The sequence below is a fragment of the Petromyzon marinus genome, chromosome 27 (genome assembly GCF_048934315.1).
Source record: "Petromyzon marinus isolate PM22_M1 ecotype Great Lakes invasive population chromosome 27, UKy_Petmar_22M1.pri1.0, whole genome shotgun sequence".
Lineage (NCBI taxonomy): Eukaryota > Metazoa > Chordata > Hyperoartia > Petromyzontiformes > Petromyzontidae > Petromyzon > Petromyzon marinus.
Genome location: NC_133693.1, coordinates 6836967 through 6909055, shown reverse-complemented (window position 1 = coordinate 6909055; position 72089 = coordinate 6836967). Strand labels below are relative to the sequence as shown.

The window sequence follows — 72089 nt, the reverse complement described above, 5'->3', positions numbered from 1 at the left end:
GGTGGCCAACACCACGCCCGGCCGCCTTTGTCTAATGAAGAGTAATGCCAATAATTTATCGAGGATTTCCTCACTGAGTCTCTGCTACTTTGTGACGTTTGGTAAATCCATTAATTTGTGCTTAGGATGTGCGAGGAAACCGGCGTACCATGTGAACACCCATCACGTGACGCGCACAACTTCGTACAGATCGATTAAATAAATCAATTGTATGTATATATTAATGTACTGCCATCTCCTTCGCAGCCCACGTGAGCTCACACCATTCTCGTGTGAATAATACATGTACATACAGCCTGTGTTTGTTCAATCCACTGCTAGATGAGTGCCGTGCTGCTTGTAAGGCGTTATTTGACCATACTTCATCACGCTGCCCGGTACGGGTTGATGACGGCGGTGAGCATCGTCGTTAGAGCACACGGAACGGTAACAATGATGGTTGATGGAACAATCTCCAACGGTATTCACTGACCTCTCTGGGGCCCGCCTACCACTCCCCATGCCACACACAGGTGGGGACGCTAGACTCGCTGGTCAGTATGTCTGATGACCTCGTCAAACTGGACACCTTTGTGGAGGGGTAAGTGGTGTGTGGACGTGTGTGTGCCAGTGTGTTTGGGGAGCGGAGGTGTAGTGGTTAGCGCGCTGCGCAACGAACCCGGCCCCCCCCCCCACCCCGGGTTCGATTCCCGCTCACAGCCAACAACGGCGACGATTATTTGAACCGGTTCTGGGCCCCTCCTAGGTCGACTCAGCCTCAAATGAGTACCTGGTGAGGTGTTTAAACATCGCCACTTGAAAGACAAAGGCGGCCGGTCGTGGTGATGGCCACCCACCTCCTTGTGTGCTGTGTCGGCCTTTATAGGTGCTCTTTAGCAGCACTTGCCCCAACAGTCAGTTAAAGGATATATGGGCTATATGGGGGATCGTTTGGGGACACGTGGATGGGGAGCGGTCGTGTAGCGGTTAGGGTGCTGCGCTACGAACCCTGCAGACCGGTGTTCGATTTCCGCTCATGGTGGCAGTTCGAGGGCTGTCAAGGGCAAGTGGTGGGGAGACAGAAGGGCAGATCGTAGTAGGAGACGCAGACACCAGGATGCCATTCCTGATTATTTTCGACTTGAAAAAAAATATCTTGAGACTCATCGACGCTTTTTCTGGATAAAGGGGATTATTATTATTAGGATTGTAATTGTTGTTATGAATTATTAAGCGAACTAGGCAATGAGTGAGCGAATGAGTGAATTCATTGGTCTGGCGTTTTTATGTCCGTACAGCGTCGTTCGCAAGATCACACAGACCATGGTGGACGTCTTGGAGGATGCGCGTGACAAGGCACGGGAGAACCTGGTGGCTAACGGGGGTACGGCGCGGATTAACGGGTTTGGGGAGCGGTAGTTGAGCAAGGACGCGGTATATCAGTTCGGATTCGAGGATAAACACGATTTTGTGTGGCCGTTAGACACACGTAGAGCGTCGGATAAACTGGAATTTCATGAATAGGTGGCCTGATAAAGGTGGCCCATGTGTGTAAGATAAAAGGAACGGTGTTTGGTGGATCGAACAAAGACGGTCACTGCATCGCGCGCTTTCAGATGCACTTCTGCGGCCGTCTGGAATGCTCTTCCTTCCAATATTAGGAAGCCACTGGAGCTATGCGATTTGAAACATAGATTTAAACCTTTTCTTCTTTAGAACTGCTTTTTTGTGTTTATTTTGTCCGCCTTCCCCCGCACATCCGATAGCATGGTTGGCTACAAAGGGTGCAAAAGAAGTTCAACATACATGCATCATTGGGAGGTGGAGGTCAGGGCCGACTCACACATATCTGCGTGGCGCAGCTACAGTGACCAGGTTATGACGGAGTCATATCTCGATTCGCCCATCGTGGTCTGGTCACCCTGCCTGCCCACGTGGACAAGCATCACCGGCCCTGCCCAGCCTCCTCATCACTCATCATCAATAATAATCATTATCATCATCATAGCATCGTAATAAAATAAATCATACATCACTCGTCATGAATGATCATCAATTATAATCATTGATCATCAACCAATCACCTACAAATCATCATCATATCATAATCGGCAGCAATCATTATCATCATCAGCAGCAGAAGAATAATCATGAGCATATGAATCAGAGGCATCATCAGTAGTAGCACCAGCAGAATCATCGCCATTATTATCATCATCAGCAGGAGCCTCTGCCAGGTCGCCTCAGCCTTAGATTAGAAGCTTATGCGGTGTGTAAATATCAGTACTGGGGAGATCAAGGCGGATAGGCGTTGTATTAGCCATTATTACCCCCTCGTGCGCGGTCTCGGTTTCAATAGGTGTTCGCTAACAATCTGTGCGGCTGTAGGGGAAGCTTCCTCTATCAGTCATAGAGGAAGCAATGGTGCAGTGGTAAGCGCACTGCACTACGAACCCCGGGTGGTCAAGTTTTATTTACGCTCACCACCTCGTCAGTGACGAATATTTGAACCGGTCTTGGGTCTCTGCTAGGTTGACTCAGCCTTAAACGATTAGCTATTGTGTGGTCTCGGCATCGGCACTGGAAAGACAAAGGCGGTCGGGCGTAGTACCCGCACTTGCGCAATAGATTGTATGGAAATATGTCATATATTTGTCTTTGTATATGTACTCACTATTTGAACTCTTGACCTCAGCTGACCCAATGACCTACGTGACCAAGTTCCAGTGGGACATGGCTCGCTATTCGGTGCGGCAGCCACTGCAGGCCGTGGCAGATGTCATTGCTAAGGTACTTACGCACGCACACACAGACCGTATACGCATGCACACACAAATACACAGATTCCCCGTATTGCTTTTAACAGACTATTGGGGCAAATACTGTTCGCGAGTAGCACCTATGAAGGGTATGGCTCACGAGGGGGTGGGTGGTCAGCACAACGCCCGGCCGCCTTTGTCTCCAGAGTGGTGACATTTAGACATCGCACCAGGTTGAAGATCAGAGTCTGTCACAGGCAGAGGAGACGAGGAAATGAGGGATGGAGTTGGCAGCACGCATAGCTGGGGGGGGGGGGGGGGGGGGGCTCCAGACAATGAGGGCAGCAACAGAGAGAGAGTGACCTCCCTCCTATTGAGTGAAGTAAAATCGTCATTTATTTGTCCAGGAAAGCCTCGCAGAGTCTCAAAACTTTTTGTCAGGAGGGTCCTGCTGCATTGTAATGTTTGACCAGTTCCACTAAAGAGTAATTTATTTGTTGCATGTGGAGGGAAACCGGACTTCTAGGATAAATGTCCACATGTGTGTGTGGGGCAAAGGTGGGCGGGTCTATAGAACAACAACCGCTGACTTTCTCCACAAAGTGGGACGTATTTTAACGACCCCGGGAAGGATGATGGGCTGAGTTAACCCCCACGAAATTGAATTCGTTCATCTGGCCGTAGCCAGGCGGGAGGAACTGGGAGCTGCGTTAATTTCGTCGCTGTTCAAGGGGTTCTTGTCTCGTGAGGTTACACACTGACGAGCAAAGCCGTGTCTCGCCCAGCAAGTGTCGCAGATCGACTCCGACCTCAAGGGCCGCGCCTCGGCGTACAACGTGCTCAAGAGCGGCCTGCAAAGCATCGAGCGCAGAGCCACGTGAGTCTGCCGTCCGTACGTGTGGAGTACACGTGGTGCCCTTACAAAACACATGCATATCCCTCTCAATATCCGAGCACCACCTTAAAGGCCCGCCGGCTTTCCGCCCTACCTGCCCCCGTTTCCACCACCAAAACGCCAAGCGGCCAGCAACAACCAGCGAGTGCCACTGAATGTGTAATAGATACGCGTTAACACGTTTCTGGATTTGATCAAGGTTGTTGGGTATGAGGGCGTGAGAGGATAGACGATGGGAAGGAAGGTGGTTTGCAAAGTGGAGCGGTGCGAGGTGAATAAGTAGAAAGGTAAGCGCTGTAGCCTGCAGTGTTGTGAGTGAGTGGGTGAGTGTGTGGCGAGGTGCAGTGCGATGGTGGAGCAGTGTAAATGAGAGAAGACAGTATGGGAGGAGGAATCACTGAGTGAAGTTCACGGCAACAGCAATTGTGGTGGTGGTAGTAGCGATGAAAGAGTAACAGGGAGGCGACTGGCTGCTGGCGAGTGAGTGACGGAAGTTCATCGGGGAGGTTTGGTTGAAGGCAGATAGCGTAGGTACGTTTACACACGTACCAGTTTGCCTAATCCTATACCTGTCCACCCGTAAAAAATAAAGACAAAGATCCCCCGTAATGCCTCAGCAGAATTTGGGACAAGTGCTGTTAGCGAGCATCTTTGAAGGCCAGCATGGCACACAAGGTGGTGGGTGACCAGCACCACCCCCGGCCGCCTTTGTCTTCCCAGTGCCAATGTTTATACACACCAGGTACTCATTTGGGGCTGAGTCGACCTACCCATACACACACCAGCACACCTTCACATTCTTACACTTGCATAGACGTGCACAAGTAGAGTACACGTACTATATACACCTTCACCTGTGCATCTAAGTGTGCATCTCTACACCTCCACGTACTGTATAATTATATTTCGATTTAAAACTTTCGTGACTGCAAGGATTCATCTTCGTTGGTTCTTTCGGTAAAGTCACGTAGAATGAGAATAAAATAATAAAATAAAGCTATACAATTCTCACGACGTTTCGGCGACAACACAAGTGGCCTTGTAGCTCTGTCGTCCCGACAGGTTTGTTCCTTTCACCTGAAGAAGGCCACTTGTGTTGTGGCCGAAACGTCGTGAGAATTTTATTGTTTTATTTTATAATTATAATTGAATGAAGCTGATAATACCACTGCTGTGCGTGATGATTAGATGTTGCTGCTGATGATATTGCTGCTGCTGCTGCTACTGGTGATGCTGCTGCCACTGCTCCGGCTGGTGCTGATTATTCTGCAACCGCCGCTGTTGTGGATGGTTCTGCTGTCCCACAGTGGCAGTCTGATGACGCGGAGTCTCGCTGACATCGTCAAAAAGGACGACTTTGTTCTGGACTCGGAGTACCTCATCACCCTGCTGGTTATCGTGCCCAAGTGAGTCCTTACCACGTCACCGTTATCATCATCATCGTGGTTACATAACAAATCCTCCTGGAGAACTCCCACCTTCAGGAGACCGTGGGGTAGTGCGGTGGGGGGTGCACGTGTTCAACCCCGCTGGACGCACAGCGCCAGCCAGAAATAGGGCTGAACGATTAATCGATTTAAAATCGCAATTTGAAACAATGAGATTAGCAAATCGCAAAAGATGCGATTTTTTTGCGATTTGAAAAGTCCTATTACTTTCTTATTGGAATTTTCCTTTGTATTATTATAACTTTATTTATTTAACTTAACAATTGTTCTATGTTTGATCGTTCTATTTCAATTAAAACATTTTCATAAATACATGTTGGAAGAAATTCATATCTTTAAAGTTCTCATCCTTGCATTAGATTATATATATAGAGCAGTTCATATTTTGATGGTACCATGTGGTAATGCTCCATCACATATTTTAAATCTATTACACAGTTAATATTGAACTGAAGCTTTACTTAAACAAAATTTAATCGCAAATCAAATCGCAATAACCTGTCAGAAAAAAAAAATCGCAATCGGATATTTTCCCCAAATCGTTGAGCCCGAGCCAGAAAGCACCGCCGTGAGTGTTGGCGCCCCCTCGTGGACGGTTTGTGGCTCTCTCCGGGCGCGGACTCCCCGTGCACTTCCGCGACATCGAGCAAAGCGACAAGGGATTTGGCTGCACCATTCCAACACGAGGGTTGTCGCGAGCAGGCGCGGGTTCGTCCACTAGGGGGCGTTGCGGCGTCGCACCCGCCAAGCAGCCGGACATGATAAAACTATTTTTCTAATTGAAAAAAAAATACTTTTATCTCAATTGTTTAGTTGTAATTTTTTTTTAATTTATAACGATGATTTAAACGTGAATTTCCTAATGTAGATAACATTTTGAGTTGTTCACATTAGAAACCGCTGCAACACCGCAGGCTGATTTGTGCCTCGGGGAGGTCTCGGGGTGGCTGTGAAGGCGTCCGAGTGTTGTTGTTTGATTTCTGTGTGCGTTTGTGTGCAAGTGATAATAATAATAACTATGCCATTAATTTACCCGGGAAAGCCCGAGTCTCAAGATTCTCTTTTATTTAAGCAGGTTTCTCTGCTAGACTCTATTCTATACAGACGGGGACAGGTGGACTCCACATTTTTTTGGTTGTACCGCCTCCTGCTGGCAAGCCAGGGAATTATGGAACCTCCTCGACGCCAACGGGAAGGGAGTTTCGCAACCTTTGAGCGATCCACCAAGCCTCGCTGCCTTCTCAGAATGCTGAATTTCAAGCCCACGTGCTTTGCCACGGGATAAGGAGGATAACGTGACGGTGCAATGCGATCGAATGGCGCGCAAGATTTATGATGTATTGCGGCATTATGAGACCATTAGGGGTAGGGATGAATTCTTGGATGGCTTCATCGAGCAGTGGAGAGATCACGGCTGATTGATGATAATGATATGTATGTATATGTGGGTGTGTTGTGTGCTGTGTACCACAGGCCTAATATTGGAGACTGGAACAAATGCTACGAGACTCTGTCTGAAATGGTTGTCCCACGGTCGAGCCGGTAGGATGCAGAACTCGGATCTCAAATGCCCCAATCTCGATACAACACGATTTGAATGTATACGATTATATACAACCATCAGAAGCAGCAGCGTCATAATTTGTATTATTAGTAACAACAGCAGAATCGCTTTCATCATGTTAACTCAACCCCCAAAGTTTCAAACAATACGTAGAAATGTGTATCCTGCAAAAAAACCTATAATCATTTCCTGAAGAAGTGCATTGTGGTCTTCTTGTCTTAGGTGACTGCATAATGCATTATTTGTGTTTTGGTTTGAAATTCATGGTCTTGAAGTCTGCACTATTATTCTGTCATGATGAATTTTTCTCATCATTTACAAGCTTGACTCTTGTTGGCATTTAGCCATGCTAATTGGCACCCATAGTGCAGAGGTGGGGACTTCATATGCAGTGTATGGTTCCCAGAAGTACACCTAGCATCAGTGATGACCGGTGGCTATACTGCACCGATGAGGTATAATAATGATGAAACTGGTCCACAGTTTTATATCACCACACCACTGCTGCTGGTGCTGTCAGTCGCGCACATTTGCTCAAGTTTATTTTGATGGTGACCATATCACAGACAAGAGCACCACAATGCACTTCTTCAGGAACTGCTGATTGTTTTCACATCCTGTAGTAAAATATGTTTTGTCCACGTTTCTGTGCGGTTTTTGTTCAACGCTTGTTTTTTTCCTGCACTATTTTGTTCTGTTATGATGGGTTGCCCTCGTCATTTCCAGATTTGATGAAATCCCAGAGATATCTACGAACCCAATATCTCTAGAGTCTAGAGGAGGGGTAGGCAACCAAAACTGTCATCTACCAAGGCGCATGCGGATCTTTCATCCACCACATGCGGCTCTATGAAAGGGGCGTAATGCATAACTACTATCACAGTAGCAAAGAATTATAAATGTCGCCCGTGTTGTGCCGAAAATTGTCAGTATATATACACTTATTATAGAACACTTGGCTCTTTGCATGACTCATACGTACTTTTTGGCTCTTGGTCTGTTAGAGGTTGTCCACCCCTGATCTCGAATCCTAGACCACAGGCGGGCATCAGCCACTAGAGCTGCTGCTCCCACATGCTTCTATCGTCGACTATTCACGCTGTTTTATTCGCCCCTCTGCCAGGATCGTGTTCGAGGACCCAGAAGGCTACATGTGCACTGTGACGCTGCTGCAAAAAGCTGTGGAGGATTTCAAGCAAGAAGCCCGGCGGAACAAGTACAGTTTGATAGCGTGAACACGATCTGCAAAAAAATATCAACGCGATACGGTTTCGTACTGCGCACGGCTGTGGCCGCATCTCGATACGGTGGCGAGACGTTCACACCCCTCGCCTGGTATTCAAGTCGTGGGTTCGATACCGACCCTGACACCTGCTGTATATATGGAGTTTGCATGTTCTCCCCGTGGTCGCGTGGATTTTTCTCAAAGGTCCAGACACAAACCCACTTGCTGTACTACCACCTCCAGGCAAATACTTGCCCAATCAGATTATGGGATTTTCACAATAACTAAACAACAATATTAATAACACGGAAATTATATATAATCAGTTGGACAGCTGTCTGCCTAATAATTTAATAGACGATGATGATCGATGGATTTATGAGTTTGCTTGGGTCGGCTGCTAATTTCGCGAACTTTGGGCACCAGGTTCATGGTGCGCGACTTCCAGTACAACGAGGAGGCGCTAAAGGCAGACAAAGAGGAGATAAACCGACTCATCACGGACAAGAAGAAACAGTTTGTACGATGCACTCATCACAAACACGAGTATCACCGCTACCACGACTGTCATCATCATCAGCGGCACCATTTTTACAAGCTACGTTATAATGAAGATCGTCGTCAAATCATATTATCGTCCGAAAGAGAATAGATTAATTAAAGTCATTGAATGTATCTTCATAATCATCGTGAGCATTGCCATATGAAGCAACAACAGCAAAATCATAATCCAGTTTGTCATTACTTCTATAATTAGCAGCCATTACGAGCTTAAAGAAGTTAGCAATTATCATTGTTATCATCTTCAGGCGGCATCATCATCATCAAATCCATCATCATGGTCAATATCAATGTCATCAATATAAACATCATGAAAGCCATCATCATAAGGATCCTTTGGTATTGTATGTCATTTAAAAAAATCATATACTGTCATACCATGAGTTTCAGCATCAGCTGCCAAATCTGCCCAGTGCCAGACTGTTGCCTCAATGAGCCCACTGCTGGTTTGAAGTAAAGGCCACTGACAAACTGGCTGATTTAGTAAATGACTGAATGGCCCATTGCTTAACCAACTAATGACCAGACCAATCCATTGACCGACCGACTGGCTAACCAAATGGCCAAGTGACTGGTTGACTGACAGCTGACGTACCGACTGACCAAATAATGACCAAACGACTATCTGATGGGCCAATTGCCAGACCGACGGATTGACTGATTCACTCTCCAAATGACCAACTGATAATGCGACTGACTCACTGCCAATTGACCTGCTGACCCACTGTTACGTGTGTGTTGCAGGGCCCTATGGTGCGCTGGCTGCAGGTGAACTTTAGCGAGGCGTTTGTGGCGTGGATCCACCTGAAGGCGTTGCGCGTGTTCGTGGAGAGCGTACTCAGGTGAAGACCAATGCCGCAGTGAGAAATACCGAGGATCAAACGCAAAAAAATATATTAATTTATTAATACTTGTTAGCTAGGAAAGTCTCAGCCCCACGATGGCGAGATGTTAACTACCTCGCCTTTTATACAGGAGTTCGTTGGTTCCATCCCGACTCTGACGCCTGTATATTTGAAGTTTGCACGTTCTCCCCATGGTCGCGTAGATTTTTTTCCGGGTCCTCCGGTTTTTCCCTCCACATTTAGAAAGACGCGTTGAGAGTATTGGGCTGCTATCAATGTCCACATGATACGCTACTTCATTGAGATATCATTTCTGGCCAGGTCGCTTCTGAAAAAGAGCTATATAGCTCAGTGGGCCTTACCTGGTAAAATTAAAAAAAAAATTGTTTAGAGTCTCAACTCTTGTTTAGGAGGGTCCCACCAAGTTTTCGTAGGAAGGGGCAATGTTGCTATATTGTATTGACATGTGACCAACGCACTTACAGTGCACACAAAAATTGCGTGCCCCGAGTGTTGATAAAGGATTGTTAGAGTGACTTTAGAAGCGTTTCCCGTATATCTTCTGGAGTAATTCTGACACACGGCGGTGCACTGCTTGTTGTCGGAATTCCAAATAGAAATGTTGTTCTCATCACGTGACACCTACAGCACAATTTGAATATAATTGGGAAGATATTACCAAGCCCTCAGCGGACATAACATGGACATAACGATAAGGCAGATGAAACATTGACCTAACCTGGGCATTGATCGGCGTCCCATTATCTATGGACCAGCCGTATATATATAGCTATGGAATGATTGTTGAACTGCTTAGAAATGTTCGAATCGTGAAGGAGTCAGAGGATATATCTAGCAGTGCATCCTGACCAAGTGTCTTTATGTGGGTCGATTCACTATAATGAATATTCTTAATGGTTGTGAGCACAGTGCTCAGGAGTCTAAAGACAAAACTGACAATTCAGAACCATGGCTTCCATATGGCACCACGGACCTTCACCAGGTTATAAAAAGCAAAGATGTAGGTCTTGTTTAAATTCCCTACACATCTGCAGTCGACATACTGCTCCTGACTAAAACTACAATGGGGCTCCACAAGCTTCTCTTGAATGTGCCTGGCAAGACAATGTCAAATCAATCTTGTCAGGCAGTCCTATCCTTACACGGTAAGCAGGTAGATGCCCAGATAATTGTACTAAATCACAACTCCCACTTCTTGCGTGTACGTTACCCGCTTACCCACCCTAGGTATGGGCTCCCTGTCAACTTCCAGGCGGCACTGCTGAAACCACGCAAGAACCAAAAGCGACTCAGAGAAGTGTTACAGCAGCTGTACAAGCACCTCGATAATGGGGCCGGCATCTCTGTAGATGTGAGTGGCCATGCATTTTCACGTCTCATTTCCAGGATCCCTACCTCCCTGCCATACGCAAGGGATGCTTTCCTGGGAAATGCTGCTTAACCCGAATTTACTTTAAGCGAACTCTAATTTCCCATAGACGTAATGTTATATTGAGGGGTTGCGTTCCTAGCCGACGTTTCTGGAAAAAAAACACATTTCTTGACTGAATCTCATGAAGTGTTCAAAAATGGATGAGTATAAGTTCATATACATTTTAACTCTTAATAAATTCCAATGTGTATTAATTCACATATCTACAAAGACACCAAGTACAGCCTACATGGACAAGTACTGTCAGTGAGTACCTGTGAAGACCAGAATGGCATACGAGGGAGCTGTCGTCTCTCCCGTGCTGATATTTTTACATTCTGCACCAGGTACTCGTTCAATGCTCAATTAACCTAAGGGAGGCCCAGGACTGCTTCAGGTATTCTATGCCACTGATGTTAGCCGTGGACTGGAATTGAAGTCGGGTAATTGGGTTCGTAGCGCATTGGGCTAAACACTGTTCCACACACAAAGACAAATATCCCCTGTATCGCCTTGAACTGTTTAGGGAAAGTGCTGTGAGCGAGCTCTACAAACACTTGTACACTCACGCATGATGCACTCTACTCATATCCTCGTTAATGTATACACACATTCTCGCGTACACGCTTGCACTCACATATAAACACAACCTCACACTCACAAATGTACGGACACACACTCTGTAGTCTCACTTGCACATTACACAATCATGCTTACTCACGTGTGCTGGCTACTAACATTTACTAACGTACACACTGCTCAAATACACACTTTGTACACATACAGCACCCTCAGGTGTGTACACCCTTGTGCATTCACGTCCAACGACACCGACGACTCTTAATAGTGGGAGCCCTCCTTTGTTGTGGACACAGCAACAACACTCGGCACGGGCTTCGTTTTTCTGTATGTTTTGAAGCTCGTCCCTTCTTCCCTCGAAGGTGTCCACTCTCCTCGTGCTCTATCTCTCTCACCTTTTATCCATCTCGAGCCCCCCTTTCTCGAACTCTCCCTCAACCTTGCGATTTAAAGCTTACGTGACTGCAGGGATTCCATATGCTTGGTTCTTTCGGTAAAGTCGCGTAGAAGGGAAACAATGAAATAATGAAAATATAAAACAATAAAATTCTCACGACGTTTCCACTGCCAACACAAGCAATCGTCATCAGGTGTGAAAACCACAGCAAGAACATTTTGTTTGAAAAAAGTGGCGGTTCCCCCCCCTCAACCCATCCCCCCCCCTTCAACCCTTCCCCCCCCCCTCAACCCTTCCCCCCCCTCAACCCTTCCCCCCCTCAACCGTTCCCCCCCCTCAACCCTTTCCCCCCCCTCAACTCTTCCCCCCCCCTCAACCCTTCCCCCCCCCTCAACCCTTCCCCCCCCCTCAACCCTTCCCCCCCCCCTCAACCCTTCCACCCCCCCTCAACCCTTCCCCCCCCCTCAACCCTTCCCCCCCCCCTCAACCCTTCCACCCCCCCCTCAACCCTTCCCCCCCCCTCAACCCTTCCCCCCCCCCTCAACCCTTCCACCCCCCCCTCAACCCTTTCCCCCCCCCTCAACCCTTTCCCCCCCTCAACCCCCCCAACCCTTTTTGTCCCACAGCCAATCCCCGTCCTCCTCCAACGGTTCCCAATCGTCGCATCCGGGGTTTTGCTCTGTTCCCGCTTTTTCTCCCGTTTGAATCTTTTCCTCCAATCACTTTAAACCCTGCCTCCTGACCAATCATCGTGGTTGCTTCTGCAGCCAATCCCCGTCCTTCTCCAACGGTTCCCAACCGTCGCATCCGGGTTCCCCACAGTTTCCCGCTTTTTCTGTTCAAAACCTTTTCCGCCAATCACTTCAAACCCTGCCTCTCGACCAATCATCGTGGAGGCCTCTTTCCGCCAATAGGAGACATTGGCCTACTTTTTGCACGCTTTTTATTACTATTATTTTACACGATTTTTATTAACTCGCTTTGTTGTCGTTGTTCTATCCTCAAATCTTGTAACTCAATTTTTACCCACTTCCCAATGTGGTATCGACTGCAAACTTGTTATACTTATGTCATACTGATGACAATACTATATTCTATCAGAAAAAAGAAAAAACATTTTAAAACATTATTTTTATATATTATGTTTCGGCTTGGGTTTAATTGTACACGCTCAACTGACGTTGGCTGTAAATGACCACGGTCCCCTTACGTTATAGAAAGCTTCGGGGCCACTTTCTGGAGTTCTTCCATTACTCGTACGGTACATTTAATTAAATCGTGTTTTAAAAAAAAGTTTTGTTTTAATATTACTTTTGAAGAACAATTTGGCTATACATTGGCTTAGGGCGAGTCCTTCTTAATTTCGGAATATTGCACATGCATCAAGCAAACACGTTCATAGGAATGGTATTCATTTAGCTTTACAGTTTATCACAACCCCGTTAAGCATAAACAACATATATTAGTTTATCAACAAAACAACTGTAAAGGCCATTCACTTGCAATGGAATGAAGCAAACATTTTGTAGGCAGAGCCCATTCGGTCAACACACAACAACGCTTCCCTATCTCAACTGTGACCCAACTCGGCAACCATCCACGATTATCAATCCTCCCACTGACCATAACCCTACCCCCCAAACCGCACCTGCAGAACTTCACCATGTCCTCCCTCCCCCCATTCATGTTTTGATTTTCGTTTTCAGTTTTGGTGTGCACAGCATTCGCAGTGTGCCGCGATCTATGACATCCATTTGATTCCCAACCGTACATCATCATCATCAGTGGCGAGTGCCATTGGGGCATGTCCTGAGCCTTCCCGATTTACTCAACCAGAAATGGATACCTCGTGTGAACATCAGGACTGGAGTGACAGGCAGCTGGGCATAGTACTGGTCAAGACACCCTTCGGTGTGTCATATCAGCCTTACTTAGTAGGTGCTCGTGAACAGAATGCACCCCTTGGCAAAAAAAATAGGGGGGCTCATCTTGTAGAATTATGCAGAGTGAAGGCCTCCCCACGTGGGTCATGGGTGTTTTATTTGACCATACTTCACCATGCTGGTCAGTGTTCGTTAAAGGTTCTCAGTACTGGTTCATGAATGTCATTCCCAAATGATTTTTTTGTCCATAGCCAGGAATTAAACTCAAGCACCGGGTTCATAGATCAGTGTGCTAACGACACTTTTCACCTTTGTCTTTGTATGCGGGCTTGTGTTTCTACAACAGGCGAGTATGGACCTACCAGGAATGAGCTTCAATAGCCAGGACTACTACCCATATGTGCACTTTCGTCTCGACCTTAATCTCCTCGAAAGCAAATAGGAGGAACAAGAAGTCTTCTGTTCATTCATGAACGCGGCAGAGGGAGCCACGACTTACTTTCAGGAACCTCAGGATAGTTGACCAATTCCTTATGGAGTAACCTACCTGCTGTACTATCTTCTGGCCAACTTGAAGGCTGTCCAAAGTCTCACTCGCGAACACACGATCAAAAAATATATTCAAATAAAAGCTTTATTGGAGCCAATAGTTCATGCAGCAACACCGTGCTGATGACGGAGTTCGTAACCAAATCAAGGCAAGGATCCCACATCAGTACCCAGTAGCACTGGCGTATGAGACAACACGTTACCGACGGGTTTCGGTGAAGTTAAAGCCGGTAGCCAAATATCCACTGAATTATCATGAAATCAGAAGGCCAACCCGTTAATGAAATGTGTTCTAGTTTTAGCGCTTACAAAAAACTCCCCACATTTGTATACGCTTGATATTCAGAAAGTGTATCAAATCGTGGTTACCAAGCATGAATCCAAACGCTGAAGAGACAGCCGAATTGACTGTTGCTCTATTGACTTTTCAGAAAAGTCAATACAGCACTAAATACTTTAGCGCACCATTTTCTGCATACAAGTAATTTGAGAAAACATTTAATTAGTTGGTTCTCAAATTTTGATTTAAAGCTTTCGTGACTGCAGGGATTCATATTCTTGGTTCCTTCGGTAGTCACGTAGAAGGGAAACAATAAAATAATAAAAATATAAAACATAAAATTCTCACGTTTAGATTGCAACACAAGCAATCACGTGTGAAAACCACAGCAAGAAAATGTTTTTCTTGCTGTGGTTTTCACACCTGATGATTGCTTGTTGCAGTCGAAACGTCGTGAGAATTTTATTGTTTCATATTTTTATTATTTTATTGTTTACCTTCTACGTGACTTTACCGAAAGAACCAAGAATATATAGTTGGTTCTCAGTTGACTTTTTTGGCCATTGAAATAAATGTAACCATTTAAGTTTTCCCCCATATTAAGTGGTATGAATTTCAGCTCTGGCCTGTGTATGAGGGTGTTGCATTTCTCAAGTGGATAAAAAAAGGCATTCCAGAAATCTCAGTTAAAAAGTGAAAATGTCTTTCCTCACCACAATTAGTTCAAGAGCAATGCTCAGCTCGTGGACAATAAAACATTGGCCGTTTAAAATCCTGAGCTACAAAATCAATGACTTCTCACGAAAACACATTTCAGCACACACAGACACGCAATTTTTTTTGTAAACTTATGCAAGGAAACCATTCAATACTCATGTTACCGTTTAAAGCACCGTTTTTATAACAATTTGGGTCATTTGCGAGATATTTTAATTTTATGAAGATGTGGAACATTTACACATCTAATTCCGAGTCATGTCCGTATCATCTTCCGAGTTGACTCGAGTGACATGGGGTTTTTAAAAATATACATGTAAATGTTGCCCACAGACACTTCATTGTATTCATGCAATCACTTTTAATTATGTAAAATAAACTGTTGATGTTTCAATGATGTTCCTTTAAGTTTAACAACCACCACTTTGAACTACGTTTTGTTTTACCCCAAAAAGCCTCAATGAGTCACAAATGTTCTAGTTTTGGTTGAGCTGTTTAAACATTTTTTTTAATTCTTTAAACAAGCCTGTCACTAGTATGTTGGTCTTCCTTAATGCTTTGAGATAGATTAACGAGGCTCTTAAGGGTTTAGACGGTACAATCACACCAGTCTGAAACGGCCTTAGACAAAAATCTGAAATATTGCTCTCCAATGGATTGACGTACAATGGACTGGTACTAAATGGGGTATTTAGAGAATGACCAACACTGGGCTCGGATTAGGCGACGATAATTCAGACTGACCACTCGGATGGGGTCCCTAGACGGTTGTCAACCACCAATTTAAAAATAGATGACCCATAATGGGGGAAAAAAGCATACCATAACAATGTTGGAAAATAAGCCACGTCTTTATTGAGGCTTTCAAATGGCAAGGGTGTCACCAGTTTCCGATGCATTGTGGTGGGAAAAATGCACTCTAGCATAGGAACATTTCCCACTAAACATGTATGACTAAACCAAGAACCTCCCAATTCAAATCCAGTACTGCATGTCGGCTAGGGTCTGGGCTAGCAGGAGTCATGGGTAAACCGGTTGATGGTTGGGCAAGTCATTGCCCATGCCAACTGTTAAACCTGTGAATAGTTTTATGAAACCCCCCCTGCAAATCCACCTGAAGGTGCTTTTCAAGCAACCAACATCCAAAGAACATATTATCGGACCGATGCCTACCCCAGACGCTGCCATATTTTTACACACAGCACCCCAGTGTTTAATCATTAATTGGTTAAAACAGCAGAGTAGGACTTCATGCACTGCATCTCGTCAAACCAAATTCTCCTCGACATGAATTGTCTGGCAATGGAGACTGGCTGGCTTTAAGTGAAGCGACTGGGGTGGTTTAATTAACCACACGGCGCCATCGAGAAAGCATGAAACGGCAAGTGCATAACAATTTCACCAGAGCCAAGGAAGGAATCAGCGGCACGGCACTGCAAGACCAAAACATTCCAAAAGCCTAAACCGGCCGCCAAGAATTGATGCAGGAATTTTATTGGACAGCATGGCGCAAAATGACCAGCAACTTTAATAACCATGAAAGTTTAATTACACCAAGCCATTACAAAGGTGACGAATGTAATTGGCGTACAATAACCAATTGACTGCAGTCAATTTGAGTTAAAATTGAGGTGCATTAACATGGTCACTGGTTTACTTTGTTCGTGGTTGGTGAACGCGAGCCATTAAATTGCAAGGTTTTCGAAAGCAGTGGTTAATTTAATGAAGCAAACCCCTTACAAAAAAACTTAAAATAACCAACAGCCACTTTACAAACTCCTTCGTACGTTTACGAAATTGTGAACTTGGCTTTTCAAGAACGTCTATAAATATCAGTAAAAGTCTCTACATCAGGGCTGCACATCCACTAAAGGGAACGACCTGTTGAGCAGCATTAGGTGAAGAGTCAACCCTTTACAGATAGGCCTTTATGGGTGCAGAGGAAGACTTACACACGCTCGACTTAAATACATGGGGCGCCATTGGCAGGTATGAAGGGGTCGTGGAGCATGCAGGACAATGGGGATTGCACAGGGCACTCTCAACCTAAGTGCATGCATTTATAATGCATGTGCATGCACTGCAGAAGTGACATCTTTGATTACTCAGGAAGAGACCTGTTTTTCACCTTTCTGCCAAAAAACCTAGTGGAAACTGCCTTTCTGCAAACGCACGAGTCAGACCAAAGGGCTTGCGTACAGGGAGAACATAAGTGCAGTTCCCTCAATTTCTGCCACTGCTGTTTATTCCTGCCACTGTGGCATAGATAGTAATTTTGGATGCACACATTTTATGAACACATCATGAAAAATGCAACTTGCCAACCACCCCGCTTGAGCAGTCGAATATGCCGCTTCCCACATTGCCACACTGACAGATAAACCAGCCCTTATCATGCACGGGCACCCTTACTTTCCTCCCCATGCTGCCACTGGCACGTCCCCATACTAATTTTTAAGACAAGCCCTGCTCTTGGATGTTGGAAAATCACTTACTGCCAAATTCAAAATAAAAAAAACCTAAAAGCTACCCTTCAACGGACCGTATTTTATATCTGGGAAACCTTTACACGGGTCATGTTTTTTACGTTGATGAAACAGCTGTATTGTTCCCCAGTGTTAGCTTGCAGACCCCGCTCCTCCTTGACATCTGTGACAAAGAGCTTGATAGTTCATCTTATTCCTCCAGTATGAAGATTCTGATATCACGTGTGCAATTGCGTGTTGCTGATGGTGAGAAGCAGTAGGCAAGGCTGGGTGTATGGTGCGCGCACACGCAGGTGTGTGCGCGGAAGAGTGGTTCAACGAGGCCGACATGTGGGCGACACGGTAGAGAAGAGATTTCGGTGGGGAGGTTGTGTCTGGGAGGAGAGACGGGATGATTACTGCGACGTGGTTAGAGCTCGCTTCTGTCAAATTCGTCCAGCTCGACATCGCTGAGGTCAATATCATCCTCCACTGGCAGCTGTAGAAAAACAAAACCAGAAAATTTAGGGGCAAGACCTAAGCAAGCACAAAAACTACAGGCAAAGAAAAATTCCTGTGTGCAGTTGACAGGATCTGTAGTTTTATTCGAAGGCTGTAACTTAGTTTAACAATGTCCACGATTTCATACGTTCTCATGCTTTTGGATCATAATTATATTCCTTTTTGTGCCTGCTTTGCATGTACAATCAATCGTGGTACAAAACCTATAAACACATTACCAGTTGCAGACTGTTCACTTTATAAATTGGCAAGACAAATGACTTTCTTCACAGATTACTTATATTCAAGTTGAGCACAAGACTTAAAAAAGGTAGAACTTCAAGCTGATGCCCCCTGCCCATGATAAAACCAATTAACCTCAAGGCCGTAATTTGAGGGGTCAATTTAAAATCTTCTGATTTTTGTCAGTAGAAGCATAGCCTTTGACTGCTGCCGACTTGCTGCTGGCCTTCCAGCCTGGTGGTGGCTGGAGGATGTGAGCAATCTCTACAGCTCCCTCACCTCTCCATCCTTGCCATCCCACGCCTCCTTACTGATGATTGGTGGCAAAGCAGCTCCCTTGACCGGTGCTGTTGAGCCCCGTCCCACAGACAGTTCCCTGCAAGACAAAGGGACCCCCCCCACCACAAGGCAGCAACTCTTGAGAATACGAACCACTCAATATTGTGCTCGTTTCCCATTTATTCCTCTTTTCACATTTTTAAAAGCTGCCTAAATGAAACATGGTTACAACAAACTACTTCACATGCAGCTCAGGTTAAAATGTTTTTTGTATGTTGGCTTCCACTGTATAAATCTAACCTATAGTCTCAATCGATCTTGTCAACGTGGCTCTTCACTCGCCTCGTCATCTCTACATTCAAGTTTCATTTATTAGGTATAGCCCTGTGAGCCATGTGGCTCTTGAGTCGGGTGCAACCACAATAAACAAAATATGAACAGAGAACATCTTAAAGCGACGACGCGCAACAGAAACATCCTGGATAAACCAGCAAATCTTCCAGAAAAAAAAAAACGTATGACAACGCCGTGTGCAAATATCCCAGTGTGATGTAAGTCAAACAATAAGACAATTTAGATTAAAGCTATCAGGCCAACTCCGCACTTCCGCAAGAAACATGGCTTAACCAAATGTTTTCGAAATCACCCAAATAAAGATACAAAAACAATGTAACAACAGTAATCATAGGAACTGTGATTCAAATTTAACAATAAACGATATACATAACATGTACGACCAAACTTGCAGCTATAGCTGGCAGCATGACACATCACCTCTACATCCACTGTTTGTTTGCATCTCTTATAGTTTGTCACATCTAAACTACCACACGTCTCCTCTCACTGCATCTGCTTTCTCTGGAATCATTGTCTTGCATCTGGTTCAGTCCGATTTCTGTCACACAACTTATTTGCTCTTATAAAATACTATTCAGCTTCTGTTCGCTTCTGTTGAGCAATGGGCCTTCAGAGCAGGTAACATGCCCCATTTGTGTACATAAGGGCTCTTAATAAGGGCCATTACCTAAAATATTTGTCTACTAAATATTTCTGTTTTCAGTTGTCATTAATTTGTGCTTTCACAACACCAATGCACTCCAACATTTCCTATCTAATTTGGAATGCCTTACTTCAAAACAATCAAAAACCGAGCTACCCACGAGCCTAAAAATAAATAAATAACCAAAAATAGGTAGGAAGGGAGATTTTCCCATCTTGACAGGTCATTGAATGGGGCAGAGGTCACTACAGAAATTAAAGTTTGAGGCTCGGCAGGCAATGACGTGCTGCTCCTCACCGTAGGAACTCGTTGATGCCGCTTTCGCTGAAGGAGCCCTTGAGGATAGCGAACTTCATTTTACGAGCGTTGACAGCCGCCATGGCTGGATAGCCGAAACCTCCAATCCCCAGGGAATCCTCCAGCTCAGGCTGAGCCCCAGCTTCTGTCCACAGCCACCTTGTGGATAAATGCACATCGCAACACAATATTGTGTAACGTCCGTTCAGGATGAAGAGCTCACACCATGCAAGTACAATTATTCCACCCATTGTTGAGGGTTCTTATGGACTGGTATGGACTCAGGTCGCTGGAGTTGTACTGCTGTGTGATTATCACCTACTCCCACCAGAGGCACATATCCATGGTTCGTCACACGAACACATACAAGTGCAGAGATCACGACAACTCTTATGTAGCTCTTGCTGTATCGCATGCACACTGCACCATCTCGCTGCATCTCTTCCGTTTCAAATTGATTGCACTACCGATTCTGTCTCTTCTGTCAGATTGACTGGTACTTTCAAAACACACCATAACATCCATACATGTCCCCACACACCCACACATCCATCCTGGTGATGAAGCATTACTCCGAGGCAGCTTGAATAGGTGTAATGTTTCAACTCCCAGCATCACGCAGCCCTTGCTGCACACACATTCCAACAATCACAAATGCACAAGTCCAGGTAGCAAAAAACAGACATGTTATATAAAGAGAGGCTATCAATGCCTCGCTTGTCCAGTAAGGTAGTCTCACATGCTCACCCCCACAGCTTCTTCTTGTATTTGTCTGCCATCCCTTGTAGGGTGGCGATGTAGCCATTCCTGCCAGTAGCCCCTACAAAAGAGGCAACCGAACAATCCGTCAATCAACCAGTAGGGGTGTGCGTGAACAAGTGCGCATGGGTATGAATGGGTGGGAGATTGAGTAAGCGAACGAGCATGTAAGCGAATTGGTTGGGTATGTGAATGGGCGAGTCAGTGAGCGAGCACACAAGGTGACATTATCAGTTTAAGGTGACAGTATCAGTTTACAAATTAGTGAAATAAAGAGGTAGTATGACAGCAGGTTGGGAGAGCCTTTGGAAAACTTAATTTAACAATGAAAAAATATTTTTAAGTAATGTTTTCAGTGACATGGTTCAGAAACATGGACATTGACAAAGAAAATGTAAAAAACGTGCAAAAAGATACTTGAAATTCTACAGAAATAGGAACATCGACTAGAGAAGATATGAAAGTTGTAGTAATTTTGACTTAAGGTGGGCATGGGAAGGACACCACTAATGGGACCGTGGACAATGCTCGAGACTAAGAACAAGGTGCCAGCCAAAGGTCAACTGTGGAGATGGGGTGACAAAATCAGCTTAAGTGCAGGCACTAGAATTTTGTTACATATCATACCCTGGGACACCCTTGCAAATGAGATGGATGTTCTATGTCAATTCAACTACAAGTGATTTTTAATAATCAAGATATCAGGACCACGAGAGATGTAATAGCTTAGATAGACTTTTATCCAGCAGTGATCAGTGAGTTGGTGAGTGGGAGTTTGAGTGAGCAGGTCAATATGATTGGACGATTGAGTAGGTTGAGTGAGCAAGCGAGCAGCTGCGAATGCGTGAGCTAATAAGTATCTGAAAAAGTGAATAAGCATTGAATATAAGTTGGGTAAATGAGTGAGTAGCAAGTACCCGTGTCAAGAATGTGTGGCAGGATCGACACTATGCACAGCTGATGCTCTTCACAGCTTTTCTTAACCACATCCTGGTTGAGGATCTACAGCAGACATCAAAACACACAAAGGTTTTATAAACAGAGATTAAGAGGCAAAACAGGGGCCGTCTCAGCTTTTGTCCATGTCACCGACACAGCCATACCAGAGACCCTTTGTTCGAATCCTGGCAGCTACCTACATCAGATTCAACTACTTAACTACAGTGACCTGATAGTTTCAACCTGATTAACAAGGTCTTCAGAACTCAAAAAATGGTGCTTTTAATTTAAGGACACCCATTTCATGCCTCCAACATGCTTATCTCACGCCTGCATCATATAGTCACAATGCCCGGTGCGTAACACACATGTGCAACAGCTTCAACTCACAGCTCACTTGTTAATTATTTTTGATACGATAAAAAGAAACGTTTTAATTCAGAAAGGCCTTACTGGGTCTAGTAGAAAATGCACTGGGTCTGTCCCACCAGTTGCTTCCCAGGTATTGTTTTGCACAATGGAGGAAATCAGAAGTTATGGAGAAAACCCACACATCATGTAAAAAACACCCCAAAATGCAGGAAAATTTGCCGAAGCAACTGGCTGCATTGCCACAAAATGGGCAACTGAACTTGCAGCCTGTACGTGTTGTTTCAGAAATAATCTTACCTCCACGACCTCAGGAGCAGGAGCATTGTCGGTGTACAGTTCAAGAGCATACGCCACAATGTCGGACTTTGTGCGGCCACCCTGGTACTCCTGTGGCTCGTCCTCACCCTTGCGGAACACCTTGATGGTGGGGAACCCTCGGATCTATGCACATGAACACACGTGGTTTTACACTCTGTTAAGATTCATAATGGACTCTTGCCCCCTGCCATTCTCACCCCTCTCATTTCACCACTCCCCTCCAAGGGGAGGGGGGGTGGGGAGGCGTGGTCATGTCCAAAGGACGTGTGGGCTGCTAGTAATATTATTAAACGCATGTAGAACTTCTTTCACACAGTACGTCCACCAGTCCCCTCACCCCAAAGCGGTTGGACAGTTCCTGATTGACTGTGGCGTCCACAGCAGCGAGTTTCACACGCCCATTTGTCTGTGCCTTCACCTCAGTGGCTGCAGCAGCCCATTCAGGTTCTAATCTGTTCGCACCACAGCCACAAAGTCAACCACAAAGAGAAAACAAATTATATCTGGTTAGACGCAGTCCGAGACGCACACAGCTAGCCAAATGACCAGTCAACACAAGGGGACAAATGGAGCTAAATTACCAGATGTCATTCATGAGTCTTGTTTGTACATTTCTGTATATAAATGTGATATACCGTTGGCATTTTCACATTATAAATTAATTGTACCATCAGGAGTTAAAAAAATGAAGACAAGATACATTCATTCCAGAACTTGTATACAAGGTTTCGGGCTCAATCTAAAACAGTTGGCCTACTTCAACAGATGTCACTGCGATAGCCTTCTCTCATCACTTTAGTAATGGTTTCTAATTTGTTTAAAATACCACTTAATATTAATAAAAAAATGCTGGAAACATTTTATTCTGATATAATCCTACCAATTTCATCCCTCAGCCAGTTAAAGAAATATATATGCTAAAAGAGCAAATCAATGACAACCTTTTATTTATGCAGTCTTTGATACCAGGGCAATCTTAAGAGCAGCATCGTTAGACCAATGCTGTACAGGTGTGCTGCAGTGGAGGGTGTTTGCGAAGCGTTGTGGTTTTTTTTAAATGCACTTGCTTTTTGCAGTGGCCACACCAAGGCGCAAAGAACTCCACAATCCAGGTGTCATCACTGCCGATGACTTTCTTATTGAAGTCATCATCTGTGAGGTTGATGACGTCATCTTTGCCACTTCCAGAACCACCGCTGCTTCCTCCCTGTCAAACGGCGACAGTGCTTTATTATACACGAGAATATGAAGTAAAAAACATATCCAAAATTATATACCAATCTCCAAATGGGAACCTTTATTGAAGCACGGATTTACCCCTTCACATTCAAATGAACAATCACGATTTGATTGTATATTTTGCTTGTGGTGCATGCAAAATATATGGTGGATTGTTATACTAGTGTTATAACGCAAAGTAGTTAAGGGGTTTACTACATTGAAGATTAAATACAATGTTTACTCTCACTCATTGAACGAAATGTAGTAAGTAACTTCAGATGGGGTAAATGTTATTTTATTTGTTGTGCTTGAATAGACCCATAACTATGTACACAATTCAATTATATTTTACAGATCTACCAACTTTTTTTAAACATTCAGTGGTATTCAGTAAAACTTTGTATCTAATAGTTTGATGATCTCTTCAAAAATTAACACTTTTATCACAAAATAAAATTAGTTTCTGTGCTTCCCTGCCAACCTAGAAAAGCTCCCACAGTGAACAGGTCAGACGAAATATACAATTACTTTAAGTGGATCACTCATGCCCACTTGCATGAGTACTTAAAAACTCAGCTTAACAAGCTGGCCAGTGTACAAATGGCTCCGCCAGAGTAATAAAATTGAATAAACTCATCTTTGCATAAACACGTATTTGCGTAATGGAAGACCATGAAAGGATTGTTCAACAAAAACATGTTCCAAAGCATACACAAAGCTCTGCGTATTACCATATGCCCTACCCATAAAGACCTCATTACTATGCATATTTTTAGAAATCGAGTTCAGGAGTTAAAATGCATAAATCAGGAGGCATGCAATGATCCATAGATACAATGTTAGTGATTTTTAGGCATACAATAAACACATTGATTTGTGTAAGAATGGATACGTTTATATGTTGCATTTCATTGGTTCACATGACAGGAAGCAATAATAACTGGTTCTTTCATAAATGACAATTAATACATTCTTGGGGTAGGGAGGGAATTACTACACGTATCAATTATGGTTTGCCTTCCACAACCTAGCACAGTGTGTACATTCATTATGCTAAATGATACTGGTTTACGCTTACAGAAGCCATTTCCTGAAAATGTATTTATATTATTTAAAATACTTAAAAATAATGTATTTTTACAGAAACTCGTCAATGAATATCAATACTTTTTACATAGTCTGACCTTGGAACTTTTAGACAAATATATTTTCAAGAATGCTTTGCAAATGAGGAAAAACAAGTATAGATATTAATGAAAAATATAGTTAAATTTACTGCCAAAATATAAGATGGGCACAAACCATCATGGCCCTGTGTTGTGTAATGCCAAGTGCATGCCATGAGTGTGTTGGTACCTGTTTTCCAGAGTCAGAGCCTCCCTTTCCCCCCAGCCGATCCTTCACAAGTGACCGCAGGGCACCCAAAGCACCATCCACTATGCCCTGTGTCGTCCTGCCACCTAAAAAAACACAAAGCTCAGCTCAGTGTCTGCGAGCCAAATTCAATCAAGAGAGCTTCTTTACAACAGGGACCTTCTGTCAGCACTGTCAACAGGATGTCACTTCCCCTCTAAAGCCTCGTCCACACTCAATGTGAAATAGTTCCTTCTCTACTTCCTGGTACCTGGAACCTTCCCATTGGCTAATCAGTGCCATATCCCTCCCACTGCTCAAATAAAAGATGGTGTCCAATATTTCACGTGAATAATTTTTTTCATCAAATCCTAAATCTCATTATATCTACACTGTTGAAATAGTTTTGACTTCTAATAACCTTTTCACCACGTGCTTAAAAAAATTCCCCTTTCTATATGTCTCCAGTTATCAAAAATAGGCCATCCTCCACCTCTTCAGATACCATCATATTTAGGTTATTGATAAATTCCAGTTGCAATGCACTGTATAGTCAAGCAAAACTTTTTTTTATTAAACGATACAAGACTTAAAAAAAAAATCATAGAAAGCAACTGCCAATGAATAATGCTGGGGTATTTAGTTAAATAGTTATATGATTGGAGTGCGAGATTTGTTTGTGAGCTCACCGTTGAAGTCTTCAGGCTTGTTCTTGTTTATGCCAAAGATCTTGATGGTGGGAAATCCACGAACGTTGTATGTGGAGCCAAGTCCCTTGTGCTCGTCTGCATCTACAGCGCCCAACTTCACTATGCCCTGTATCAATTTGAAAAACACTCTTAAAAATGTTACCCTGAAAAAACACGTTTTCCTTTGTGTAACTTACGATATTTACCCAAGAATGTCAGTGTGTAACGCCAGTGACGTCATTCCACGTCGATCAGCCCCCCTCATTAATAATCATTAACAGGTTACATCCTCCACATGGACCCACCCCTCATTGATAATGTCACTCCGCATGGAGAACCCTCCCATTAATAATAATTAGCGGGTGACGTCACTCCACATATGGGGTGTGGGGGGGGCGAGGCACCTCCTCCCTCCTCAGTGTCAACTTACAACCCTCACTACACACGATCTCCGTAATGCTATTGAGACAGAAGTAAAAAGGACATCATGATGAACAAGGGATTATAACCTTTAAATTAAGGAAGTCTGTCACCGCGGCCTTACAAATTGCACACGAATGGGTGCAATGAATATCACTTTGCAGTCTGCTTTTCACTTGCAAGTTTCAGATTTACTGCAATACACCCATCCTTGAACGGGCAAGAGGCTAGTTGTAAAAATACAATTTTAACATCATGAAAACCTAAAATGAGTTTCAGAACTCCTTTTCAGGTGGATCTTGCATCAGTATGTTTGACCAGTTCTTACAAGTTTTTCCATGTGGGAGAATTCACCCATATAAATGACGATACTCTAAAGTCTACACAGATAGATTCAATAATCCATTTGCTGTACTGCCATCTCACAGCCTAGCAGGTTTAGAGATTCACAAATAGATTTGATCCACCAATAAATATCTTCAAATCGTTGAATTACAGGCAAGTGCCAAACACCGCAAGCCACGTGGTAAAGTGAGTGGCCCTACATCTCTAACTCCTACCTCTCAGGTAGTTTGGTATTGTTTTTCAGAAAATCGATTTAACGTTCCAGAATTTGTAAATGTGTATTAGAAGATAATTCACCACCCACCCCCCTGAGTCCACATTTTGTCACGATTCTGGGACACGAATTGGACTAAATAAAGGATTATTTTTTTACATCGTGATGAATATCATGCCACGAGTGGATGCACAGGTTATGCAAATTGCTTACTTGCAATATAATCAATCTTGCATACATGATGCAACCGAGTGACCTAGTAAATTTTAATCAATAAATTTTACCATGTCAATTCAAATGAGCTCGGCCAATTCAAATGAGTTGCAAACTCATTTTATCATTTAAAACTCAATGTCCTTTGTTTAACCAGCTAAGCTTAAGAATCATTACCGCATTAAGGAGGAGGACCTTAATAATGCATATAAGCAGGAATAGATTATTAATTCAAAAAAATTGCATTAAGTAACTTGGCAAATTTGTGAACTGGGTTATGTCACTTGGTACACAATGACCTACTTTTGCAAATGTCATTTTATAATTCACGGTTGACTTTGATGCACTTCAGGAATTATTGGCCCAGCTCGTGGAAATTGAAAAGTCTGTGCAAATGGCTCCGTTGTGAGTGCAATGACTGATGATCCTGTTTATAAACCCCCTTTATAATGTTTGATAAACAAACATCGTGTTTTACTTATCATTATTCCCATGTGAAGTACGACAGCGTTCAGTCAAGTAAATCACTACAACGTAAGGGAGTCAGGTAAACATAAATCCATCACCTTAAGAGCGGTGGCCGCCTTCTTCCATTCTGGTATTAGCCTTTGGCAATGCCCACACCTTGAGGAGAAAAAAGGTACAATTTCTAATAGACGCATGGAGAAAACTTCAATTAAGGACATTGCACTCAAACATCTACTGCATAGATACACTAGCATCCCACTTGATGAGTATTAAAATAAACACACGGTTAAGTTTTGATCTAAAGCTTTCGTGACTGCAGGGATTCATATTCCTGGTTCTGTCGGTAAAGTCACGAAGAAGAGAAACAATCAAATATAAAACAATAAAATTCCAAACATAGATGGACTCGTCCATCTGAATAACTGCCAAATCGCTCTCCGTGGTGCTAACGTTAAAAAAACGCCACTTTTTTAAATTTTCTTGCTGTGGTTTTCACACCTGATGACGATTGCTTGTGTTGCAGTCGAAACGTCGTGAGAATTTTATTGTTTTATATTTTTATTATTTTATTGTTTCCCTTCTACGTGACTTTACCGAAAGAACCAAGAATACACGGTTGTCTGTTTAAATGCTGACATTAAAGATCACTAATGGCCCTTCCAGGCCTAGGGTTTAAAACAGCATGTACCGGAAAAGGAATATCCTGGATTTATTTAAATTTTTCTTGGTCTAATCAGGAGGGTGTGGCCTATGTTACTAATGTTATCCAGGACTCTAAATGACAGACGGCCACAAACCAAGTTATTTTTTTTCCCAGGTTTCCTGTGGAAATGCTATGCTATCTTCTGTCCACAAAGGTCATGAACACAAGTGAGACACAAGGCCAACACGCATGTGTGAGTGTCGTACCAGGGTGCGTAAAACTCCACGAGCCACAGGTCATTGCTCTGGACAACTTCACGGTTGAAGTTGCTGGCCGTCAGCTCTATCACATCATCGCTTGGTGAGTACAGGGCTTGTGCCCCGGCCACCAGCACTCCCAGAACCAAAGCACCTGCGCACAATGGGTAGGGTGTGAGAGAGGGGATTGAAGCAGGAAACAAAACAGTGGGATACGCAAAAAAGCATGTTTCACCAAAATTGTTAAGTAGGGGTTACATATACCAGTTGTGAGAACAAAGGACTTGCATTTGGAAGGTTGTAGAGTTAAAATCTCAGGCGAGAGTCAACTCAGCCAATCATCTCTTTGGGGTCAACAGACCACTTTTCAGGCCAACAAGTGGCTGTACTCGGGATTTACTCGCTGCCGACAGAATATGGAATTTCCAACAATGACCAAAGACTTTAACCTCCCCATTATTGGGAAAACCACTGAATTTTTTTTTACTTTTAAGAGTAAAAACGGCGAAACTTGTCAGCATTTTCTGGCAACTATAATAGGATTTTACGCGCGTCTCGTGTACATTAGCCAAACTGACACGTATGAGCAAAGTAAGAATGACTTCGTGACAACATGACCCGCATGTCAATCGTGTTACGTAGAGAAGACTGCATTATTCATTTGATCTCACTCTCTCGTATATGATACAGAATGTAATTACTGTGCTGTATTAGAATATGGAGCGGTCTCATACAGCAGACGGTGAATATCTATCGAAATTCAACTGGATACATTTCTAGATGATTTATCTTTTAGACACCGCTTAAATTTTATGTTAAAAGAACCCTCACTGTCCAAGGACATACCATTAAATTACAGTAGTCAATCTAGCTCTCCTTTGCTGGTGTTTATTGAACGCAATACAATATCAACTGCTTGAATAGACACCGCAATTGTTGACCTGCCTTGTAAAAAGTTATGAATTTTACCCGTGAACAATTAAGACCTACGGAGTCAAAAGTTTCGGATTCGTTTCCATAGAGTTCACGATGCTCAAATAGGATCTGGTTAATAAAGCACATTCAACTTACTCTTAAAGATGACACGTACGTGGGACAGAAAACTTGTTTGATGCTTGAAAACAACTTTAATTTGTTAATAATTGTTGCCGAACTTCAGATGAAACAATCATTCGTAGATTTACCTTCGTAAACAACTTTATCAATTTATTATTTTATTCTCATTCTACGTGACTTTACCGAAATAACCAAAGATGTTACACGTAGCACGTATAAATCTCTGGTAAAACAAGCTACGGTTCAAAATGCAACGGTGACCCAACTCAAAAGTGTCATTTGCATCAGCACGGTATGGCAAATACGGCGTTAACAAAAACGTGTAACATTAAACATTGATATCAATACGACGATAATATTACCACGGCTTTACCTCAATAAAATGTTTTCAAAGTATTCGCGTCCCCTTTAAGCATATCGACCCGCACGCATTTTAACACCAAGCGATGGAATAACATGAAAGGCAGATCATCGCTAATGGATAAGCATCGCTATTTCCGGCGCAATTACAAAATTGTACCTTCAAGAAGCTTATTGAACCATGTTAAATGTTAGTTGCGTGTAACGAGTTCCTCACCGTGGAAGAGCCCCATGGTCGGACTGTGTCGCTCCCACCGCTGTCGAACACACGCGCCCCCCCCACCCCCACCCACCCGTGAATTTATATACAGGAATCGATTCGCGACACACGGGCGATTCTTTCACCTTTACGATTCGCGGTCACGATTGAACCCGATCAATGATCGGCGCCGTCGATTCCCGCACGTTTGCCGCAACGGCGACAAACAAATCCAAATCGATTCTCCAATATGCCCACAATTCCGGAGTCGAACGCAAGGGGGAATCGAAGAAGTGCCGTTGGAATCGCCCCGCGGCGCGAGACGCCGGCTCGAGAGGCCGTTCCCGCCCCACGTCAACGCGCCGCGCCGTGGCCCCTCCGCATTGGTCCGATCGGCGCGTGACGTCACGTGCGTTCTAGGTTATTTTATTTTGAAATATTTTTTTTTAAATAAAACGCAAGCACACCAACGTCACTCACGCGCGTGTCATTATTTCGGTCAGAATTGCAACAAAATTATACTTGAATGTGAAAGTCCCCCTGCACGGGATGTCGGTGGGCGGGGTCGATGCCACTTGCAGATATCCGATTGGCTGTTGGAGCAGCCAATGAGCGACAAGTACGTGTGTTATAATGACCCAATCTCGGCGATACACACACACGGGCGCGTGTGTAGTGATGTATCGTTATCTCGTTTGTATTTAGACTTTAAAAAAATGTTTTCATGCAAATGCCAAATGAGTCACACAACGTTTCATTGCCAAGGACGCAACTTTAAAACACATTGCGGAGTTTTATTTTCCGTTGATGGTGAAAATGTACCTCAGAAAAGGGAACTTTTTTGTTGGCTTGACCACGATGTGTGGTGCCACACGTGTTACTTAACTGAGACCAAACGAAAAAAAATAACAATGTCTCCACATATCCGTCTTCACATATACAAATACTACAGGAAACATTTCCTACACACACCATTAGCCGCACCGCATTTTGGAAGTGCATACACTCGGCAAGCATTGATTCAAGACGACAACACTTGGACTGGTTTCGACACACGGTGTCTCAGCAGCAGTTCGGCTCCCTCGTCACTCTTTACAATATACAACATTAGAAGTGACCTGCCATGTACATCATCTCGCAAGTTCACATGCACGTGACACAGCCCTTGCTACGCAGGGCTTACAACCCTCGAAACGTACTGCCAGGACTCTTTTAACGGCTGGTCTAAGTTGGATGATCATTTCCATCGACGGAGACTCCGAACAAATCCCTCTGAAACAACCACCAAGCGCTTTCCACCTGAACAACCCCGTTGCAGATGCCTCTCTTGATGTGTCCTTCTGTGGTAGCCCAGGGCGCTGTGACCCCAAATCTACATATCTAGGGTCTATCATGGACATAAGTCTGACCTCTACGCTCCAATGAAAACAGATCCGTGAAATGAACAATTCAAGAAACGCTCTGCTACAGAAACTTGTAGGGTCGGCCTGGCGCTGAGGTGTTGCGAACTGCGGCCCAATCACTGATCTACTCAGTGGCAGAGAATTGTGCTCCAGCCTGGTCCAGGAGCTATTTTTATTTATTTATTTTAAGATTTATTTTAAAATTGTATCTTATAGTTATGTTATATTCTATATTTATTCAATTTTATATACTTTAGCCCCTTGGTGTTAGTTAGACTTTGAACCCTTATTATAGTAAGACTTGTTTACCACTTATTTAAGATTTTAGATTTCTATATGTTGAATGTATGCACCATCCTGCCAAAGTAAATTCCGTGTCTGTGAGAACTTTCATAGCGAATAAAACCCTTTCTGATTCTGATTCTGATTGTACGCAGCACTGCCAGATGAACAGATAAATAACGCTGCAACCGGTACCGCTTTCCCCGGTTCCCTGGCGAACATTCTGACGCCACACGTTCTTGCCAACGACAGCCTGCCTACCTATCAATCAAGACCACAACAATGTTCCTCGCTGCCCACTCAAGTCGCTATCCTCGTTCTGGAATTGCGCCGCCAACATCTTAAAATCTCACCAAGTGCCGGAAGAACAGAGTGGAACCACGTGGACGTCCAGAATAAACGCCTCATTCGAGACCCAAAGATAGCACCTCCCGGCTTTGACATGCCTCCTCGAAGTCGCCGATGGTGGAGCCATCAACCGCACCAGGACAACAATGGGCCGATTCGCACATCTTCATGAATGGACTATTAAATGCAAAGCAAAGTGGTGCGACCATGGCAGTGCAACCCACATTGTAGAGCACGCAGTTAGTAAACTCCTGCAGTCTGTGCTTCTTCAATAGAGGGATATATTCGTGCCTATGTGTGTATCTCTCTCTGTTTGTGTGTGAGTCTCTCTCTCTGCTTGTGTGTCTGTCTGTGTGTCTTCGTGTCTATGTTTTGTCTCTCTCTCAAATTGAGCAATCTTTGGAAGAGCGTAATCAACCAGGTGGGGTGTTGACTGTTGTGTTGGCCGACTCTCTGTGTTGTATTGCATTATATTTCCAAGTTTACTATGTTTGTTTTCTCATTCATTTGTACCTGATGATGGTTGCTTGTGTTGCAATCGAAACGTCGTATTATATTATTATTTAACTTCTTCCTACGTGACTTTACCGAAAGAACCAAAGAGTCCAAGAACTCTCTTTTGAAGCCTCCTCGTGGCTATCAGGCGTCGAAATTGGCAAGGACCGTTTCTTTACGTTATGGGGTCTCGATTAAATTATTTGGTGATGTTGCTGCGTTTTGTAGCAGTGGTGCACAAACACAATTAACATAAATCCTAATACAATCGTCAATAACACTGTGGCCTTAGAAGGAAACATTTAATATATGTTTAGGAAAAACTACCTTCTGCGTAGTACATTAATGATAGCTGGCTTCTGCAAGGCACTTATGTGTGATAAAGGGTCATTATCAAAAATGTCGGCAATTATATATATATTTTTTATGTAACGTTATCAACGAACGTTTTTAGATTTAATATATAAAATACACCTTTTAAAATTAACTATTATAAACTCATAAATTCGCAATTTTATTGCAATATTAATCAACGATAATATTCATAATACAGGTTTTTTTTGGGTTAGATCACGATCTAACCCAAAAATACCTGTTTTAAGGAAGATGATATTGGTCGCGAAGGCCTACGTGTTAAACTACGTATGATATTATATTCTTGGTTCTTTCGGTAAAGTCATTGTTTTGTTTCCCTTCTACGTGACTTTACCGAAAGAACCAAGAATATGAATCCCTGCAGTCACGAACGCTTTGACTCAAAATTTACGTATAATATTATTAACCAACCGGAATGTGCCTGACCTCGTTATATTACAGCAGCTAAGCCGGGTTGAGTCTCGGTTGTGCTTGAATTGCGGGACCACCAGGTATTATAGGCTGCCACGGGGTTATGTGTTGGGAAATAGAGGGCAGTGAAGCAAAACCGATTCATAGTTTATTTATTTCATAGTTTATTTATTTGGTATAGCCCTGTGAGCCATTCGGCTCTTGAATCGGGTGCAACCTCAACAAACAAAAAACATGAACAAGAAAACATCTTCAAGTGATTATGTGACTGTGCAAACAGAAAATCCAGGAAAAAAACAATCAAAAATATTCCTGAAATAGCACCGTACACCAACGCTGCGTGCAAAATCCCAGTGGGATGCAAGTCAAATAACAACAACAACAACCACAAGACAACTAAGATTAAGGCCATCAGTCTAACTCCGTACTACAATAAACAAAAAACATGGCCAAAACAAAAAAACCTTTTCGAAATCACCAAAATAAAAGCCATAAATGCAATGTAACAGTGATCATAGGGACTGTGACCGAATTTTTAACAAACTACATAAATAAATTATATCACCAAAATCTAGAGCCATATTTTAGGCCACTGAATAGCAGTGGCAGCTAGGGGTGTACAACTCCTCTAGAGCAGTTTTGAGTGAAGATCTCATAGGTAGTGATTCAAGTCGCAGTTTATTGGCAATAGCATTCCAGACCCTGGGGGCATCAATAGCAAAGGCCCTTCCTCCGGTTTTTGTACGGCAATAGGGAATGTGAAGCTGGTAGATGAGCGAAAACCTGAGGTCAAATTCGTTCTTTGAAACAGAGAGGAGATCCAGTAGGTAGTCTGTGGATTTTTTTGTAAGTACATCGTGAATAAATAAGATCTGGTGCACAAGCCGTCGAACATTAAGAGATGTTAAGTTTGACCCAATGTAGAGATCACAGTGGTGAGTCCTATATGGGCAGTTCAATGCAAATCTTAAAGCCGAGTGATAGATGGAATCAAGCTTCTTCAGTACAGTACTTGGGGCTGATTTATACACGATGTCACAGTAGTCAAGTAGAGGCAGTATGGTAGCTTTTATCAATTCCAAAAGGAACATTGGGGGGAAGCAGTGCTTGTGTCGATACAGAAAACCAATTTTTATTTTTGTCTTTTTACCAATATAATCAATGTGATCTTCAAAATTAAGTTTTGAATCCAGGATGACACCAAGATACTTATAGATCTTGACTTGCTCTATTTGATAATTATTCAAGGAATGTAATTGGGGAAAAATAACTTCCTGCTTTAGTCCCGGTGAGAAGCATAGCACCTTGGTTTTGGAGGTATTCAGGACTAGTTTAAGATAAACTAACTGATGTTGTAGTTTGTTGAAATCACCCTGGAGCTTAGCAATCACGTCATCCGGAGACCGAACATCTACGTCCCCACCAGCTTCACTAATCCGCAGCTAACCAGCGTGGTGATGTATGGTCAAATAACTCCTACGGACCAGCTTTGGTGTGGGAAGGCCCTCAACAAACAGTGGATTGAAAAGTGAGTTCTAAATAATAATAATAATTATTATCATTATGTTATTTACAATTAAATTTACAAACAAATATTAAAATATGGGTTGATATGACAGTACAGATACCGCCTATAATTTCTTAAAACGCATTAGTTTATTGGTACCATTTGTGCATTATTTTCCTATATTTGTTTAGAAAAACAAAGGTTCTTTTACTGAAATAAATTACACTGGTTGAACAAGTGTAATAATAAGCTTAATACTATTTTAACATACTATTTATGCACAGTAGGAGGCACACTTTGGCCAGATAATAACGCTAATAATAATAGTTACCACTAACATTACTTTCATGTTGTCCCCTCGTAATATGTGGGATGTTCTCCGACAACTGCAGTTTCTTCACGCAAAGTAAAACATTGCTGCAAGTCGACTTGGTCAGCAGATTGCAGTGCAGCAATTGAATTGTTGAATTAATCTGTGCGGATCACTCCGGCGCTAGCCCCGCGTAATGTGTGATGGCTTTTTTTTCTTCTTCGGGGACCTTCAGATGCCATGTGAGACTCACTGATGATATCCTGGGTAAAAAGAAAAAACAATTGACCAAATATCTGAATGTAAATTAGTTTGGTGATGCTATTGCGTTGGCAGTGGTGTACAAGCACAAATAAGAAGACAAAACTCAACCAATACGTTAATAATATTTCCTTAAATGGTTATATATCCTGTATTACCTAAAGTTTCGAGCAATGGCCTCTCTTCATTAACAAATAAATATCCGAATGCAACGACCTTTTATAAACGAGCCTGAATAATCAGTCGTGAGACTTTCCCGGATGAAATATTTTACTCAATTATTATTTCGTTACATAAATGTTCCAACAATTTTAATTATATTTACATTCTGTGTGTATATGTAATTGATATTTGCGCAATTGGATTCAGAACTCATAGATTCAAAACACAGGCGGTGGTGGTGCAAACAAGCCCAACTCGAGCCAAAGAGAATGAGGCGCTGTCCACGCAGCGGGTGCTGAAAATTGAGGTCTCATGGGTTTGAACGTAGCACCTGGCTGTAGAGTAAACAACTGGAGCCTAACAATAGTTCCACTGGTCACGTGAGCCTGGTGACCCCTTCTGCTAACGTTGGCTCACCCCAAAGTCATGTTAACGAGTTTTTTTTTGCTGTAATCAGCATTCTATGCTGTAACCAGATCCCCATAGAAAATGTGTGTTTATTGCTAAATGGGTTTTACATGAGCCCAAATCAAACTTTACCTCAACCAAAGCCTTCATGTATACTTATTTCTTGCACCTCGTTGTATTCGATACCTATGGAAAATAATATCGAGGGGGGTCTTGCTGGTGTGTGGTTTTAATTGAATAAGGGCATGGCACAGTCATTGATTCATTGGTTCAATCATCGCCCCTTTTGTGGATCATTGACATGTATAGACTTGCATGGAAACCCACAGGTCTACATAGACATACGTACGCTTACATACACGAGGGAGTAAATTAGGGAGTGAATGAGTGATGCTTTCGCAGTGGAGGCAATAAGGGAGTGATTTGAACAACACGCTTGAATTATAGCATGATGGAGTGAGTGACGGTTTACCAGCAGCGAATGAATGAATGAGTGACGATAACTGTTGATCTCAACGACTAATCGTGGAAGACAACACTGCAGCCAATATGCGCATGCGTTCGCTTTTGCCCAGAACCATCCACAGCGCAGCGCAAGACAAATACAAAGATCCCCCGTATAGCCTTAATAGACTTTTGGGGCAAGTGCTGTTTGCAAGCACCTATGAAGGCCAGAACGGCACACGATGGGTTGGTTGGCCAGAAACCACGCCCAGCCGCATTTGTCTCCCAAGTGGCGATATTTACACATCGCACTAGGTACTCACTTGAGGCTGAGTCGACCTAGGGGAGGCCCAGGATTGGTTAAGACATTCGTCACTGGTGTTGGCCGTGATCGGGAATCGAACTTGGGTGGCCGAGTTCGTGGTGCAGCGTGCTAACCGCTCTGCAAACGCAGCGTGCTCAGAGACACACAGACACACTCACCAGCACATACAGACTCGCTCGGCATAACAAACCCGCGCTCGCGAATTCGTTCATTCGTGCTCGTGGCGCAGGGACCGACAAGAGGCGGCGACTGGAGTGTGAGCGGAGGAGAAACAACAAGGCGGGCGGGCGAGCGAGCGGGGGGTGGGGTAGGGGGGGTAGGTGATTGAAACCACGACAGCAGCAGAACAGTTACGCACGCCAGGCAGTCAGTCAGCTAGCCGGTCTCTCAGACAGAGAGCCAGTTATCCATGCCACTGATCAGTTAAGTCACCCGCTTAGCTCGCTATCCAATTTATCGGACGGGTAGCTATCCAGCTAAGCCAGCCTGCTCAGCTGGCTCTCCTGTCAGCTTTTCAGCCGATCAGCCAATTATTCAGTACACACACATGATTAGCCGACCAGCCACTCTCTCAGACGATAAGCTCGCCAGCTATACCGCCAGTTTACCTTGTTATTTCTTCATGCTATTTTATTATCATCATATCAGATTTCAAGCCAGTCAGTATTTCAGCCAGCCAGTTATTCTCTCAGAGGAAACTTCCAGTTTTTTTGAATCTCCCATAGTCAGCCAGTATCTCAGTCAGCCAGCTAAGGCGGTGTATACGGCTGGCGGGCAATCCGTTTCTCAGATTGACAGCGAGCGGCTATCTCAGCGAGTCAGCCAGTGGGTGTTCTGTTGTGTACTATATCAGCCGGTCATAAGTGCAGTCAGGTGCGCGTGGATAGGTAGGCGTGTGCGTAGACCAGCAGGCAGACGGAGAAGCGATCAAGACAAAGCAACTGCCCACCGGCAGACTCAACATTCCTCGCGGAGACAGCGGCAGCTGCAGCAGCAGCTTTGGCTGTTTCGCCGCTCAGCCCTAGTCATCTGGACGTGCGTGGGAGCGAGCGAACGAGGCAACAGCAGAGGCAAGCCTGCGCGCTCGCCTGTGTGTCAATGTCTGTGTGTCTGTGTGGCTGTGCGTTTCTATGTGTATCTGAGAGTCTGCGTGCATATTTGGGTCTGCGTTTATCTTTGTAATTGTATCTACATGTTTGTGTGGATCTGAGCATCTGTTTGTATCTGTGTCTTTAGATGTATGTGTGTCTGTGTATATCTATGCGTCTGTGTGTATCTGATAGTCTGTGCACCTGGGAGTCAATCTATGTGATTGTGTGTATACGCATGTCTTTGTGGATCTGAAGGTTTGTGTGTATTTATGTCTATGTGCATCTGGGGGCCTGTATTTATCTATGTGTTTACGTGTGCGTCTTTGTATGCGCGTGTGTGTCTGTCTATGCGTTGGGTGGAGCGGTGGCGCAGTGTTTAGCGCATCGCGCTTTGAATCCACCGACCCGAGTTCGATTTTTGACTACAACTAACATCAGTGGTGATTATTCCAAACAATTGCGGGCCTCTGTTATGTCGACTCAGCCTCAGATGAATAGCTGGTGTGGTGCATAAACATCGCCACGAGAGAGGCAAAGGCGCCCGGGCGTGGTGCTACCGCCCCCTCATGTGTCGTGCCGGGCTTAATAGGTGCTCGCTAACAACAGTAGGTTAAGGCTATACGGGGAATTTTTGTCTATGAACAAATGCACGTGTTTGCGTCTGTCTGTGTTTTTCTGCATCTCTGACTGCATGTGTCTGTCTTTATGTGTGTCTGCTTGTCAGTATGTTTCTGTGTGTTGTGTCGGTGTGTGTTTGCCCATCTGTTCGCTTAATTGGCCTTATACCCCACTTACTCATGCTTGTCTATCACGTGCCTCTCTCTAATGCCTATGTCTCCCCGTCTCTGCCCTTCCTGTCTCACTCACGCTCTGAATCCTGTGTCCTGCCCTCCTGGTCTGTCTCTACACGTCCCTCCCTGTCTCTCTCTCTGTCCCTGCATCTTCCTCCCTCCACGTCTCCATCCCTTTCACTCTGCTCACCCCGCGTCTGTCTCGTTCCCCGTATGTTTGCCTCCCATCTCCCCTGTCTCCCTTCATCTCTGTCTCTCTGTCTCATCTCCGCGTCTGTCTTTACCTACCGTGTCTCTCCCCAGCCTTCCCGTCTCCCTGTCTCGTCCACCATCCCTGGCTCAACGTCTCCCACCCGCCCTACCGCCTTCCTGCCTGGTCTCCCTCCTTGTCTCCCTCCTCCCTCTGTTCTCCCGTTGGCCACACCTGTTGGCTCTCGCTCAATACCATTAAATCGTGCCGCCTTTTGCCGCACAAGCGGTTACACATGGGCAACGTGGATGTTGAATTCGTTTATATTGAATTTGCGTTTTGTACCACTATTCATCATATTTTATGTCAGACCATTACACACAGCAGCGATACGCCTCTCAATTACCAATATATCTGTACAATTATACAATGTATAATTGGTATACTCAGTGCTACAAATATTGAATGTCCGTGCAGATATATTTTAATTAATATATTTTTTAGCAATTGTATACGTGCAAGTGATTACAATAATTGTGAGTTAAACATGTACACAGGATATAACGTACTTTAGAATCACCGTGTACGTGCAAATTGATCTCTCCACATTTGCAGACTTCAAGTTGTAAATGCTGTCCGATGTCGTTCGGTATGAGTAGTGCTGCTTTCAACCTTGACGTTGATGCACGACATTGCCATTCGAAACTTGACCATGCACACAGTTGGCTTTGGATTTTTGCACGGTTTGTTTTGCTGTCGTGATCAGGTTTCTGTCACCAGGTCCCTTTCGAGAATGAGCATTCATTGCCGAATGAGTTTTACCCGTGCCGAAAACAAACCAACAAGCACCTAGCATTTGATGGCAAGGGTTATGCAATAGATGTGCGTTACAAGTACTGCATCAAAATGGAATAATCGTGTTAATGCTGCACTGTTGTGTGAAGTTAACACACATTACAATGTTTATTTCATCCAAACACCCCGTCCATTCATGTATCTACCTCTTCTTCCCTCTCTCTCTCTCTCGCTGTGTACCCCACAATATCATCATTATGACTGTGCTCCATTATCATAAAAATAATTGTCACCATCATTATGCGTCGACGTTGTGATTGAATATAATCACGCGTCATCATCATCATCACGCAATGATCATGCGGGCACATTTTCACCATTACGTCATCATCGTCACATCATCAGTAAGGAGAAGAGAGGCTGCATTGACCACCTCCACCTCTTTCTTCTTCAACACCCCTCACCTCCTCCCTTTTGTTAGAATATTACACCTCCACCGCCTCTGTTTTTTTCTTCATATTTAACCACCTCCTCATTCACGGCCACCATCTCCTTGTCCACCTCTTCTACGATAACAGAATCCACCTCATATCCACGTTCTATATCCACCACCTTCTCCACCTCCTCCTCATATAAACCCTTTTACCTTCACAACCCCCACCTAGTCATCCGCTCTTACTCCCACACCACCGCCATCTCATCATATCCACCTCTTTCACCTCATCCACAAGCTGCACTTATCACCCCCACCACCTGCGCCCACCGGCTCCTCGTCCACTTCCTCGACGCTCGCCTCCCAGCCTCGCGTCACAGCAGGAGGTGGCGCCGGGGTGGATGAGGTGAGAAGCCCTGGAGGCGCTGACGATGACCCAGGGCGCGTGGGGGGTCGGCTCTCGGGGGTGAGAGGCGCTCTCATGAGGCCGGGAGCTTCAGTGTAACGAGGTGAGTGTCTCCTGGCTGTCTGTCTGTGTCTCTGTGTCCCTCCCCCAATCACCGGTGTCTCTCTGTGCATCTTCGTGCCTCTGTGTTCTGCTGTCTCTATCTCGCTGGTGCTCGCTAGCAGCAATTGCCGCAACAGTCTGGTAAGGTTATGTGGGGGATCTTTTTTTTTGTCTATCTCGCTGCATAATCTGAGTCGACGTCTCTCCGCTCCGCGTGGCCACACGAACGACCGATATCAGGTTTTTTTGTTGTCGTCCAGCGCCTGCCCTAGGCAAGACTCAGCCCTTAAATGCGTGCCTGATGCAGTGTGAAGAATCATCATCATCGCGGGAGACAAAAACGGCCAGATGTTGGGCTGTTCAGACCCCAGCCCCCCACCCCAACGTATGCTGTACCATTCTATTCGATGTTCGCTACCAACATTCTGTGTCAGGCTACACTGGCGGCTTTATTTGGCAATTAAGCTCTTAATATACAATTTTTTATCTTGGAACGAGCGCTATGTTTTACTTGTCTTCAAGTGAATGTGAAGCCTCAGTGCACCTAGCCTGGCACTGGCGCTGTGGTGACATAGCTCACATTTAGTGGCAACTGGCGGTTTGTGCGTATATGTCTTTGTTGTTCTCTTTGGGAAGCGGTAGCACGCTACGTTACGCACCCAGCGATCCGAGATCGATTCCCGCTCGCAGCCAACACCAGTGACGGTTATCTGAACCGGTCCTGGGTCTTCCCCAGGTCGACTCAGCCTTAAATGAGTACCTGGTGCGGTGTGTAAACATCGCCAGTAGCCATCCGCCTCCTCGTGTACCGTGCCGGCCTTCACGGGTGCTCGCTAACAGCACTTGGCCCAACAGTCTGTTAAGGCTTTACGGGGAATCTTTGTCTATGGCTGTGCCCATGTACACGCGTGGCAGTTTGTTATCATCTGTGCGTTTATCTTTGTCCATCTCAAAAGAAAACCTCAATAGGTTCTGCCGTCTTCAAATAAAGGCAATCAATCAATCTAGATAATGCATCTCAAACGGCTCTCACTTGTTTAAAGGCCAGCAATCAATCAAGAGAATGAATCTCAACAGGACATCACATCTTAAAATGAAGAACATCAAACTATCAATCAAGATAATTAATCTCAATGACCCCTTCTCCCTTCTACTTGTGCAAAGGACACCAATCATAATGGTGGCATACCAACCAAAGGTGCTCAATTGGTTAAATAAAGGACATCATCATCGCCATCACAAGTTGTGAATTATGAAATTACCTTTAGATAAATTAGATAAATCTCTCCTGAGATGGGCAGAAGCCTTGCGTGAGAATAGAGAGTAAAATTAATCTCAATGGGCACTCACTCACTTGGACCAAATATAGACCGTGGCTTTGTATTCCCGTGGCCTTGGCTTGCCAAATAGCAAATCGGAAACTGTTACAACCTTGCTGCTGCTCAGTTGAGATGCGCTCTCTCTAAGCCGACACTGGCGTCCACGGGTCCTTAACAGCCTGCGACATTCAAGCACTACAAATATTCCCCGTATAGCTGTGAAAAATGTTTCGGACAAGTGCTGTTAGCGAGCACCTATGAAGGCCGGAACGGCACACTAGGGGGTGGGTGGTCAACACCACAACGCCCGGCCGCCTTTGTCTCCCTAGTGGCGATGTTTACACATCGCACCAGGTACTCATTTGAGGCTGAGTCGACCTACGGGAGGCCCAGGACCGGTTCATATAATCGTCACTGGTGTTATCCGTGAACGGGATTCGAACTCGGGTCACAGTGCGTTAATCACTTTGCTATCGCTCCCCGCGGACACACCACACACACACACAGCACGGTGACACCCCTACCTACTACAATATGAATGCATGTAATGTTTTCTTTATTACTGCATCTTGATTTGCCTCTTGTATTGAGCTGTTCGAATGATCTAAGTTAAGCGATTTGGGGTGGTCGTCCAATTTTCATGATCCTGAGTCATTGCCTTTCCACTGCTGAATTAAGGCCTCCCCCAACGTCGCCACCCTTCACGGTCTCGCGACGCCCCCAAACCCGTCTCGCTCCTGCGCTAGAGTTGTTGATCTAATCGCTCCGTCGTACACTGCGGCGGTGCTGGTGGTGGTCCTTTTTGAGCCCGTTCCCTCCATTGGCTGCCACTGCCGTCGTTCCACCTGGTCGTGGCGCGTCCTGTCCAAAGGCCACCAGATAGTTATTTTTTAACAGTCCATGCGAAGTCTCCAATTTAGGATTTGATCGCTTGGCACCACGCGCTCCTTGTTCTCCTGTCCCTCGGTGTCATTCCAAGCGTTCCAGAACAGACCGTACAAACATATAACGATGCAATGCCCGATCCACAAATACGAAGGCGACATCACGGCAACACACTCCGCCACTGCTCCTGCCGCGGTCATTATCTGGCTTCACCACCTGGATGTGAAATTGTACTTGTTGCTCTGCATTTGCATAAGCCATACGAAAGAGTTAGAAGATTCCAAGCGTACATCCATCCGCGCGCCTCTGTCCCATTGTCCTTGTGAGCGGTCACGCTTCCGAACAGCGTCACAGCGAAAAACTCAACGCATTCGTCAATAACGCCGCGTGGCCTAAAAAGAACAGATATATAATAGGCGACGTTTCGGGCAATGACCCTTCTTTATCGTACATACATTGCACAGCGGGTAACGTGCACCGATGGAACACTTTCTTCCGTCTGTTTGTATGTATGGTGCTCAAAGGCAAAATGTAGCACGCTAACAATATGACAAACACACAGCTTGACAAACGCATGAAGTCAGACGCGGTGACGCCCGCCTGTGATTCGGCGATTTTGGGGGGGGGTTGATGGATCACGCATAGGCTTGTGCTACAGGGATGGCAGTACATTAAGTCGGTACGTGAATATTCCTCCAGTATAAATATTCTGATTCTGATGCTCTGCATGTTATCCTCACGTGTGCATTGCGGATTTTCTCCGGTACTCTGGTTTACTCCAACACGAATGCACTTCTTATTTAAACAAATTAGGAAACGTTTCACGTCTACGCGTGGATTATGTAATGCATTTCAGCGTGCGCTGCCAGTCTTCGGAAGAATTCAATTAGCGGGATGGGGAGCAGGCGGGTAGCCGTCAGGGAGAGTTTGTGTCCAAGTTTTGGGCACCGTTTTCATCAATTTGGCCGGTTTTCAATGCGGCAAGTCTCCAATAGCAACACAATGTTATACTGCAGTCTGGTACGTTATTTACGAGAGTTCTAGTACGCCACGATATCCTCCCCCTCTCATCTGACCCTCAATTGGGGCGGACTAACATAACGCATTGCCGCTTTCAGCTTGAGTTAAAATACGTTGCAAAGGCATTGGCTAAACGTCCCATTGCAGAGTGAGTCACCCTGATATCGTGTCCTAAAGCTCATTGAGCATTTATTCGGGATAAACAATAAGATGATGACGATTATTATTATTATAATTGCGAAATCAAAATTGATGCGTTATTGACTGATTGATTGATTGAATGAATCCCCGACCCGACCGCAGGCATGAATCGTCGCACCTCTCGCTCCACGTGTTCGCTACCTCCCGATCCTCCACGGGTCCCGCAGGACCTCGGTAACAACAACAACAAGAACAGCGACGGCATCGGTAGCCACCACCAGCAGCAGCCGTACCCCGCGCACTCACGGCGAGTTCGCATCAACGTCGGGGGCATTACCCACGAGGCACTTTGGCGAACATTGGAACGCCTCCCACGAACACGCCTGGGCAGACTGCAAGCCTGCGTGGTGGGCAGCGAGGAGGCCATCATGGAACTCTGCGACGACTACAGTCGAGCAGACAACGAGTTCTTCTTCGATCGACACCCGGGCGCCTTCACGTCAATCCTGAACTTTTACCGCACGGGTCGCCTTCACATGATGGAGGAGATGTGCGCGCTGTCCTTCAGCCAGGAGCTCGACTACTGGGGCGTTGATGAGATCTACCTGGAGTCGTGCTGCCAGGCGAGGTACCACCAGAAGAAGGAGCAGATGAACGAGGAGCTGAGGAGGGAGGCGGAGAGCGCGCGGGAGCGGGAGGGGGAGCAGTTCGACGCCACGTACTGCGCGGAGAAGCGCAAGAAGCTGTGGGACCTCCTGGAGAAACCCAACTCCTCCCTGGCGGCTAAGGTGGGTGCGTGCGATGGTGATGGTGGTGGTGGTGATGGTGAAGATGCTTATGGTGGCGATGGTGATGATGGTGTTGTTGGTGGTAATGATGGTGGCGGTGATGATGACATTAAGTGGTGGTGATGATGATATTATTGGAAGTTAATTATGATCTTTTTGACGATGATGCTGATGAGAGTTGTATTGATGATGAAGACTATTGTGATTTTAATTATTACTAACAATCCCCACACCCTTTGGACGTGATCGTTTATTCGTCCTTACCTCTAGCCAGCAAACCTTTTTTTCTAATATTTTCTTCATTATACTGGTGATGGCGGCGATGGTGATATTGATGATGATAATTACGATGTGTTGTTATTGAAGGCGTTGCTAATGACAGGGACATTATTATTTTGGGGGGTTATGTTGTTCTTATTTACAGTGTTTGAGAAATATTAATGAAGTTGATGATGCTGATCAAATTACTACAGATGATGAGGATAAAAACGTATGTGTATAAATGTAACCTGGTTATCACACGAATATCTTTATCCAAAGAGTACGATAATAATGATGATCATCAACAACAGTAGCATCACCACAGCCGTCATCCTTATCAGTAGCAGCAGCGCCAACAAAGACAAAGATCCCCCGTATAGCCTTAACAGACTGTTGGGGCAAGTGATGTTAGCGAGCAGCACCTATGAAGACCGGAACGGCACATAAGGGGGTGGGGTGGCCAGCACCACGCCCGACCGCCTTTGTCTCCCCTGTGGCGATATTTACACATCGCACCAGGTACTCATTTGAGGCTGAGTATACCTAGGGGAGGCCCAGGATTGGTTAAGACATTCGTCACTGGTGATGGCCGTGATCTGGAATCGAACGCGAGTCGCCCGGTTCGTAGCGCGGCGTGCTCACCACTACACTACCCCTCCTCACTAACATCACCATCACCACCATCACACGTAGCAACACCACCATTGATAGTCGTAGTATCAATACCATCATTAATAGCAACATCCCCACCAACAACAGCCGCCATTTGCCACGAAATTAGAGTAACGTCACCAGAGTGCTTGTGCCAAGCGAGGTGCACTGTGAGGCCACGTGCAATGTCGAAGGCTCGCTGGCAGGAGGTCACGGGACGACCACTCAGGGCCCTCGCCACCACCCAGGGCCATCCAGAGGTGTAGGGGTGGGGGACAAGAGGGGGGAATTGGCACGGGCCTCACACAAAAGAAGGCCCACAATGGGCCTGTTTTTTTTGTTTTGTTGTCGTGACATTCTGCCCCGGGCCTCAAGTCCCATGCCTCTAGGGACATCTGTGGCGGCCCTTCCATCACCGCTGCTGCCACCACCAACGCTAAAAGTTGCAGCACTATAAACACCATCAAAAGTAGCATCATCATGACCACCACCACCACGAAATGTATCAGCAGCACCACCACCGTCAAAGACAGCATCACCACAACCACCACCAAAAGTATCAGCAGCACAACCACCACCGCCATTAAACGTAGCATAATCACCACCACCACCATCAACTGTAGCTGCAGTACCACCACCACCAACATCATCATCAAACTCCTAGCCAATACAACCACCCTCCCCGCCATCCATCACGGAGCCGTGCAATTTTGTTCCCTCCGCGTCGCGTGCAGAGCGCATCGGAAACTCGCGTCTGGACGCGCCTGTCACTGTAGCCCATTGTTGTGTGCAGTACAAGTCGCGGTCGTGGCTTTAAATTTGTCTGTTGTGTTTTTCTTTCTTTCCCCGTCTGTTTTTTTTGTTCATTTGCCGGGAGGCAGGCGTGGGCCACCTCTGTTGTGCGCGTGTGTTGGTGGACGGGTTTTTTCTTCTTCTTCTTTTTCTTTCTTTCTAGACGTCCAAGTGACCGATTGTCCCTTCCATTGTCTCACCTGCCCTCGCCTGTCAGGGAGGGGGGCCCTCGTCTTATTAACGACGGCGGTGCAGGACCGTGATGTTTACTGAAGGAGTGGGGAGGGGGCACAGAAGACCGCGAGGGTTTTTTTTTTCCGTGTGCGGCCGCGTGTTACTCTACAGCGCGCGGCAACCGCTCGAGTTATAATAATCGAATGTCAACTTGTAACGCGCTGCCGCGCAGAATTAGCTCATTCTCGTCGAGAGAAGGAATGACAGACGAGCAAGAGAGCCAGCGACCAAGCAGTGAGCCGGCGCCAAATCAGCCTCCGCAAGCGCTGCGGTTCTCTATATATGAAGATGTTATCGGCCAATTAATTGGGGTTTATATAAGGGAGGAAACCGGAACACCTGGAGAAACACCACACGTGCGAGGGGAGGGGTGCGACACTCCATCCCATACAGGCGGAACACGTGGAGTCCACATTTCGCTGTACCGTCTTCTGCTGGCGAGCCAGGGTACGGCACCTCGATGAGGTCCACGGGAAGGGAGTTGCAGAGCATTTGTGTGATCCACCAACCCTTCACAGTGCTGGATTACAGGCCACGTCCTGGCCCACTATCGCTGCCCGGCTGCATTAATCTCATCATCATCATCATCATCGGGGTTTATCAATATGATCCTAGTCATTTTCGAGTGTAGTCATTGTTCTTACATATAAATGAAGATATTTCACCTGGAACACAACCCTTTCAGATGTAACACTTCGTCTGCACGGGTTGTCTAGGGTATCATCGAGACACGCATCATAGCAAACACGTGGTGACACCGAGTACAGAGTACACACATTTTAAATGTTTAACTTGTATGGCTTGCAATGAATATCACACACACACCCAGTCAAAACATATTTGCGTACATAAACACATAAATAAAATAATTACATTGGGCACTATTTTTATAAAATGTAATAATCTTTATAATCATGAATTTAGTGACCTTTTAATGATGATGACCATCATGAAGATACACAAATAAACGCAGCACACTTGTCAATAACACGACTCTGTGGCCTTCGTCAAAAATAATATTTACAAGAGACGACGTTTCAGGCAATGACCCTTTTGTGTTACGAAGGGCCATTGCCCGAAACGTAACTTATTTTTGTTTTGTTCAGGGCACACACACACATAGTTGTTAATAACGAACGTGTTGAGTGCTGTTGTTGTTGTTGTTCATTGTGCTTATGCACCACTGCCAACACAGAAGCAGCAAGCATCACTAAATAATGAGTATCATCAAATTTGTGTTTTTGTGTCAATCATCGTAACCCGCTAACAGGTGTACTCGGCACCGTCGTCATTATTCTCGTCATCATCATCATCATCGTCCGTTTTCGCAATGCTGCCCGACAATAAGAATCGCAATCACAATCCAGTAACCGTGCCCTGAATGGGAATTTTCATCAAGCCTCGTAATGCTGCTGCACGCACGCACGCACGCATAGTCATACTCTCTAGAAATTCTATATATATATAAAAAAACAACCAGTCAGCATAATTACATTTATAAATCACGATTTGACGATAATAATGATCACGTATCTAATTGCGCTATTTTCATGAATAAAGTAATAATTCCGTCAACGTTGCGAGGACGAATAAGTAAAACTCTCCGCGTGCTCGAGAGCAAAACAAACATGATACAGACACCCACTTGCTGTACTCCCCTCTCCAGGCACCCGCAGGTGGGTGCCTCACACACACAATAACAGCATCTCTACGCAATCCATCAACCCAAATGATGACGAAATGCATGCTGCTGCTGGTTCTACTCATGGTAATCATGTTGCTTCACTAACTGATGCTGATAATGCGGCCTCCGCTATTGCTGGTGACGCTACTCCTGATGCGGCGTCTCAAGATGCTGCTGATGCTACTGTTTATATTTCCGCCGCCGACTGATGCTGCTGCTAATATTCATGCCGCTGCATATATTTGCATACTGCCTCGACTGACGCTACCGCTACCATCGCTGATGGAGGATAACCGTGATGCTCCTCTTGATGTTGATGGAGAGTGATGCTGCTGGTGCAGACGGATGATGATGATGATGATGACGACGAAGAAGAAGCTGATGCCAGTGATGCTGCTGCTGCTGTTGCTGATTAGCCAATGGGTTTGCCTCAATGTCCCGCTACCCTGACTGCACGCAACCCATTCCTATATGGAGCTCAGACCATGACAAGACGACGCTGCGGGCAAAGATACGTGGATGGGGGAGGTGGGGGGAGAAAATTGGGGGGGGGGGGTATGGGGGGGATAAGAGGTGGGGGAAGGGATACAGAAGGTTGTAGTTTCTGCTCTAAAAACCATTCCGTTGCCATGGAAGCCGTTGCCAGGCAACGTGAGCACGGAGCACACGCACACACGCATTGCCTGTGAGGCACAGGGAGGTTCGGGGTCGTGGTCTGGTTTAGCGTTCGTGGTAGGGCTCGGGGTCTGGCATAGGGTTATGGTGAAGAGCAGAGGTGGGGTTGTTGTCATTATTAGGGGTCGGGTTCATGGTAGGTGTCGTGTCAGGAGTAGATATATGGTAGGAGTAAGAGTATGTTTCCAGTAGTGGTTAGGGTTAGGGGTTGGCTTATGATTTTGGGCAGTGTTAGGAGTAGATATTGGGGTTTTAGTTATGAATAGGGTCAGTGTATGGGTAATGGGCAGTGGTAGGGATAGGGTTCACGTAAGCTTTCGGGTTGGTATAAGGGTGGGGTATATGGGTAAGGGTTATATATGGTTAGGGTTAAGGGTATGAATAGGAGTATCGTTAGGAGTAGGCGTAGCATGAATAATAGGGTTAGATCAGAGGGTTCTGCCAATGGTTTGGGTGAGGGTTAGGTGTCGAGTTTTGGGTAGACATGTAGGAGTATGATTATGGGTATGTCACGAGTCGTGTTCGGGGTATGGGTTACGTTTGGGTAGGATGTTGGGTAGTATTTTGGGGGATATACACAGACCTTTTGTCAATCCACTGCTAGATGACAGCCTTGTCACACCGTCCACGTCGTGGGAGTGATTTGACCATAGGGGCCGTCCATAAATGACGTCACGCACCTGGGGGGGGGGGGGGGTCAGACATTTATGACGATGTGTGACGGGGGGGGGGTTGAGAAATGTGACGTCACGTCAAAATGCGCATATTTAAATAAATATACTTAATTAAATATAATTAAATATACTTTTTAATACATGTTTTCTCCTACAACATCAGAGTGCAGCGCCACATTAAATACGTACTAAAATGACAATAGTTTAAAGCGATCTGAAGCATGTTTTATATATTTTTTTGAGGGGGGGGGACAGAGCTTTGTGACGTCATATTTCAGGGGGGTCTGACTTTTTGTGACGCCGTGTGACGAAGGGGGGGGGGCAAAAATCGTCCAAAATCGCGTGACGTCATTTATGGACGGCCCCATACTTCACCACTCTGGTCAGTGTGGGTTGGTGAAAGTGGGGGGTGGGAAGGGTGGGGAGGGGGGGGGGAGACGATAGCCATGGCAGAATTGATGTGGAGAAACATTGGATTCTTCTGCACTGCACTCTGATGTCCATCACGTCGCCCCGCAGCCCGATGGAAACCTGTTTGTGCCTGTATGGTGGTCGCCCGACCAATTACCATATATTCCCCTGTTTAATTAGCAGCAGGGTTATGCGCAAGATTCGTGTACATGGGTTATAAATAGGGACAGGCGTATGTATGGTTCGGGTTATGGGAAATGTGAATGTAGGCCGTCGGGTTATCCTCGGGCATTGCCACACCTCACCAAGATCGTATCAGTACTTTTAAGTCTAGTCGCCTTAATTTTCTGCAAACTGCTTAACTTTCCAATTCGAGGAACAGCGGGACGATAATGATGATGATAACTCCGTGTCTTTTATGCTGATGATAGTCATCATTTTACCAACGAAGATGATTATTTCTAGGACGATGATGAAATTGATGATGATGGCGATAATGCCGATGATTTGGGACCTTTGTCTGGGTGGCTATTGTTAACTTGACCTTCACCCTAACATAGCCCCAGTGGTATAAATATATATATGGCCACACGGGGATGAATAAAGGAGATGGCAGGACCAAAGATGTCTTCAAGAAGATTAAGGCTCCGCGCCAACCTCTACCACCCCCTTCCATCATCCCGTCCACAGTTCGGGCAACGGCAGCCACACGAATGAATCTCCCTCGCAATTGCAATCATGTCCGTTGGTCTCGCTTCTTCACAAACACAAAACCAATCTTGATACGCAGCCTAAATGAGAGTCATCGATTACCCGGGGATTATGGTTCCATTAAAAAAGGGTTCAATCAGAATTATCTCCACGCCCCCTCCGCCCCCAAGGGGGTCAGGACTTTACACACACACAGAGACGCGTACACACACACACAAACAAAGATCCCCCGTATAGCCTTAACAGACTGTTGGGGCAAGTGCTGGTAGCGAGCACCTATGAAGGCCGGAACGGTACACGAGGGGGTGGGTGGCCAGCACCACGCCCGACCGCCTTTGTCTCCCCAGTGGCGATGTTTACACACCGCACCAGGTACTCATTTAAGGCTGAGTCGACCTAGGGGAGGCCCAGAACCGGTTCAGATAATCGTCACTGGTGTTGGCCGTGAGCGGGAATCGAACCCAGGTCGCCAGGTTTATAGCGCAGCGCGCTAACCGCTACACTACCGCTCCCCACATGTATACACGCACGCGTACAGACACACACACGCGCGCACATTGGAACATATAATTTGGTGATGCTGCTGTTGCGTTGTCAGTGCTGCACAAGCACGATTAACAATAACAGCACAAAACACTCCACACATTCGTCAATAACACCGTCGCCTTAAAATTAGATGCAATGTAATCCGCGACGTTTTGCGCAACGGGGCTTCTTGACGGCACGTAAACAGCAACATTTTAAATGTCACATTGAAAGATTCAGACGACAAATGCACACGACCACCCGTCGTTCACCTACAAAGTGGATGTGACGTCATCGCCGCGCCTGTGCCAGGCTAGGTGCACTTTGGGGCACTTCAAGTTTCGGAAGGCTGGCTACTGGCAGGTCACGGGACAGACCAAGGTGTTATGGGTTGACCGAGCGAGATGACTGGCAGGTGCACCAGCTCTGCTCCCCACTGTGCCAACTTGCTGCGTTTTAGTCGCCCGGCGCTCTGCTCATTGTTGTGAGCGTCGCGCCTCCTCCCTCCGCTGTTGCCGGAGGGCGACTGCCTCCAACTAACCCAGCAGCGTCCTTCACGAGCCTCCTTCATAGATGCCGATCTGGACACCGCTGGTAACGCTCATTGGCAAGTCCACTCAGTTCCACATCCTCCTGTACCACATTAGCACATCTCTTATCTAGCCAGTGCCACGCCCGTTTAGCCCCCTCTATCCGGCCAAACAGAAGCTGCTTGAGCAAGCGGTAGCTGGGCATGGGTGCTTACGTGACCCAGCCAACCCAGCTTCGCATGTCACAGGAGCTTACTAATAATGGGACTGTGTCCAGATCTTTCAGACAACAGGGCTCGGAAACTTCCACAAGGCGTTACGCACTCGCTGAAAAGACGTTGCTCGACCAATTTGAATTGAGACCTCCGATGGGAAACCAGAGCTGGTCATGAGCACACCACCATGCGCGTTTGCTCACTCTCCCACACTCTCTCCACAACTGCATCATTGCCTAGGGAGAGTTGAGGAGGGTGGGTGGTGCGTTTAACAACATACAGTGAGGGAAAAAAGTATTTGATCCCCTGCTGATTTTGTACGTTTGCCCACTGACAAAGAAATGATCAGTCTATAATTTTAATGGTAGGTTTATTTGAACAGTGAGAGACAGAATAACAACAACAAAATCCAGAAAAACGCATGTCAAAATGTTATAAATTGATGTGCATTTCAATGAGGGAAATAAGTATATGACCCCTCTGCAAAACATGACTTAGTACTTGGTGGCAAAACCCTTGTTGGCAATCACAGAGGTCAGACGTTTCTTGTAGTTGGCCACCAGGTTTGCACACATCTCAGGAGGGATTTTGTCCCACTCCTCTTTGCAGATGTTCTAAAAGCCATTAAGGTTTGGAGGCTGACGTTTAGCAACTCGAACCTTCAGCTCCCTCCACAGATTTTATATGGTATTAAGGTCTGGAGACTGGCTAGGCCACTCCAGGACCTTAATGTGCTTCTTCTTGAGCCACTCCTTTGTTGCCTTTGCCGTGTGTTTTGGGTCATTGTCATGCTGGAATACCCATCCACGACCCATTTTCAATGCCCTGGCTGAGGGAAGGAGGTACTCACCCAATATTTGACGGTACATGGCCCCGTCCATCGTCCCTTTGATGCGGTGAAGTTGTCCTGTCCCCTTAGCAGAAAACACCCCCAAAGCATAATGTTTCCACTTCCATGTTTGACGGTGGGGATGGTGTTCTTGGGGTCATAGGCAGCATTCCTCCTCCTCCTCCAAACACGGCGAGTTGAGTTGATGCCAAAGAGCTCCATTTTGGTCTCATCTGACCACAACACTTTCACCCAGTTGTCCTCTGAATCATTCAGATGCTCATTGGCAAACTTCAGACGGGCATGTATATGTGCTTTCTTGAGCAGGGGAACCTTGCGGGCGCTGCAGGATTTCAGTCCTTCACGGTGAAGTGTGTTACCAATTGTTTTCTTGGTGACTATGGTCCCAGCTGCCTTGAGATCATTGACAAGATCCTCCCGTGTAGTTCTGGGCTGATTCATCACCGTTCTCATGATCATTGCAACTCCACGAGGTGAGATCTTGCATGGAACCCCAGGCCGAGGGAGATTGACAGTTGTTTTGTGTTTCTTCCATGTGCGAATAATCGCACCAACTGTTGTCACCTTCTCACCAAGCTGCTTGGCAATGGTCTTGTAGCCCATTCCACCCTTGTGTAGGTTTACAATCTTATCCCTGACATCCTTGGAGAGCTCTTTGGTCTTGGCCATGGTGGAGAGTTTGGAATCTGATTGATTGATTGATTGCTTCTGTGGACAGGTGTCTTTTATACAGGTAACAAGCTGAGATTAGGAGCACTCCCTTTAAGAGTGTGCTCCTAATCTCAGCTCGTTACCTGTATAAAAGACACCTGGGAGCCAGAAATCTTTCTGATTGAGAGGGGGTCAAATACTTATTTCCCTCATTAAAATGCAAATCAATTTATAACATTTTTGACATGCGTTTGTCCGGATTTTTTTGTTGTTATTCTGTCTCTTACTGTTCAAATTAATCTACCATTAAAATTATACACTGATCATTTCTTTGTCAGTGGGCAAACGTACAAAATCAGCAGGGGATCAAATACTTTTTTCCCTCACTGTACGCTAGCCATGCAGATGCTTTGTTGCTGAGTGGCCGCTTGCGAGGCACCGTCTCTTGGTGGCAAGCTCCAAGTCAGCAGCGGAGACTCCCAGACGCTTGCAGCGGAGACTCCCAGACGCTTGCAGCAATTACCAGACGATCAGCGCACGTAACATTATCACCGTCTGTAATGTCCCACGCCTGAGAACGAGGAGGCTTGCCGTAGCCTCCGCTCGGAGGTTGGGAGAGTGGGAGAGCCGTGTTGCGGCGCTTCAATGATGCATGTGTGTATGTTGAACTTCTTTCGCACCATACGTAGCCAACCGTGCTAATCGAAGGCGCGGTCTGCGTGGTGGTCGCGAGTTGCAAACTGCCTCAGCAGCTCGCGATCACACATCTGTCTTGAACGCCATCAATTAAGGAATATGCAGTGCAACACCCATTGCCATCCTTGATGGGCGGGGGTGAATAAAGGCGAAAGCTTGGGGATCCGAGCGCAAATTCCCACAAGAGCATGTTTGTAGATTTGCTAAGCATTATATGTGAAGTCTTGGGGTAGCGACATCCCTCAGCCCCAGATGACATCGTCGGGCGAGGAAGATGTCCAAGGCAGTTGACGTCGACTGAATTTAGTCGTGAAAAGTCGTGAACCTCCACCTGTGGGGAGGAGTAGGAGCAGCGTTCTTGGTCAGAATCTGATCGATACATTGGCACCTAATAATAATTATAACTTTGGAAACGTGACAGGTGGTGGAGGGGTTAACGACAAAAAATGTTGGCATAAAGCCACCGCCACCGCTAGCACGTGTTCTAATCCAAAAACAAATATGCCTCACGAATAGTCGTATTTGGCGTGACAGTTTGTTATCATCAGTAAGTAAAGAAGTAATGTCTGATTCGTTTGTTATCGCGTACTCCTCGGAGTCAAGTCCACCGCAGCGTTTCCAATCGTGTTGCATTACTGTTCCGAATCAACAGCAGTACATCTAATGGTATTATATTACAGTTACAATCAGTAACCAACTGTAATTGCAGTATTACTGTAGCCGGTAATTGCCATTGTGGATTAATTAAGTGGTGGGTGCGGAGAAGAAATGGGGGGAGGACAGGATGGGGGGGGGGGCAGACTCTTCATATATCTCTGATGTTGTTAGCCATGCCCGAGAATGGAACTCAGGCAACCGGATTAATAGCACGACGAGTGACGTCGCTATAGAGTATGCAGGAGGTGCAACTGCACCGGGGTCGTACGGGCTGGAGGGGCCCAGGCTCCGGGCGCGGGGGAGGGGAGGGGGTGCATACAAATTAAACAGGGGGCCCCATTTAATTCATTGCACCAGGGATCCGTGGCCACCCATCTACGCCACTGGTTAATAGCCAGAGTGCGACAACCACTGCGCCACCACTCTCCGCAATGCCTCTACCTGTGGCATGAATTAACCTTTCTCCCTGCCGCATAAAGGACTCGTCCCAAGAGACTGACTCTCGATCTGTGTTGAGGAATCGAGGCGTGAGCGGATCAGCCGAGCGCAGATGAGGTGGGGCGCTTCCTGCTCGCAGAACGATCTCCCTCTTTCAATTAAGTCAGGCCAGCAAATTGGGATTTCCCTTCAATGCATTTCCATCAAAGCCATTTCAAATGCCTCGTCTGTTGCGGCATTAAAGGGTTGGGCCGTACCACTTTGGTTGGGTGGAGGGTGGCACGTCGCTGTGATGGCTGTGGCCAGGGCTCGGCAACAAAAATAACAAGAGGCATTTTTTTCGAAATCGGTAAACAAACCCCCCCCCCCCCCTCCTCAATATCTAAAGAGCCGCAATGCACTGTGGTGGTGAACACGAGACGGCGGGGTCCTTCATAAAGAACGTCACGAAGCAAGTCCTTAAAGAGCCGCAAGCGGCTCCGGAACCGCAGGTTGCCGACCCCTGGCTATGGGTCACACCTCCCCACCCGTGCCCTCGCTCCATGTAAACGTTGGTACATTCTGGTCCATAGATCAGTGGCATCGTCAACAGAGTGGTCACCATTGCCGTTGTCGTCACAGTCGTCTTCATCAACAGCAGTAGCAGCAATTACAAAAAAAAACACGATCATCTTTATTCTCATCATTGTTATCATCGTCATGATCATCGGCATCTTTGTCATCGTAATAATAAGAACTAGTATCATCAGCAGCATCATTACACGCAAGCAGCACCATCAGCAGTATCATCATCACTGGCAGCATCATCATCAGCAACAGCAGCATCATTAGTAGCAGTATGATCATCACTAGCAACATCATCAGCTGCAGCGCCATCAGCAGCAGTATCATCGTCACTGGCTGCATTTTCAGCTGCAGCGCCATCAGCAGCAGCAGTATCATCACTTGCAGCATCATCAGATGCAGCGCCATCAGCAGCAGCATTATCATCACTAGCAGCATCATCAGCAGCTGCAGCGCCATCAGCAGCAGCAGCACTGGCGGCATCATCAGCTACAGCGCCATCAGCCACAGCAGCATCATCACTAGCAGCATCATCAGCTACAGCGCCATCAGCAGCTGCAGTATCATCACGAGCAGCATCATCAGCTGCAGCGCCATCAGCAGCAGCAGTATCATCATTATCAGCATCATCAGCTGCAGCGCCATCAGTAGCAGCAGTATCATCACTAGCAGCATCATCAGCTGCAGCGCCATCAGCAGCAGCAGCAGCATCATCACTGGCAGCATCATCAGCATCATCGCAATTGCTTAGCGCTGCTCCGCCAGCTCGGTCACGTGTTCATTGTGATGGAGAGGAGTCCGGTTGCCATAGTTACTCGTCTCCAAGCTCAGCGTGCTGACGTCAGCGCAATTAGAGTCCAATTATGAATGTGTGTTTGACATCATTGCCGTTATTGTTTCTAGACATTTGTCAAGATTCGTTTTTATTTCTTTATTTCGTTCGGAAATCATGCACGTGCCGGTTTTTTTAATTATCGCAGTCTCAGATTTGGCCAACTCTCTGTGCTCGCTCGCTGTGGGATAAATGTTGTTTATACCCTAATGCTGTATGTAGCATGGACAGCAATAGGGAAATAATCCGTCTGTTGTTCGGAAAAATGGAAGGAACCGGAAAGAGAGGAATACCTAACAAAGCAATGGCTTGATGACGACACGAGAGCTTGGTGCCAGAAAGACGTGGCACGGCGTGAGCATGCTGGCACAACATACAGGAACGTGGAGACAAATGAGGAAATGTGCAGTGGACACCCACGAGCTATCTGCCCATGGATCGTGATGATGATGATGATGGTATCCTTTGTTTTCTTCTTATATCCTGGAAAATATAAATGTTAACTTAATTTTAGGTTGGGGGGGGGGGGGGGCGAGCGCCTGGCTCCTTGCCCAGCTGCTGAACACAACCCTTCATGGGGCCCAGCCTTGCCCAGCTACACCGAGGAGTGGTTTTACTCTCAGCTGAATGAGCCTGAAGAGGCAATCCTAAAATAAACCCAGCGATTTTGCGACATCTCTCAGCGGTGCGCCTCTGAATTACAGCACGGCAATTACGAATCCACCCAATGGACATGGATTAAACCCAGGTGGGCAGCAGTGTTGCTTCGGTTGCTGTAACGCAGCCATTATGAACCGCACCACCACCACTCTTTCCCCCACCACCACCACTCTTTCCCCCACCACCACTCTTCCCCCCACCACCACCACTCCTCCCCCCACCACCACCACTCTTTCCCCCACCACCACTCTCCCCGCCACCACCACCACCACCACTCTTTCCCCCACCACCACTCTTCCCCCCACCACCACCACCACTCCTCCCCCACCACTCCTCCTCTCCCCACCACCACTCCTCCTCCTCCCCCCACCACCACCACCACTCCTACCCCCACCACCACCACTCCACGTACAGGCGGCAGACTCTGTCCCATGCAGGGCTTAAACTCAGTGGTACAAATTCAATGGCTTTGATGACACGGCCATTATGAACCCCACACCCCCCCCCGTTATGACTTCATGCCCCCGCATGTGCTGTCCACTTGGGTGGGGCGGTGATCCCAATCCCCGCACCCCCTCCACGGGGTCGCTGTTGCGCCGAGCTCGGGTTGCTGTTCGCGGAGTTTCTACTCCCCCCCCCCTCGTCTCCCTCCGTTTTGCGATCGGCGTATTGTAGCGGGGCTTCGCGAGTGAGTTGCAATTTGATTTTTTAAAACGCCTTTAAAAATAACGTTGCACGAAAATCAACAACAAAAGTGAAGTCGCAGCTAAAAACGATGACATACATTGAGTGAAATAAGTACATGTGAAGGTGAAATAAGTTTAACACGTAGGCTTTCGCGGTTAGATCACGATCTAACACAAAAAAACCCTGTATTATGGAAGGTAAAATAACTTTAGAAAAATTAACAGTGCGTGTCATCGTCCTCTCTCGGCAGTGAGACTCCTCGTCCTACACGACTGATATTCTCCATCAATGTACCTCGGGCCCTTGAATAGTCTTGATATAACTTTTTTTTATTAATATCTTAGTTGTATCTGCCCCTCGCCCCCCCATAGAAACAGGCAGAGAACTGTGCCAGTCCTTCGTCAGTCAGTGTGACAGCAACACGAGATGGGGAACGTTCGACACGGCGAACCGGGCCAATGAGTTGCACAGCAACGGGGATGAGATCGAGCCTGCTTTCAAATGGGAGTTTATTTGGCTACAAATCACCCATCAATCATCACCCCCCCACCAACAATTCTTCGCCTCCCATCTCAGTTGGAAATCACGGTATTATTAGCAACAAGCCCTTGATTAACGCGGGGATAGTTTCACTAATAATGGTCCTTTATTAACCCACGAAAGGTCTCACTGAGTCTCAGCGCTGTTCTATCGCAGGGTCCTAAACGAAACAATTTTTTTTTATTCTAGCAGGCAAGGCCCACTGAGCTATGTAGATATTTTTGAGAAGCGACCTGGCCACAAATGATAGCTCACGTGGACATTCGTATCAGCCAAATACTCTAAAACGCACGATAATTCTAAATGTGGAGAGAAAAACCGGACGCCCCGGAGATAAATCCACGCGACCACGGGGAGAGACAGCCACGCAAACTCCAAATACACAGCAGCAGCAGGCGTCAGGGTCGGGATCGAACCCACGACCTCCTGCGTACAAGGCGAGGGAGATAACATCTCGACCACCGAAATGGGGTTCCTTTACATTTTCCTTTACATTTTTTTATATGCGCACACCTGAGTCTGTGTGTGTCTATGTGTGTATGTTCAGACTACACATAGACACACACGTACCTGATGCGGTGTGAAAACATCGACACTGCAGAAATAAAGGCGGCCGGGCGTGGTGCCGGCCACCCACCCCCTCGTGCACCGTGCCGGCCATCATAGGTTCTCGTTAACAATACTTGTCCCAAAAGTCTGTTAAGGCTGTGAGGGCTATGAGGGAAACCTTTGTCTTTGTGTGCATGAGTGTGAGTTTGCATTTGTAGGAATCTGTAGGTGCTTTTCCCAACAGTGGGTTAAAGGCTATACGGGGGATCTTTGTCTCTTTGTGTGTGTGTGAAGTCAAAGTCAAAGTGTTCCACGGCTCAAACGAGCGCGGAGACACTTTGATGCTGGTGACGGGTGAAGGTGGCGTAGGTGGCGATGGCGATTATTGCAGTGACAGGAACGGGAGGCAGTGCGTGATGACGAGCGATGGCGAGTTGATGGTCGTGATGGATACCAGTGATGATGATGATGAGAGTAATGCCGCTGCCATTGCTGGTGATGATGATGACGCTGCTGATAATGATGACAATGACAGTGCCGCTGCTGCTACTGATGATCATGATCATGCTGACGCTGCTCACGATGATTAAGAAAGTGCCGCAGCTATGTAAGATGATACTGCTGCTGTTGATGCCGATGAGCGAGGTAGGGTGTGAGCTGGGGACCCGAGTGTGGTGATGGAGGGGGCCCGCCGCTGTTGCTAGGACACCAGGCGCGTTGCCGTAACGAGCCGGCGTTGCCCTGGCAACGAGCCCGAGCAACGCACATGGAGACGCGATCTGTCCCGACAGTGACTGCCTCAGGACACAGAGGGCTCACGTGTTTATACTGTCGACGACTAATCCGGTAAACATTCAACGTTGGAGAAACGTTGGCAGGCGATTGAAACAGTTGCGCCAACCGTTGCCCCCATGGTTCCATGTTTACTTGACAAAGAGGGAACGCAGACAAATGGAACGTGCCAACTCGTTACTAGTACAGCACAGCAGATTTGTGGAGAAATCCTCCTGTTTCTGGCTGACGCCTGATGATGCTAGTTGTAATTACTGGCGAAAACGGCGTATTCAGAATGCAAATGTTGTGGTGGGTTTACTCTCCAACACACCGGTGTGCTTACTAGTAATTGATTGGCATGTTATGTTTACGTGACAAACCGTACTAATTGGCTGTGTCGGGTGGCGGCGGGTTTAACGACACAATTATACTTCCTCGATCTAACCCCAAAAAAAACTGTATTACGGATATTAGTCGCGAAAGCCTACGTGTTAAACTGACAAATGCTGTTCGCAAACACCCATGAAGGCCGGCACGACGGACGTGGTTTGTTCAGCACCACGCCCGACCGTCTTTGTCTCTCCAAGACTGACACCCACCGCACCAGGTACACATTTACACCTGATTGCAACTAGGGGACTGCCTTTTACACACGATCTAACCACTACGTTACCGTTCCCCTGCACATGCACTCATGCACGGAAAGCATACAGGCGAGCGACGTATTTATCCCAATTAGCACGGTCGGAATGCAAACAAAAAACATAACTCTGATAATGTATTGGCACTGTCCTTGAAATTGATTGGTCCACACCCGAGACAGCTTTCCTTAGAGCCTCGTCTCACATGGTGTTGGACCAGATTACGCCAAAAGGCCAACACCATGTGAGACGAAGCTCTAAGGAAAGCTGTCTCGGGTGTGGACCAATCAATTTCAAGGACAGTGCCACATACATTATCAGAGTTATGTTTTTTGTTTGCATTCTGACCGCAGGTATTGTGGTCAATGCAAACATGACTCCTTGTAAAAAAAAAGGTGTCATTTTGTTGCCAAAAAAAAACAATGGTCATATTTTGCTACTGGAAAAGGAGGTTCCAATGGTGTTCACTAGGTTTGTTTTCTACCTGATGCCGATTGCTTGTGTTGCAATCGAAACGTCGTATTCTATTATTGATTTCATTTTCTTTCTACGTGACTTTACCGAAAGAACCAAAGAGTTATTTACGAAACTCACGATTGTGACGATGAGGGATGTTGGTGGTTCTGGGGAAGCTGGTGGTTATGAACGAGGTGCTGATGATGACGGAAGAGGTGGTGATGATAATGAGTGGCTGGTGGTAATAATGGAGGTGGTGGTGGTGATGATGATGGCGCTGGTGGTGATGATCAAGGTGGTGATCGGAGCACGTGGATCCCAAGGGGTCAGGTCGTCACGTCACATCACTCGCTGTCACCGAGTGTTCCAGTAACACGGCCTCAAGGGAACAGTTTTGATATTTGTGATGGGAGGTGTCGGGGGAGAGGAAGGGGGCACGTGTGTGTGGGGGGGTGGGGGGTAGCCACGGGGGCTTATGTCCTGTTGCGGAGAGAGGGGGGGGGGGGTGAAATGAAGGATGTAAAGTAAGAGGACATATACCAGTCTTCTTCACTACTTTTCAGGAGTGGCCGGGGGTGGCACTTTCGCCCCATAAGACTTCACCAGTGTGAGGGCTGCCGCGCATTTGAAACCATTGGGGGTTTGACAGCAGCACGATTGGGGTGTTGTCACGTGTTGTGTATTGACGGGTGCCACACGTCAGGGGCCGCATCAAAGGCCACCAGGGGCCGACAGTAGCCCGCGGGCCTTGCAATGGAGAACACTCGCTGAGATCATACCCTCCCTCTCCATGTCCGCACCTCCGATTAGCACGGTTGGCTACGTACGGTGCGAAAGTAGTTCAACATACATGCATGCATGCCAAACACCTCTAACTTCGTTATGCTTCCACTGTTGTCGCAGTGGTTAGGCTTGTAAGGTTTGTTTGCGGTGTATTCACTCTGTGTGTGTGTCTATATGATCAATATCAGTGGGCGTATGCATGTGTATATAGTATGCATGTGTGTGTGTGCATAACAGTATTGTATTGGGAGTACGTGTATGTACTGTGTAACAGTAATCCTTGCTCCCTGCAAAACGAAACTTGCCAATTCGACTGTGAGGTTTTCCTGAGCAAGCAGGCGTAATACAGCGATACCCCGCTTTACGTCGGGGATGCGTTCCTGAAAAGGCGCGACGACGAATATCGAAACGACGTAAATCAAATCGATTTACAGGGTAGTAAGGTGGAGGCGACGACTGAGAGGCGAGAAAGGACGAACGATGCTGCTGCTGCTGCTGTCAGCGACGTGAGCGTGGGGGTTGAGGCGACGCAATTCAGGCGGGGGTGTTATTAACGTGACGACGCACTTGCGAAACGACGTAAATCGAGGCATTACTGTAATGCGGAATTACAATTAAAGTATGCGTCAGGTATATGTATGTGAATTTGTGGGGGATGGCGACCCAAGTTCGATTCCAACTCACGGCCACCCGAGTTCGATTCCAACTCACGGCCAACACCAGTGACGATAGTCTGAACCGGTCCTGGGTCTCCTCTAGGTCGACTCAGTCCCGTATGAGTACCTGGTGCAGTGCATAAACATCCCATCTGGGGAGACAAAGGCGGTCTGGGGTCGTGCTGGCCATCCACCTCCTCGTGTACTGTGCTGGCCTTCATAGATGCTCGCTAACAGCACTTGCCCCAAAATGTCCGTTAAGGCTATACAGGGAATCTTTGTCTTATATATGACTAGAGATCATGGAGCTATACACCTGCGATTATACACATATATCATGCGCTGAACAAAACCAATATTGATCGATGAATCGTTCCATAACATTAAAACCCTCGTGCGTACGAGTGTGCGTGTCAATCAAAACAAGTCACAGTCCACTGTCTACCTACTGCTAGATGAAGGCCTTCCTCTGCCATGTTAGGATTGTATGACCATACTTCACCACGCTGGTCATCGCGCGTTGGTGAGATGTTCAGGAACTCATTCAGATATCACATTGACCGGAATCTAATTCGGCTGCCCCTGGCATTATCGTGCAGTGCACTAACCACTTCGTCACCCCGCTCAAGTTATTTGATTTAACCAGGTAAAAACTCACGAGACAAGGATAGATAGCCTCATACAGCAAAATTACAAATTCAAAGTAAAGCACTGTACAAGCAAAAGGTAAATCATAGCGAAAACAAACTCCATCCCCAATGTGTGTATCAGATCGTATTGCACGTTGCCTCTTGTTAGACACGAAACCTAACAGGGGCGCTTCACGGTCAGTCTCATTGTGATGCGGTGGGTTTCATTGGCTGCGATTACAATGACTGGTGGCCCTCTCTTAACAAACAGTTGCAGTGCCGAATGATCCTAGTAGCAAAATTTAGCTACATATGCTACGGGCCCCGCGCTTTCAAGGGCCCCGCGCTAAATGATTTCAAGCTATCAATTCCGGTTCAGTGATTCTGCACTCTATTACTATAGTACTATACTGCCTTCAACTTTTATGAACAACTAAGTGTTTAAGGTTAGCGATTTGTCGTATTATCTGGCTGTACAGCAAATGAAAATAATACAATAACTTTACTATGCAAGTTAAAACTGTCTTTTAATATTTTGTTTTATTTTATTTAGGGTCCCTCTATAACACTATCTTTTTTGCCCGTCCAAGGACGGGTGTATAGTGCGGAAAATGTTAAATATTCAATAGAAAAATTGTTCAGCTCATGATTATTAATATGGGGGGTTGCCCCATGTGGAGTGACGTCACCCGCTAATGATTATTGGGGAGGGGTGCGGCATGTGGAGTGACGGCACCCCCTCATGGTTATTGTGGAGGGGTGCGGCATGTGGAGTGACGTCACCCGCTCATGATTATTAATGAGGGGAGGTGTGCGGCATGTGGAGTGCGCGACCTCCTTGTGCGTTCGTGTAAAGGTCCACGCGGGCATGAATGTTAATGAGGGGGGGGGCTCATATGGAGTGACGTCACGCGCGGGACGGACAGACATTTCTGGGTGATCACAGTAGGTGCTACAGGCCCCGCACTCGCTAAATTCGGCACTGAACAGTTAGTTGTCTGTGAGAGCGATGAAGCCGTGATCCCGCGTGGCTTGGCTAAGATTTCGCGTCCTTAAGGCGCCCTCTAGCGTTCGTATTTACCGCTGCTACTCGTGGCAATGAGACGCGGGGTGTGTGCAACGGGGAGCGGTGGTACAGTAATTAGCGCACTGCGCCACGAACCTTGGGCACCGGAGTTCGATTCCCGCTCACCCTACCAACAAATAACAGCGGCGAATATTTGAACCGGTACTGGCCCTCTCCTAGGTTGACTCAACCTTAAATTAGTATTTGGTGTGGTGCGTAAAACATCAGCCCTGGCGTGACGTTGGCCATCCACACCCCTCGTGTGCCGTGCTGGTCTTGATAGGTGCTCAAAAACAGCAATTGCCCCGAACAGTCGGTCAAATGCTTTAAGCGGGGTCTTTGTTAAGTATTTATCGGTCCTCACATCTTCCTACCAATCATATGCCTGTGAACTATTCATCTCATCTGTCCACCTCCCGCGACTATTTCCTCTAGATATCTCTCTATATTTCTATGCGTGTATCTGTTCATATATGGATATATTCATGTGTAATGTCTATTGATGTCTGTTTTTTTTTAAATCTGTTAATTTGTCTTTGTGATCATGTCTATATTCCCGTATCCATCTGCTCACGTCTGTTCATCCACCTAGCTATCCACTCTTCATGGAATCTCTTTACCTTATTATTAACCACTCCCATTTCTAATATCTCACACCACATCACCTCGCACCGTCTCCGTGTCTCTCTGCCTACGATTAGCACGGCTGGCTACATACGGCGCGAAAAAAAGTTCAATATGCATACCCCCCACCTCCTCAATTGTCTCCTGACTCTCTCCAACGTCATCCCCCCATCATTAACCACTTCCCTCCCTCCCGCAGGTCCTGGCCATCATCTCAATCCTCTTCATCATCCTTTCCACGGTGGCACTGTCTCTCAACACCCTCCCGGAGCTGCAACACATCGACGAGTACAAACAGGCCACGGACAACCCCAACCTCGCGCACGTGGAGGCCGTCTGCATCGCCTGGTTCACCACGGAGTACCTCCTGCGCTTCGCCTCCTCGCCCAACAAGTGGAAGTTCTTCAAGGGCCCTCTCAACGTCATCGACCTGCTCGCCATCCTGCCCTACTACATCACCATCTTCCTCACCGAGTCCAACAAGAGCGTCCTGCAGTTCCAGAACGTCCGCCGGGTCGTCCAGATCTTCCGCATCATGAGGATCTTGCGCATCCTCAAGCTGGCCCGCCACTCCACGGGCCTCCAATCGCTGGGCTTCACGCTCAAGCGCAGCTACAACGAACTCGGCCTGCTCATCCTCTTCCTCGCCATGGGCATCATGATCTTCTCCAGCCTCGTCTTCTTTGCCGAGAAGGACGAGGACGGCACCAAGTTCCGCAGCATCCCCGCCTCCTTCTGGTGGGCCACCATCACCATGACCACGGTGGGCTACGGCGACATCTACCCCAAGACGCTGCTCGGCAAGATCGTGGGTGGCCTGTGCTGCATCGCGGGCGTGCTCGTCATCGCGCTGCCCATCCCCATCATCGTCAACAACTTCAGCGAGTTCTACAAGGAGCAGAAGCGCCAGGAGAAGGCGGTGAAGCGGCGCGAGGCTCTCGACAGGGCCAAGAGGAACGGAAGCATCGTCTCCATGAACATCAGGGACGCGTTCGCACGCAGTCTGGAGGCAACGACGGCATCGAACGCATTGGCGGCGGCGGCGGTGGAGGAGGATGGGGACAGCGGGAAGCTGTTGCCCGACACGGAGAGGATTTCACCCGCCAGGGAGAGTGAGCGGGTGAACCACATCCCGTTGCAGGGGTTTGCACCTTCGTCGTCGTCGTCATCGGCCAGAGATGGAGGCCATGCAGCCGAGGAAAACGCGCAAGGCCGGAGCGTCGTCGAGGTCGGTGGTGGAGCGTCGTCGGGTAGCGCCGTCGCTATCACCGCGGCCTTCAACAACGCCACTTGCACCACCACAAACACCACCACCGCCGGCAGCAGCAACGTAGAGGCGCCCGAGCACCTGAATGCACGGAGGCTTGAGAAGATGTACAGTGATCTGGTGTCGACGGCGACGACGCCGAGGGTGGCGCTCATGCCACTGCCGATGGAGCCGTGGTCCGAACAGGGAGTGGGCTTCAACTCGAGGCCCCGCGGCCTTGCTCCTCCGTCCAGAAGAGACCCCAGGGTAAGCGACATGCGAAGTCTCTCTAGTGTCGACAGCTTCGTGAGCTGCGTCACGGACTTCGCCGACAGCAACGGCGGAGGACATGGCGGTGGAGCCACATCGACCTTCAGGGTCGGGTCAGAAGGAGACCTCCTCCTCCTGGACCTCGCAGGGCTCAAGGGGCAGGCGGGGACCCAAGGGGTGCGTGTGGCCGTGGGGCAAAATATGCTCGGAAAAGGTGTCAATGAGGTGGCATCCAAGGGGAATGCATTACTCTTCCAAGATTCTTCATCGGCTCTGTCGCCTTTTCTGTCCTCGGCAACGTCATCATCCTCATCATCGACGTCATCAACTTCATCTTGTTCATCAACATCATCGCTCGTCCAAACCAAAGAGCATCATCATCAGCAGCAGCAGACGGCTAGTGTGAGTTGGGTGACAGACTCAGAGAGCGAAGGCACGATGGAGAGGGGACATCAGCATCATCGCCAGCATCATTATCGTCATCCTCTTCATAATCAGCAGCAGCAGCAACAGCAGGAACTTAGGCAGCGGCCAAAGTTGACTTCGCAGGCGAGCGTAGGTTGGTCTGCTATGGATACAAGCATGATAGAACACGAGCACAGTCACCAACATCAGCAGCATCATCACCACGAACCGAACAATCCACACCACCAACACCAACCACACCACCGCCAACAACCGCGCCTCTCTCGTCAGCCCTCGTCAGAGGCTGCCGGCCGCTCACCCTGCGAGGTGGCAAAATGTTTGGGGAGCGTGCAAAATTGTGCCCGAACCGGGTTCCTGTGCGCGCACATTCGCGCTCCGCTGGCGGACGGGGAAGACTTGAGCGACGAGACGAGGATGTGATGATGATGGTCGTGGTGATGATAATTGTGGTGGTGGTGATTATGATAATGGTGGCGGTGGTATAATTGTGTTATGGTAATCATCACCTCTGCCACAAACCTGCTCCCAATTCTACAATTGACATATCATCCGTTCACGTCAGGTCACATGTTGAGAGGAAGAAAGCCAACGGCTCTCACTTTGTAGATAGATGCACGCCTAAGATGCGTAGCCGTGTTTTCCGACACGAATTTTGGTGACAAAATATAAAATAAATAAATAGAATCTACTCTTGCGACCGCCACCATAAGCGCTGCTGTAAATGACCACTGCTGTGAATGACCACTGCACACCTCCGATTAGCACGGTTGGCCAGGTACGGCGAGAAAGAAAGTTCAACATACTGTACCGTGCATACACTGCGGTGACCTGAATATTTATCCAAACACGATGTCTCCTTGACGTAAGCGAACAGTAAAACAAAACAGCAAATTCCAGCACGCCTCGCATGCCACGATGCCATCGCCATTCTGGAGCGTAGTGACGATGTGTTGTTGTTACACGACACACTACACACATTCCTTTCCATTGGCACCAGCTCCAAGAAGAAGCGCAGGCTGGTAGAGTTCGTGGACCGTTCGCAAGGGGCGTGAAGGCGACTCTTATATACCAGCGCCTAACTGTCCTGTTCCGTTCCGCGATGACGTAACCGCGGTGGGGGGGGGGGGGGCACTGCCGCGATGTCGAGTGGCTATCCAATGGCTCTCCCCGCTCGTCATTCGGTGAGATTTCACGATTTTTTTTGGGGGGGGGGGAAGGGCGGGGTGGGGGGTAACGGGGGTTCAAGAATGATTGGGGGTGGTTTTTTTTCGTCTTTCCCCGTAGCCATTGTGGTGATTATAGCCCCTCTCGTGGCCGCACAGTTATACGTTATCCAATTGAACCTTATGGCGGGACCCCGGGGTCCCGAATAAACGGAAGTAAAAATCGTAATTAATGAATTTATTTTTGGCGACTCCGTCCCACCGCGCACATAAACGCCGCAACCCACCTGGCGCGGATCATTCTGTTGTCACATCGTCCAAGCGCAGAGAGGACGAATGTGCAGAATAAACAAAACTTTGATTAGCGCATCGTGTAGAGCTCCTCGAGAGGAATAGATTGCCGTACCGTTCACCTTCAGCAGACATAAAATGATGTCGCAACGCAGTTTACGCGAGAGCCGGGGGCTTATGGGACTCCGGGGTACCGCCGTAAGGTTCAATTGCACATACTTCATAGACACCATCGAAACAAAAGCATCGAGTGTTATTTCAAGCATGCATCGTGAGAGTGGAGATTAAACAATTCGATGCGTTATCACGCGCTTCTACCAAGCATCGTATGAGGCAAAAGCTATTCACCTTTTGCGCTGAAAGCGAACTGGAGAGTATTTTTTTTAAAGAATGATCTTTGATTGGGGGTGGGGGGGTGAGCTAAATAACCTTAACCATCCGTAGAGCATCATCAGCAAACTCGGGTGAAGACTGTTTTGGTGTTTCAGAATCTTGATCACAGCAGCGTGTACAGGATCATGGTTAGGAGGATAAGGCACTTGCAATTCAGAGGTCAGCGGTTCGATTCAATCTCCTGCTGCGCCAGTTGAAACAATGGGTGCAGTCGTTTAAATCCCACCGCCCCTCTTACACTTCGTCGATCGGGGGAGGGGAGTCGCACGTAGTGGGGTAAAGTGTGGGTACCTCCACCTCTTCCAAGACGTCCGGGACATCTGGCCAGCGTGGAAGGGTAGACCAAATACCCTCGAGTAGCGTTCCTCGATCTGTGGCTCCCTCTGTTTGGAGGCCCTTCCTCTGGCAGTGGCGTGAGCGAGTCATTGCAGGGCTGCGCCTTTAGCTATTTTTTTTGTTTAGTTTAACTTAGCGGCCACGTGCGCGGTCCGACTGTTGGGAGTTGAGGCGTGATGAGATGTTGGCGTTCTCCCGTGGATCTTGTGATTTGTAGTGTCTGTTACGTGCACAAGTGATTCCTCGTTTAACGCGATCGATGCATTTCTGAAAAGTGCCGCGTTAAGCGAAAAACAATTTCCCCCCACGAATAGTGTAACGATGAAGTTTGGCGAGTTATGATGCGCTACGCATACCACGCAGTAATATGACGGGAAAAACAAGTGAGGGTACGCCGACGCGTCACTGTATCATTCCGCGTGCCGTACCGCTCAGCTCGAGAAAGTAGTTCATCATCGGCCGTTTAGAAACCGCGTTATAACGGGCGCGTTCCGCGTCATAACGAACGCGTTCCGCAAAAAAGTGCTCCCTAGTTCAAGAACCGCGTTATAGCGTTATAGTGTGAACACGCGTGGAGTGGAGACTTGCCGTATGTGTTTGCGTGTACGTGTCTTCATTTTGTTTATGTGTACAGTAAGTGTGTATGTTTTCGTGTTAATGTAGACTTTTGTCATTTGTATGCACGTATTTAATGTGCGTGTGTGGGTTTTTTAAATGTTTGTACGTGCGTGTGCGCGCACGCGCGCGTGGGAAGCAGTGGTGTAGTGGTTGGCGGACCGCGCGACGAACTCGGCGACCCGAGTTTGATTTTCGCTCACATCAAGTGATGATTATCTGAACCGGGCCTGAGTTTCTCCTCTCCCCTGCCTAGATCGACTCAGCCTTAAATTAGTACTGGGGAGACAAAGGTGGCGGAGCGTGGTGCTGGACACCCCCATCCCCTCGTGTGCCGTTCCGGCCTTAAGCAGTGCTCGCTAACAGGACCTGTCCCAATGGCCTGTTAAAGACGAGGAGGAATCTTTGTCTTTGTGCGTGTGGATTTTTGTAATGTGTGTGCCGACTTTCGTCATTTATGTGTGTATGTATTTTTGTGTGTGCATGTGGATTTTAGCCATTTGTTTGGGTGTATATATGTTTGTGTGTCATTTTGTGATGTCATGTAAACTGTGTGTGCGTGTACTTGACATCATGTGTGTACGAGTGTGTGCCAACGTGCTTATGAACGTGTAACTTGTCTATGGAATATAGCAACGTGTGGAGCGGTGGCGCAGTGGTTAGCGCACTGCTTGACCTATTGAACCCCAAGACATGAGTTAGATTCTCGACCACGGCTAACCTCAGTTTGCGAGGGATTTATATGTGCGCCTCCCCTGAATCAACTCAGCATTAAATGAGTACCTGTTGCGATGTAAACACGCCAGCACTGGGGGAGACAAAGGCAGCCGGGCGTGGTACTGACCACACCACCGCCACGTGCATCGCTTTGACCTCGGCACGTGGCTTGCCAACAGCACTCTGTATGCATGTGTAACGACTCCGGACTCGAGCTGTAGAGGTTTCCTTTATTGCACGTAACGTAGCTTAGGACCACGTCGTCATGAGGTAATGCCGGCGTGGAGGTCGTCTGACCGAGCAGACAGTGACGACGTGAAGACAGCGGCAACGTCCCGAGTCCCTCTCGACAGCCCCGAACTTCCCTTCTTGCCCTGCTTTTATCCTCGTGGATTCTCTAGAGGAAATTTCCCCAGCCGTCTATTTTGGACATTGGGGAATTTCCCAACCAAGATTCTCCCAGATTTGCTGGCGCCTTGTCTTTGCATCCAGCCTCGCTGACACCCTGTCCTCACATCGAGACTTGCTGACAGTCTTTACACATATATACACACACACACAAACGAGTTCCTGGTGCGGTGTGTAAACACCACCACTCGGGAGACAAAGGCGGCCGGGCGTGTTCCTGGCCACCCACCCCTTCGTGTGCCGCGCCGACCTTCCGTAGGCGCTCGCTAACAGCACTTGCGCCAACAGTCTGTTAAGGCTATTTTGTTGGATCTTTGTCGAAACGTACATGCCGTTTGTGTGTATGTATCATGTGCACGTAGGCATATATTGTATGTGTGTGAACATGCGGTTACGTACATGATGTGTATGTGTGTACGTGATGGGATACGTGTGATGTCTGTGGGGAGTGGCGGCACAGTAGCAAGTGCAACGGGCTACGAACCCGGCGACACGAGTTCGATTCCCGCTCACGGCCAACATCAGTGACGAATATCAGAACCGGTCCCGGGATTCCCCTAGGTCAACTCAGCCTCAAATGAGTAACTGTGCGGTGTTAAAACATCAGCATTGGTGAGACAAAGGTGGCCGGGCGTGTTGTTTGCCACACAACCCACCTATTGATGTGCCGTGCCAACCTTCATATGTGCTCGCTAACAGCACTTGTCCCAACAGGATCTTTGTCTCTCTACTGGGTGTGTGTACTGCTGTGATGTGTATTCTTGTGATATGTTGATGGTTTCCTACGCATAGCATTCTTGATCTCCACCATCGTCATCACCATTAAATCCTTGAGTTTTACGCACAGCATGTATAATAATGGCATCCACGCGGCACAACGATGTAAAAACACGTGTGCCAAATCAAAAGCGTTCACACTACATAGACGCGACCGTACGTACAATGCATACGTGCATTGCGGTGTGTTCGACAAGAAGCAACGGAAGGCAAAAATGGAACATTCCAAGCACCACCCTTCGGTTATCTCAGCACCGACATCATGTGGGGAGGGGGCGGAAGGAAGGGGACGCAGGTGGAGTAATTTTCCCCGGGCTTCAGATCAGGGGGGGGGCAGAAAAAGAGGGGAGCGGTGGGGGGCTCAGAGGGTGGCTCATGTGGCTATGGCTGTTTTTGCCCCGGGCTTCCAAAATCCGTTGAGGGGCTCTGTCCGACACTGTCTCAGCTGTGGCTCAACGCAGCAACAGGGGAGCGCCTGTGTTTGGGCCACGATTATTAGACTTGATCCCTAAACACTGTTATAGGAACAGCTACACCGCTTATAAAATAAATAAACACATCTTCAGTTGATATTGCATACAACTGCGGTGGAGCTACTACGCCTGGCAGTGTTGCAAAAATCCGGATTCTTATTTGTCTTGTCTAGCACTCTTTATTTCCTATTCGATGGAGTGTTAACGTTTTCGTATGTACGGCGCTTGTGATCTTTTAAAGGCTCTATAAATAATTCGTATTATCCATCATTATTATTATTAAAGGGAGAAATGGCCAAACTAACCTTGTCTAGATGTCGCGAACGGATGAAACCTTCCGCAAAATCACAACTTCCACCGAACGGAAGACCCCGCGGTGCCAGACGTGAGCAAGTAAACTGATACACGCGATCCTTATTAACGCAGACCTGGAATCGAACAT

General features: G+C 46.7%; 3 protein-coding genes across 3 annotated transcripts in view; 2 read left to right on the top strand and 1 right to left on the bottom strand.

The window, feature by feature from the left end:
• LOC116946594 (V-type proton ATPase subunit C 1-like) overlaps positions 1–14157 on the top strand; it is a 17437-nt gene extending 3280 nt beyond the window's left edge. The window contains exons 3-13 of the mRNA XM_032961651.2: positions 513–580; positions 1278–1363; positions 2675–2769; positions 3524–3615; positions 4941–5039; positions 6555–6623; positions 7769–7861; positions 8297–8390; positions 9176–9273; positions 10525–10648; positions 13914–14157. Of these exons, the coding sequence (XP_032817542.1) occupies positions 513–580; positions 1278–1363; positions 2675–2769; positions 3524–3615; positions 4941–5039; positions 6555–6623; positions 7769–7861; positions 8297–8390; positions 9176–9273; positions 10525–10648; positions 13914–14009 (1014 nt within the window). The 3' untranslated portion in view covers positions 14010–14157. The remainder of the gene's footprint in view (positions 1–512; positions 581–1277; positions 1364–2674; positions 2770–3523; positions 3616–4940; positions 5040–6554; positions 6624–7768; positions 7862–8296; positions 8391–9175; positions 9274–10524; positions 10649–13913) is intronic.
• A 3179-nt stretch (positions 14158–17336) lies between these two features.
• PDIA6 (protein disulfide isomerase family A member 6) lies at positions 17337–29846 on the bottom strand. Its single transcript, XM_032961652.2, has 13 exons — positions 29743–29846; positions 28119–28263; positions 27308–27365; positions 25550–25676; positions 24864–24967; positions 23354–23493; positions 22624–22738; positions 22266–22409; positions 21575–21659; positions 20646–20718; positions 19899–20057; positions 18602–18698; positions 17337–18077 (listed from the first exon to the last, which is right to left on the bottom strand). The coding sequence occupies exons 1-13, from the start codon at positions 29756–29758 to the stop codon at positions 18009–18011; spliced, it is 1332 nt and encodes a 443-aa protein (XP_032817543.1). The 5' UTR covers positions 29759–29846; the 3' UTR covers positions 17337–18008.
• Positions 29847–40128: 10282 nt separating this feature from the next.
• LOC116946596 (potassium voltage-gated channel subfamily B member 1-like) lies at positions 40129–67036 on the top strand. The gene is made up of 3 exons (XM_032961653.2): positions 40129–40264; positions 43791–44416; positions 64732–67036. The coding sequence occupies exons 2-3, from the start codon at positions 43793–43795 to the stop codon at positions 66892–66894; spliced, it is 2787 nt and encodes a 928-aa protein (XP_032817544.2). The 5' UTR covers positions 40129–40264; positions 43791–43792; the 3' UTR covers positions 66895–67036.
• The last annotated feature ends 5053 nt before the right edge of the window (positions 67037–72089 follow it).

Bases quoted from the DNA above. Each gene is read 5' to 3' on its own strand.
- PDIA6 (XM_032961652.2), bottom strand. The intron at 23,494-24,863 runs GTACCAACACAC...GCCGTTTGACAG, and splicing joins GCTCTGACTCTGGAAAACAG to GGAGGAAGCAGCGGTGGTTC. The intron at 18,078-18,601 runs GTGAGGGAGCTG...GTTTTTCTACAG, and splicing joins GGGATGGCAAGGATGGAGAG to CTGCCAGTGGAGGATGATAT.
- LOC116946596 (XM_032961653.2), top strand. From the start codon at position 43,793: ATGAATCGTCGCACCTCTCGCTCCACGTGTTCGCTACCTCCCGATCCT. The intron at 44,417-64,731 runs GTGGGTGCGTGC...TCCCTCCCGCAG, and splicing joins ACTCCTCCCTGGCGGCTAAG to GTCCTGGCCATCATCTCAAT.